This window comes from Crocuta crocuta, unplaced genomic scaffold, assembly GCF_008692635.1.
Source record: "Crocuta crocuta isolate KB4526 unplaced genomic scaffold, BGI_CrCroc_1.0 scaffold44, whole genome shotgun sequence".
NCBI classification, from domain to species: Eukaryota; Metazoa; Chordata; class Mammalia; order Carnivora; family Hyaenidae; genus Crocuta; species Crocuta crocuta.
Window position 1 is genome coordinate 2,013,157 of NW_027530179.1, and position 72,089 is coordinate 2,085,245.

The window sequence follows — 72,089 nt, forward strand, 5'->3', positions numbered from 1 at the left end:
ATAAGGTGACAGCTGTTGACGTAAATAAATAATATTTGGAGCCCATAAATACATAACTGGAAGAGTGGAGAGACAATGGACAGCCTTCTCCACGGGCGTAATAGCAGATCCTAATGATTGTTCTCTGCAAACTGAAGGACAGGGATTATCAGGAGTGAATTCACGTAAATGAATTCAAGGAAGTGACAGGAGTCTTGCCATGGCCAAGCCTTCCCACTTCAGCCAGTGCCAGCGCAGCTGTGGGTTAGGAAGCATTGGCCCCCAGCTGCCACAGAGCAAGTGATGTAAACACATATACTCGGGTGACAACAGCTCCTCGTTTGTAGCTAAGACACACGGATTCTGAGAATTTTTAATAATCAGAACTCTTTCAGCTTGGAAAGGAAGTCCTGAAAATACCATGAGGGTGGCCTCGAGTAAAGGCAATGTTAAGTGGGATATAGTATTACCTTACCCTACACACACACACACACACACACACACACACACACACAGTACTTCTTGACATCTACACTGTTGATGACTCTCTTTTGAGTCAGAAAATTCAGTGACTCTGAAACTGTATTACCTTGAGGCTGAGATCCAGTCTTCTATCTACAGAGTAGTGGCCATCAACCTGGGAACATCTTTATTTGGTAAGTTAATTTGATTCACAGTCAAAGTCAAACTCTGGCACAATTCAACAAATAACTCTAAAATCTGGTGCTGAAATTGAAATATGGGTAATGTTAATTTTAATTGCTAACATCATTGAGGCTTATCACCTACCAGGCATTTTTTGGGGTACTTTATATGTAATAACGCATTCAAATCTCCTAAGAACTTCTGAATTATATACTATTTCCTCCATGTTATAGATTAGTAAACTGAGGTATGGAAAGCCTGAGAAAATGTCAGAGGACATCCACTTGATAATATCGAAGCTGGTACCTGAACCCTGGACAATTCAACTAGAGTACTTGTTATGACCTATATGCCTTGAGATACCACTTTCCCACCTTTGACTAGTTGTCAAATAGAGGGTGCCTGGTTAAATTTGAATCTCAGAAAAACAACAAATAATTCTGGACAACGAGTAGTGTCCCAAATGTCATGTGGCACATACTTAACACTAAAATATTAGTCATTGTTTACCTGAAATCCAGTCTTCCAACTCTATCCCAGGAGGAGGTGTTTGCACCAAGGAAGCAAGGAAAAATTTTGATTAATTTGAGCTTTGGTCTCAAACCCCAAATCAAAATGCAGATCACAAGATTGGCCTTAGTGCGGAACTCCTTTTTCCTACCCCAGAACCAGTCTAGAATAATAACTCTCAAACCTGCCTGTAGGCCAGCATCTCTAGGTAGCTTTAATAATGTACACAGCTGGGCCTAGCCTGTTTGAGATTTAGTAGGCTCAGGGTGGTATGCAAGCACTTGTATTTTCTAATAAGTTTCCAAGTGTTTTCTTTTCTCCTCCTCCTCTTCTTTCCCCGTTCTGTTTTATAGTCCAGCTATTCATGATTGGCCTACAGAGCAGTGACTGGGAATCACTGGTCTGAAATTCTGTCTCTAAGTGACAATTTACCATTTCTAGCAAGTTCAAGGAGACAGCCTGGAACATACCCTCCGTATGGGCAGAGGAGTGGATAAAGAGGCCAAGAGTATGAGAAAGTTTCCTTACAACACCCAGGCTGTCGTCTAGGCCTCATTGAGTTGAGTTTGCAGGCTCCAACCTGGACAACACAGGGGAGAGAGAAGATTTTTCAGAGAGAGATTGAAAGAATTAAGAGAAAGAGACATATGAGGGCCAGGCCTCCCAATGGGACACAGACCCTGGCACAAGGAGAGGGTAGATCACACCCATATGCACTGTGACTGCTTCCCTCTTTGAAATCTTCAGCACTACAGATTGCGGTGCAAACGGTGCTCAGGAACTGACATTAAAATGGTCTCCCTGGAGGTGGAGAACAAGTCAATATGGGGTGGGAAAGAGTACAAGCTTCCTCTGCAGTGTGGCTGAACTCCAGGACGGTATTAGAACTATTGGGATTTTTATCAAGATAAGTTTCTGCAAAGCAAAGGAAATAATCAACAAAACTAAAAGGTCACCTGTGGTATTGGAGAAGATATTTGCAAATGACATATCTGATACAGGGTTGGTATCCAAAATCTATAAAGAACTTAGCAAACTCAACACTTAGGAAATGAATAATCTGGTTAAAAAATGGACAGAAGACACGAATAGACATGTTTCCAAAGAAGACATTCAAATGGCCAACACACACATGAAAAGATGCTCAACGTTACTCATCATTGGGAAAACACAAATCAAAATCACAATGAGATATCACCTCACATGTGTCAAAATGGCTAAAATTAACAACACGAGACAACAGCTGTTGATGAGGATGTGGAGAAAGGGAACCCTCTTGAACTGCTAGTAGGAATGCAAACTGGTGCAGCTTCTCTGGAAAACAGTATGGAGGTTCCTCAAAAAGTTAAAACTAGGGGCACCTGGGTGGCTCAGTCAGTTAAGTGTCTGACTTCGGCTCAGGCCATGATCTCATGGTTCATGGGTTCGAGCCCTGCACTGGGCTCTGTGCTGACAGCTAGCTTAGAGCCTGGAGTCTGTTTCAGATTCTGTGTCTCTATCTCTCTCTGAGCCTCCCCTGCTCTCTCTCTCTCTCAGAAATAAATATAACATTAAAAAAAATTAAAACTAGAACTACCTTACTATCCAAAAATTTTACTGCCAGGTATTTCCCTGAAGAATACAAAAATACTAATATAAAGGGATGCATACACTCTGATGTTTATAACAGCATCATCTACAATAGCCAAGATATGGAAATAGCCCAACTGATGAATGGATGAAGAAGAGGTGGTATATATTACTCACCCATAAAAAAGAATGAAATCTTGCCATTTGCAATGACATGGATAGAGCTGGAGAGTATTACACTTGAAATAAGTCAGTCAGGGCGCCTGGGTGGTTCAGTTGGCTAAGCGTCTGGCTTCAGCTTGGGTCACGATCTCACAGTTTGTGAGTTTGAGGCCTGCATCGGGCCCTGTGCTGATAGCTTGGAGCCTGAAGCCTGCTTCAGATTCTGTGTCACACTTTCTCTCTACCCCTCCCCCACTCATGCTGTCTCTTTCTCAAAAATTAATAAGCATTAACATTTTTTTAAATTGAAATAAGTCAGAGAAAGACAAATAGCATATGATTTCACTCATATGTGGAATTTAAGAAACCAAAAAAAAAAAAAAAAAAAAAACGAGAAAAGGGAAAGAAAGAAAGAAAGAGAAACCAAGAGACTTGACTATAGAGTGAACTGATGGTTACCAGAGGTGAGGTAGGTAGGAGGAGGGGTTAAATAGGAATGGGGACTAAGGAGGGCACTCGCTGTGATGAGCACTGGGTAATGTATGGAAGTGTTGAATTGCTATATTGTACGCCTGAAACTAATACTACACTGTATGTTAATTAACTAGAATTTGAATAAAAACTGAAAAAAAGGACATATCCAAGGGCACATCTCAGAAATAATCAAGTTCTGTTTCACAGACTTGTTCTGTTATTTAACTATTCTGTTCTGTTATTTACACATATATTCTCATACATTTTATTATATGTGTGTGTGTATACATGCACATGTTATAAAATACATTTCTTTTTATAGAGCCTGGTCAAAATGTTTGAAAAACACTACGCTAAGGGTAAATATCCTTCACTTTTAGAAAGCACAGAGCAGGCGGGAGGGAATAGGACTCAAAGAAGATAGATTTTGAGAAGCAAGGTCTAGAAGAACGATCTGGAGCATGGGCTGCTGCTCAAAGAAAGTTAAAATCAGTAGATTTAGAAGGAGTTTTGGCAAGTGGGAAGGTAGGGACAGGAGAGGACCGAAATTCACCTGAGGGGAGAAGGTAAACACAAAAGTTGTATATGTTTCATTGCTTATTTTTCCTACTTCCCTTGGAAGCCCTAGAAAGAATTGCTGCTGACATGGAAGCCACATCTGTGGTAGTCTTTATCCTGTCCCTAATGCCTTTTTTCTCTTCTTGTAGACCAGAGAGCAAAGTGTGGGGCCTGTCGGGGATGTCAGGATTTGCGTGAGGGTCAAGGTTCACCCAGGAAACAAGGTAAGAGCTGGAAGGGAAGGTCCAACTCTGCGTTTTCGGTGCTGCTTGCTGATCAAGCTCACTTATTCTGACGGTGGGTTATCAAGTTCAGGAATCCTATTTTTCCATTGTTTCCTACGGAGCTGTGAAAGAGTATTGAGAAGCTATAGCATTTCTTAGTTTCCGTCAATGTTGTCCAATATCGCTTTTCGAAAATTGTGCTAAAAAACTCACATACAGTAAAATGTGCCATCTTAACACTGATTCTACCCTTATATTAATGGTCCTACAGATCTTTGGTTACTTCAGTGCTTGTTTTTACTGAGATGAAAGGGGAAACCATGAAATATAAGAAGGCTAGATGTTAAATGCATTTAGTCGCAGAGCTGAGCAAGTCATAATTTTAAAATAGCCTGTGTTTAGGCAAATTTGAGAGCTCTTGAGCCATTTTCTAGGAAGTTTGTAAAGACAGAGATTTCGTACCTCCTGGTACTGGAGCAGAAGGAATGGTATCTCAGGCTACACACATGAGATGGAAAAATAATCAAACACTCAGGGCTTCTGTTCTGCTCAGTTAGGCACAAAGCACTGTGTATATTTTTAAATTTTGGCTTGAATGACTTGCTTTGTTTTTGTTTTTTGGGGTTTTTTTTGTTTTTATTATTTATTATTTTTTTATTTCGCATCAGCCTTGTAGCCTTGCATGGTACATCAATTGTCTAGCTGCACACTGTGACCCCAGTTGTTCGTGTTGAGTCCACAGGAAGGAGGGAGACCAGCTGAAGATGAAAATCTGCATTCTCTGGCTCATGTCTTTCTTCACACTTGCCGTCGGCCAGGAAAGCTTCCTGGAGGTGAGCTGGCACATGCCCCATTTTTTTCTCCCTACAGCCTCTCTTCTCTCCGTCTGCACTTTGAGAACCTATCACTCTCTCGGCAACTGGAGCTATATAATTTAATAGACTTGGAATCAGAAGTCCTGGTTTCTTGGCTCCACATGACCAACATGAGTTGGGGAGCCTTGGATAAACAGTTTCATCTCCTGGAAGTTAGATGATCTAGCTGCAAAATAAGGGACTCAGACAGAACCATCTTGGAGATGTCCACTAGCTCAACACATTCCTTCCTATGGTTTCTTTGACTAAGAAAAAGCATACAGATTGGCATGGGCAATCCTTGGACTCTCTTCCCTCTCTCCACTTACTTTTTTGATGATTTCATCTAGGATCATGGTTTTTTATGTTCTCTGATGGCTCCGCAATTTACATCTGTCTCTCAGCCTTCTCCCCTAAACTCTAACCTCATATATTTACTACCTACTTGCTATCTCCAGTTGGGTGCCCAATAGGCCCCTTACCTTAATAAATCCACAATTAAATTCTCGCTTTTTTTCCTCAGCAAACCTGCTTCTCCTTTCTCATCTCAGCAAGTGGTGCCATTGTCCCTCTAGATGTCTGGGCAGAAAATTTATTTTCATGTGTGACTCTTCCTGTAACCCATATCTAAACCATTGGCTCTTATTTTGTTTTGCTTTATCTTTAAAATACACCCAGAATTCAAACATTTCTCATTACCTCTATGGCTACCACCTCGATCCACACCTTCAGTATATCTCAGCTGTGTTATTGAAATAACTCCTGAGATGCTTTCATTGCTTTTGTGTCTGTCTGTTCCTAACATGGCTGCGGGATTGAGCCTTCTAAAAAGAAAAGTAGAGCACTCTCACCTCTGTTCAGAACTCTCCAGTGGGTTCCTATCTCAATGAAGTAAAAGCTAAGCCATTGCTATAGCCTATCTCCTTGGAGATATTCTCTGATCTCACTTCCTGCTCCTCTCCCCTTACCCATTCCACTGAGCTACTCTGGCCTCATCGCTCACATACCAGACATGTCCTTATCTCAAGACTATTGCATGTGCTGTTCCCTTTGCCAGAAAAGTTCTTTTCCAGGGATCCTCGGTTCCCCACCTCCTTCAGGGTTGTGCTCAAAAGTTGCTTCAGTGAGGTCTTCTCTGGCCACCTCTCTACCATCCTTGGCTTGGATTTTTAGATCCATAATTTCAGTTCTTCAGGGAGATCCAATTTGGCTAATTGCTGGGATCCTTATGAAGTACATCATTACAAAGCCATGTCGTAATTATTCTTTTCCCCCCTTTTAAATAGAGAAATGAAGGCACCAAAACAAAAAGTGGACTCATTGTGAATAAGAAAAAGCATCCAGGTGAGCGTCCCTTAGAGTGTGGTATGATAGACACTGGTGCCAAGGGACCAGGGTTCAAATCTCAATAGTGCTTGTGACTGGTGTATGACCTCAAATCTGTGAGGTTAGACTAATAGCAGTCCCTACTAACAAAACATTTATGAAGGTTAAATGATATAAAAAGGCAAAGTATCCTTCACCATACCTGACAATGAGCTCTTCCTTTCCTTCCTTATCTCAATCCTAACAAAGTCTTTAATGGGTACCACCCTCAGTCTAGAAATGGATTGTGTTCTGAGATTTAATTTGTCATTCTGATGTTTCAAGCACTGAATGTATTTCCTGGAAACAGTGATGTACACTGATGGTTGCTTGGTTCCTGGGTCAGCCCACAAAAGCCTTTCCCCGGTGCAGTGGTCTGTCATAAGACAGCGTTCTAATAGTGTCACTAAACTTATCACCGTGCAAGCCTGGCTATGATTCTTCAGAAAATGAAATGGAAATTCAACTTGGAATGCCGTGGATACATTTTGTCTGGCAGTAAAAAATACAGCTAGTATTTATTGAACTGTTAGCAAGTGCCAGGCACTATTTTCAGTGTATTAGATGAACTAAATCCTGACATTGAGCCTCTCATTTAGGAACAGTGGTCATTTTTATTTTATAGATAGTAAAATTAAAAACAGAGCTAGGGGGCAAGTAGAATGATTCAAACCCAGTCAATCTGACTCCCAAACCAGTGCCATTAACCTCTGACACTGACCATCCCCCCACTTCTTACCTGCTTGGACAGTAGGAACAAGAGTGCCCTATAGCTCTCTCTACTTGGTGTGGCTCCCAGAACCTGGGGCAGAGGCTACAGCCTGCAAGAGGGGAGAGTAAGAGGCAGGGCACAGGCTTTAAGGAGTGAGATGGTGGAAGTTATGGCAGCCAGGAAGCTCTTATAAATGTTTTGGGACATGTCAGCCTCAGCCAGCTTCCTGGTACCCTCTTGACTACTTTCTGAAAAGTCTAGGGATTGATCTGCTCAGTTCCTTCTCTATAAATTTCCTTTTTGCCCGGACACCCCCATCCAGGTCCCTAAGAAATGGGACAGTCTCATAGAAACTCCCATGTCATCTGTCCCCACAAAAAGCATGAATGTTCCAAGAAATCTAAGACTTCTAAGAGATTTCACCCCCAGTGGAAATCAAAGGAGACCCAGGAAAAAAGGTTCACTTTTCCCCTCCTTTTCTCTAAGGTCCTTCACATTCCTAATCTAAGATCCATAGATGAGCTTTGGAGGATCTTGAAACCCCATGAAATCGCACACTAAGTTTCATGTAAATGTGCCTAAATGAGTTCTGGGTGAGAGAATACTCATAGGATTCATATTCTCTATGAGCCCGGAACACTTAACGGGCTCCCCTTAGGGAAACAATAGGTGCTGCTCAGGAGTGGTAAGGCAGAGGTGAGGGTGCATAACGGCTCAAGTGAAGGCTCTGGTGTAGTTTTGCTTTTGCATGTCATGTAAGGTACTCAAATTTGGCTAATTGTTGGAACCTCTTCACAGGAGAAAAAAGGGCTCTTTGCTGAGGGTGAGACTGAGGGCTTTATACCAGAGATACTCCAAGGAGACCAGAGCAGGGAGAGTAAGAGGGAAGAGGGACTAGCATCTTCTCACCTCTTCTTCCTTGGGTCTTGATCCCTGAAACCTGACCCTGGACGTGTCCTGAGGAACTGTGTCAAGTCGGGAGGGTGAAGCCAGGGTGGGTCAGGGAGAACAGGAGCAGCTGCCCTAGCAGATGTGGGAGAATGGGCACATATCACTCACGTGTGGGACCATCTGCAAGGGTTTATTCTGGATGCTCATTTTCACTTACTGTCTGGATGAGCAGATGCCAGTAACAAGCAGTGTGGCGTGTTATGACCTCCCAGACTACATGTGATAATTGCTTTATGGTGGCTTCCTTGACAGTACTTCTCTCTCAGGCTGAAAGAGGAGGCTCCTGACTCTCTTCCTTTCTTTAGGCTCAGTCCAGGAATACGAGCTGCTGCTTCAGGTGGCCTACAGAGATTCCAAGGAGAAGAGAGACTTGAAGAATTTTCTTAAGCTTTTGAAGCCTCCATTATTTTGGTTACATGAACCAATGAGGATTCTCAGAGCAAAGGCCACCACATGTAAATCTGCCTTCTGGGAACTGGGAGTGGAAATGGGGAAGGTGGGTGTATCAGTCAGGACAGGTTAGGTTATGCTATGGAGACAACCATCTCCACCATAACTGTGGCTTGGAAGAATACATCTGTTATTTCTTCTTCATGCTATATCCCTACTCCAGGTTGGCAGCATGGTTGTGTTTGTGTGGTCACTTGGGAATCCAAGATAATCAATGTACCCAGTTTGAGCCAAAAAGAAATGGAAAACTAGAAGGTTTCACACTGGCAATTGACTTCTCCAACTCAGAAGTGACAAACATTAATCTGCTCAGAACTTATTGGCCAAAACTGGTTTCATGGTCCCATTCAACCTCAGGGGAGGCACGATATGTAATCCTGCTATGTGCCTGGAAAAGAGCAAGAAATAATTGACAAACAGCAGTCATGACCACAATGCTGGTTTTCAGAGATGTCAATGGTTTGTCTAAAGCAGTCGTTCTCAAAGTATGGTGCCTAGGTGAGCAGCAGCAGCAGTATCAGGGAACTTAATGGAAACGCAAACCGTTGGCCCATCCCAGACTTGCTGAATCAGAAACTTTGGGATGATGCCCTCCAGGTGATTCTGACATATGGCAACATTAAAGAGTCATTCACTACATGACATCATGCATATTTTCACAAAGATGTCTGGTGACTTTGCCCCAGTTTTTTGTCTATTATAAAGGAAGGCCTTTTGGTGAGCATTTTAGGTCAGTGAGTAGGAAATGAGCATACAGAATTGGCTGATGGAATTTTTCATCATGACTCTTAAAAACAAATGTCTCTTGGTGTTTGCCATCTTGCTTATGGGGCCTACCTAAAAATGGTGTTAGGTAGATAGGAGGAGCCTCCAATGAAGTAGTGGAGAAATACCTTCTAGAACTCTTAAATAACTGTCAGGTTGGTATACTCTCTTCTGCTTCTCTTTTCCATTCCAAGGTCTATCTCCTGGGCATCCATCTTTCTTTGGGATGCTAGGCCTAACCACTTGATTTTATATTTGCCAGGTGTTTGATACCAGTCTCAGAATCTATTGAGCTGGACATTTCCTTACCTTGAACACATTGCCATCTTAGTTTTATCCTTCTAGCTTTTGGAGAGAAACACTGGGTTCAGATTCTTTTTTTTTTTTTTTAATTTTTAATGTTTTATTTATTTCTGAGAGAGAGAGACAGCGTGAGCAGGGGAGGGTCAGAGAGAGAGGGAGATACAGAATCTGAGGCAGGCTCCAGGCTCTAAGCTAGCTGTCAGCACAGAACCCGACGTGGGGCTCGAACCCACGAACCGTGAGATCATTACCTGAGCCGACGTCAGACACTTAACCTACTGAGCCACCCAGGCGCCCCTACTGAGTTCAGATTCTAAGTCAGAAACAAGGATGAGAACTTGACACTAGTCAATTTATAAATCAGGCCCCCTGAGACTAAGCTCTGTTTTCTGTGCAGACTGCAGGCACCAGAATGGGGTCTTGCAGTGTTCCTGTGAGGACGGCTACACCTGGTTCCCTCCCTCATGCCTTGATCCCCAGAAATGCTACCTTCACACGGCCGGAGCACTCCAGAGCTGTGACTGTCATCTCAACAACCTCACCCAGAGCATCAATTTCTGTGAGAGAGCAAGTAAGCACATCAGGGCGCTGGGAGGAGAGCCCTGGGTCTACACCCTGGCACCCAACAAGCCACGGAGAGGGAGCTCTAGCTCTTCGCCCACATGATCTTCTTTGTCTCCCTGCAGAGCTAGTGTTTACACTCTAAGCAAAGGGGGATAACAGTATACCCCACTAGTGGAGAAAATTCAGAAATGCAAGTTGATGTTTGAACATCACTTCAACTTTGAGGTTCATCTGCCTCAGCTCTGCAATTCTCTGATTTTATTGAGATTTAGGGGGATTCACTGAAATCCCAAGTAGGAGAACTGCTTAAGTAAATAATTTTTTTTCCTGCCTGCTTTCATTTCTTTTGCTAACATCACCTTTCAGAAAAGAGAAGTCTAGAGGTGTGAGAGCAAGGAGGAGCACAGAGTGATTACATTGAAATATATGTCCAAAGTTGCCTACAAATATGTGTACTGAATGCATTACCAAAACAAGACAGAAGTTAGAAGTCTATTTTAGGAAACCAGTGGAAGCCAAGTGAGCTGTTGCCTTAGGTGTATATTCAGTGGATGATGAAGTAAATCAAATGATGTGGACTCCAGGGCCTGAAGGTCTTTACATAGTTTCCTCAGAGATTACTCCGGTTATCTTGAAGCTTTAAATTTTGGCAGAGCTGAGCAAAGAGTGAAGGAGAAACTGAAATAGCCCAGATTTTCTGGACATTCCTGACTCCCCTTCCCAGGACAACGCCAATTCATGAAGGCAAATCATATTTATTAAACACCATCTTTATACCCAGGTCAGAGGCAAATTCTGGGAGGACACAATGAAGCATTTCTCTCTATGAATTAGAAGGCTAGTTGGGGAGGCTAGGCTACTATACAAGAAAGAAGATTATATAATTTCTTCAGCAAATTTGAATGAAAGCCTGCCTTTTGAACTTTTGAAGGGTGATCTGTGTCTGATCCATCTCGAAGAGATACAAAGATCGATCAGACAGGGATGACACTCACCAGGGTCTTCCCAAGGTGGAGTGGGCACATAGAAACATGAGAAATTCTCACAAATAGATATGCCTGCACAAGACATTGTAAAGGGGGTATGGACAAAGTATTGTAGGAATTTCGAGGAAGGAAAGAATCTTTGCATCTGGGAATCAGGGGAAGGCTTGCAGAGGAGGTACATTTGACTAGGTGCTGAATGAAGGACAAATAGGATTTATCCATATAAAAATGACCAACAACTTGTTCCTGCACAGGAAAATACTAGCAATGGGTGAACAAGGGTATGCTAGAGATAGCAAGTAGTGTTTTATTGTTTTGTTTTGTTTTGTTTTTAATGTTTAATAGGGAGAGTGTTTAAGCTTAGTGCCTAAATGGGCACATATTTCAGTGTTAAGTGACTGCTTTCTTTTTTTTTAAACCTCACGTGGGTGACCACACATTTACCTACTTATAAGGTTGTGTTATCACCAGAACTTTCCCATTACATTCTAAATCCACAACTGAATATCTAGTTTTATGTACACTTCTTATATTATTTTAGGCGAACATTCATTACAAAAAGAAATTGAAATACTGCTGTTGAATAGATGGGCTCTAAATGTACTTCTGTAATTTTATGCAAATAATTTTTATATCTCTTAACCTCTTTTTATTTCCCATAGAAGTTTGGGGCACTTTCAAAATTAATGAAAGATTTACCAAAGACCTTTTGAATTCATCTTCTCCTTCATATTCCAAATATACAACCGGAATTGAAATTCAAGTAAGCGATTTCTACTTATTGCATAAGAAATCGTTGGCTGAACATAAATTCAAGTGTTTTCAATTCAACATGTTTATTTAATACATATTCTTAATCATTCACATTCAATGAGCTATTACAGAGCCGTTAATCACATGGCTCACAACTGGCGTACATTGAACATTGTCTTTCTGGGAGAGCTTTAGCAATTGACTTCTTTCCGCTTCTCTTGTGTTCGCTTATGCTCATTTATGTGAGCCATATTCTATTAAGTCTTCTTGATTGTTTTCTGTTTTTTATTTGTCAAAAGAAAATTTTCATGATCTAGGCTCAATTGTAAGCACTTGGGATTTGTCCCATAAAGAAGCCTCTCTTGTTAGATGCTAAATAGAATTACTGAGAAAAGTTCTGGACTATATAATGAAGTCACCAAATAATTCAATTAGTGTCTGTCTGCCTAAGATGATGGTTCAGATGTGATTTTCACTGAAGACGTACACAAACACATTATGATAGATTCAGTTTAAATGGAAATTTATGTCTTATTTTTGTGAAGGAGAAAACATAGATTTGGGGGGTAAATTTATACTATTTGGCACCCCATCCTCCCTTCTAAGCAATTGGTTCTTCCATTTTTATTAGCAATCTCAAAAATAATAAATGGTGTGTGTGTGTATGTGAGTGTGTCTGTGCGCGTGTGTATATGTGTACATTCTCAACTGCCATTTGAACTCTATTTGTATAATATCAATTACCTTCTGTGGAATCTCTTTGCTTAGTGGTTCTGTTGGTTTATTTATTATCTCCATCAGGGTTTTTTTTTTTTTTACTTAAATATCTTTTTTTGTACGTGGACAAAGATCAACATGTCACCCTTTTCTCTGTTTGTAAGCTTAAAGAAGCATTCAGAAGGATTCAAGATTTTGAGTCAGTTCGTGTCACCCAATTTCGGTAAGTAACACAATGGCCTTAGAAGGGCATCCTCAGAGTTGTGCACCCATCCTGCAGAATGCCCAGTGCTGTTCCCAAATGGCCTTGACAGAAAATAGGGCAGAGCTGGTCTTCCTAGTATTCTTACTAAAGTAAGAATTTAAAAGCATTAAAAAGCATTGCTTTTGTCTAGTAATGCTTTTAAATGCCAGAAGAGGAAACTTAAACACCGAATGGCAGTCTTCAAGCTATAGATCAGAGACTAGAACTGCAAACCCGCAGGTGGAAAACTCGGAATGTACTCGGAATGTTTCAGGAGATCGTGGTGTGCATGTATGGACCAGGATGGGGGGGGGGGGCGGAGATGAGGGCTGTGGGTTGCAGAGGGATGGTTTTTCTCTGTCCATAAGCACAGGGGGATATGATACAAAGTTGTATAACTGGGAGCCATGGGGGCAGCCTTGGGCAAACCATTATATTTTTGTGTAGGAATCATGTGTGCACTATAACTCATAACCCAGTAGGCATTGTCTACAGCAAATAAAGATATATTTAGTAAATTGTCTTTTTGTTTATGCTTTCATTCCAAAAGTTATATGGTTAGTTAGCCATGTGTAAATTGATTACTAACTATTAATAATCTTCTTGATAGAGGAAGTGGCTTAGAGGTCAGAGAACTTGACTTATTATATATATAAGAAGGGGAGTGGGACAGAAGGAGAGAATCTCAAGCAGGCTCCATGCTGACCCAGGGATCATGACCTGAGCTCAAATCAAGAGTCAGACCCTCAATCATCTGAGTCACCCAGGAGCCCCGCCACCTGCTATTCTTATCATTTCACCTGTCTCTCATAACACTTAACTAAATGTATATGTCATGTATATTTATGTTATATAAATTATATATAATTGCTTATATGTGGTGGTCGCTTGTTTCCTATTTGCCTTGTCTTCTCTACTAGAATGTAAGCTTCATGAAGACTGGCACCAAATCTGTTTGATGTGTTCCTGCAGACCCAGTGCTGTGCATACACACAGCAGGCCCTGTGTGACTGAATGAATCTCATTTTTCTTTCCACATAGTCATTATAGAGATGGAAGCATCGTTGCTGGGTTTGAAGCTGTGGGTTCCAGCAGCACATCAGAGCTGCTGTCAGCCATTGAACAGGTGGCTGGGAAGGTGAAGGCAGGCCTTCAAAAGCTCTTCCCACTAGAAGATGGCTCTTTCAGAGTATTTGGAAAAGGTAACACCAAATTCCCCTCTCTGACTCAGTTACGGGAGTCCTTTAATTCGTAGTTTATTTGTGTCTTCTGATGGAAATGTTTCTGATACAGGATTGTAGTAAAACTGACTTTTGGTAGACATGATCAGCCTTCCCACCTCCCACTCTCAACATGATGAAACTCAGTTTCAGTGGATTATTTCAGATCCTTGCTGACAGCGATCTGGTCTCCAGTTGCCAGTGTAAACACTGTGGAAGCTGGACTTTACTGCAGGCTTTGCTGGAAATGACTCAGCAATAGTTTACTGGTACACATACTGAGAGAGCCCCGGGGCTGACATATGCTTAAATCATAATCCAAGGAACCAAAGAAAGAATGGGTATATCTAGATCTTTAACACACACACACACACACACACACACACACGACAGCACCACTTTTCCTCATATTTTTTCCTTTTCCCTTTTTTACATTCAATCTTAAACCTATTGTATCCAGATATGTACCACTTTCAATAACATGTATTCAATAATATTTACTAAGTGCCTAAAGTGTATAGGCACTTAAGACACAACAGTAGGAAAAACAAACACACATCAAAGCCCTTGAGGATCTTCCATTCAGGGTTTCCTTCTCCTGGTCCTGATCACAGTGAGAATATGCTATTAAAGGCCAGCTGCAAGAAAAAAGTAGTGACTGTTCACAATGTGAGAGGTTTTTAAAGGAGTACAAAGTTGGATGTCATCCTAAAATGGCAACTGCCTCCTCTCTGAACCATATCATTACTGCTCTGTTCCCTAGCTTATTGAAGATTTTTTGATTTTTTGGCATTTCCTTACCGAGTGAAATTCCTTCCTGAGAGTGATTGTACCAGTCTTATTTTCACCTGATGCTTACTAGTTGACAGGCCATTAAAAGCCAGATTATTGGCACAGATCAGACACAAGCCAGCCTTGGGGAAGGCATTAGAAAGGAGAAAAGGGTACAGATAAGGATGAGGCTGGGCATCAAGGACAAGTTTCTACTCCTGAATTTTGCATGGGTTTTGTCTCTGAAAATATGACTTCTAAAGCACTGCTTCATAGAGTGGTTTATAGAGAGTGCCAGGATATTTAGACATTTTTCCTCTTCATTTCCATTTTTTTTCCCAGCCGAGTGTAACAGCATTGTCTTTGGATTTGGGTCCAGGAACGATGAGTATACTCTTCCCTGTAGCAGCGGCTACACTGGAAACATTACAGTCAGGTGCCAGCCCTCTGGGTGGCAGGTCCTCAGGGAGACATGTGTCCACTCTCAGCTGGAAGAACTGAGGAAGGTAAAGCATCTCTATCTTGTGTTTTGAATGTCAGTGTGGGCATCTCCCAGTGAGCACGGTTAGGTGGAGGATAATATATCAATTTGTCTCATTGGTTAGTGCACTGAGGTCAAGGGTGTAATCAGACCCTGGCAAACCCAGGGAGTGTGGACATGGGTAGCAGAGTCTAGGTGGATGCTGAGAGGGTCAGAGCAAGTCAGAGCTGATGTTTCTAGTGGGAAGGGTGCTACAGAGGAGTGAGTCAATGCTGAAGAGTTCTATGATAGTAAAAGAGCAACCAAGCTGGCCTTAGAAGTCCAGAAAGCCAGGGAATCAAAGATCCAAGTGAAGGTGTGAGTCAGACGTTAAACTCAGTACAAGTGAGGGGATGTATACATGTCAGAAACCTGGGCAGGGAGTGGGTCAGCTGGGGGTGAACCATATACAATGACAGAACTGCAATGGATCTTAAGGGTCATCTGGCTTACCAACCTCTTTTTATAGATCAGGAAATGAAAGGCTAAGAGGCTAATGGTCCCTCCGGTAGCAATAACATTGGACTAGAAACATGATCACTTGATTTCCAGTCCTGAACTGTGAACTCCACATGATGTTTCCTAAGGCGAGGTAGATAGAAAGCTGGAAGCAAATAGTGAGGAATTAGAACTCAAGGCATGGAAAGGAGGGACTGTGAGACCAGACCACAGACATTATTCTGCTAACAGATGTCCATATTGAGCATAACTTATCTCCCAGCCTGAGACCTTGTATTGCAGATGAAACTCAGAATGATATTTTTCAAAGACGGTTTACTGCTCCCTTTTTGAGTTTTCTCATCTGTAAACTGGGGAGGGAGATTGGGCCAGATGGCTTCTGGCATCTATCCTTGCTCTTGCCTTCTCTACATCGGCTCTAGGCATGGACCAGAGCTGGAACTAGTCTCCTCCAGGTGTGAAGGCAGGCAGGTCCCAGGTGCTCTGAGCAGAGAACAGTACTGTCAGCTGAAAAGTACAAAAAGGAAAACAGATGGGATCTGATCCCTGGGTTGACTTGGTTTGAACGGAAAGGAATATGCCTTCTTGGCTGCCTTCCAAGCTAGCTCAGTGTAGTGAAAGCAGAAGGGAGCCTGAAGGAAGAAGCAAAACTCCTAATTCAATGACAAAGTGTAGTCATATCTCCACATATGTTCCTTTGTCTTCTCATTCCACAAGAATTTCTCAGCATAGTAGAGTGGATATAACATAGGATTTAGTGCCAGTAGACCCAATCTTTCCACTTCCTGCTGTGTAGTTTGGAAAGTCACCGAAGCTTACTGGATATCAGTTTCTCTCTAATCAGGGTCATAATTTATATGAAACGCAAGCATTTTGTTGTTCTCTAGAACTTAACCCTTTTTATTCCTAGAATTTCAGTGTGATCGCAGGCAATGCCACCGAGGCAACTGTGTCATCCTTGGTGAGAAATCTTTCACTCGTCATTCAGCAGAACCCATCAACTACGGCTGGCAATCTGGCTTCAGTGGTGTCCATTCTGGACAATGTTTTGTCTCTGTCACTGTCAGGCCATTTCAAGGTGTCCAATTCAACTATGGAGGTATGGTCTCCTTATGCTAGAAGAACTCACTTTATTTTTTTTTAAGTTTATTTATTTCTTTGAGGGGGGGAAGAGAGAGAGAGGGAAAGAGAGAATCCTTGATGTGGGGTGTGGTCTCATGAACCATGAGATCATGACCTGAGCCAAAACCCAGAGTAGAACACTTAATCAATGGAGCCACCTAGGCGTCTCAAGAATTCCCTTTGAGGTGCTCTATCTCTTAGGAAGAATGATATGAGCCCAAGTTGAAAGCACACCATTGAAAAAGACCAAAGAGTGGTGCCTGGGTAGCTCCGTCAGTTAAGTGTGGATTCTTGTTTCCAGCTTGGGTCATAATCTCTGTGAGTTCGAGCCCCACGTCAGGCTCTACACTGACGATGTGGAGCCTGTTGAAATTCTCTCTCTCTCCTCTCTCTGTCCCTTCTCCACTTGGATTCTTTCTCTCTCAAAATAAATAAACTTTGGAAAAGTAAAAGACTGAAGAGTCATGTAACAGTCTTTTATGAGCTTTACTGCTTCCTCGACAGGGTACAAGGAAGCCACAGGATTGATTATGAGTTAAAAAATGGGCTACCTCTCAGCAGGCTTAGAGGGAGGAATGAGCTTTGGCACTGTATGACACAGGTGCCAACTTTTTCATGTATTTGGAGTTATCTTTCCTGTGGCTCAAAGCTCTGATTTTAGTAGGATATATTTTAAGAGCTCTCTCATTTTGACTGGGGAATTCATGATTTAGTTTGGATATTTAAAAATTAATTTAGGGGTACCTGGGTAGCTCAGTTGGTTAAGTGTCTGACTCTTGATTTGGCTCAGGTCATGATCGTATGGTTGTGAGATTGAGCCCACCATCAAATGCTAGGCTGAGCATGGAGCCTGCCTAAGATTCTCTCTCTCTCCCTTTTCCTCCGCCCCTCTCCCTTGAGCGTGTGCATACTCTCTCTTTCTCAAAAACAAGCAAACAAATTAATTAATTAAAATTAGCTTAAAATTTGTGCAGATGAAACTTGCTTACTAAGAAATGCAAATAGGCAAAAAAAAAAAAAAAGATATGTAATCTGGTCACCCTAGAATAGCCACTGCTTACATTTTGGGTATCACCTCAGTGCCAAAAAAATAACAAATAGCACATAGAAGGTACTTAATAAATATTTGTTAAATTTTTATTTTGTTAAATAAATGTCCTGCCAACCATTTTGGATATATGCATTTTATATGTTAAAGTACATTATATTTTACAAAACTGGATTATAGAATGTATACTGTTACATAATCACACAATTATATACAACTATATGAGGTGAACATTATGTCAGCGATGACACTAAATATAAATAGGTTAAACTCCCTGAAATCAAAATAAAGATGCTAAAAAAATTTTTTTTGAAGTCTGACTTTGGTTGTTTACTAGAAACCAACTAAAACAAAAGGACAAATATCTAAAAATAAAATGTAGAGCACAGAGCAGGCAAACAGAAACCAAAAGAAGGCAGAAGTTCCAAGAGGCAGTACAAGAAACATGCTATGGGACTTGGGGCCAGAAGCCACAGAGTGCTCATTTAGGGTGAGACTCAGTCAGAGTGATAATGCCTGGGGCAAAATGCCTGGGAATCAGAGCCATAAGCCAGAGACAATGTCCCATTGGAGAAAGTGGCAACTTTCAAGGGCTTGTTAGGAAAAGGAATCTCTTAAACTAAGACTGACCCTTAAAACCCACAACAATTCCATGATTTCTGGTTGCTCATCCAGTTTTTTAAAGATTTTTACTTTATATTCTCTTCTGTTAAATGAAGGTCATAAATCCACATGAATTAAAACTTGAATGTCCATGACAAGAATTTAGAACTTCTGAAAAAGAAACATGATATTGGAAAGCAGTTCAAAATAATGTCTTACTCTTTGAGGCTCAGCTGAGCTATTAATAGGGCAGCCATGTTGCTCATCTCTGAGGACAGAAATGGGCACTGTGGCAGCCCACACCACAGGATTTTTTCTAAGCCATGCCAGTTCTCCAGTGTGCATATGAATGCTGGGCAGATGACTCTGGGACTTACATGCTTCTGCTGACCAAAGTTACTTAACCCAAAGCGTCCACTGTGCAGAGCAACTAAGCTGCTTATTGCTGATGAGTTTGAATGTGGTCCTCAGCTGAGCCAACTCTCTGGGCAACTATACTATACTTAATAATCTAAAGACTCTCTGCTCCACTCCTCTGACCTGCTTATTTAAAATACAAACTGACTTTCATCCTTGTATTCCAGGATGTCATTAATATAGCTGACCACATCCTTAATTCAACATCAGTAACCAACTGGACGGTGTTACTGCGGGAAGAACAGCATGCCAGCTCACGATTGCTGGAGACACTGGAAAACATCAGCAGCCTCGTACCTTCGACAGCTCTGCCTCTGAGTTTTTCTCGGGAATTCATTAACTGGAAAGGGATTCCAGTGTCCCCAAGCCAACCTGAGATGGGTTACAGCTATCAGGTTGAGCTATCCCACCAAAATACTTCCAAACCCATCAGAGGCCATGTATTAATTGGGTCAGACCAATTCCGGTGGTCCCTTCCAGAAACTATTATCGGCATGGCCTCATTGACCCTGGGGAGTATTCTATCCATTACCAAGAATGGAAGTGCTCAGGTCAATGGGCCGGTGATATCTATGGTTATCCAAAACTATTCTGTAAATGAAGTCTTCCTGATTTTTTCCAAGATAGAGTCAAATCTGAGCCAGCCTTACTGCGTGTTTTGGGATTTCAGGCATTTGCAATGGAACAATGCAGGCTGCCAGCTAGTGAATGAAACTCCAGACACGGTGATGTGCCGATGTACTCACTTGACTTCCTTCTCCATACTGATGTCACCCTTTGTCCCACCTGCCATCATTCCCTTTGTGAAACTGATCACCTATGTGGGGCTGGGTATCTCCATCGGAAGTCTCACCTTATGCCTAATTATTGAAGCTCTATTTTGGAAGCAGTTCAAGAAAAACCAAACTTCCTACACACGTCATATTTGCATGGTGAACATAGCCCTGTGCCTCCTGATTGCTGATATTTGGTTTATCGTTGCTGCCACTGCAGACTCCACAGTAAGCTTTCCTGGAGTCTGCATAGCTGCAGTGTTTTTTATGCACTTTTTCTACCTCTCCCTGTTCTTTTGGATGCTCATGCTCGGCATCCTGCTGGCTTATCGGATCCTCTTTGTGTTCCATCACATGGGCCTGCATGTGATGATGGCCTTCGGGTTCTGCCTGGGCTATGGGTGCCCTCTCATCATATCTGTCATCACCATTGCAGTCACACAACCTAGCGACAGCTACAAAAGGAAAGACGTGTGTTGGCTTAATTGGTCTGATAACAGCAAACCCCTCTTGGCCTTTGCTGTTCCTGCACTGACCGTTGTGGCTATGAACTTGGTTGTGGTGCTATTAGTTCTCATGAAGCTCTGGAGGCCTCCTGTTGGAGAAAGGCCGAGTCAGGACAACAGGGCCACTATTGTCCGCATGGGGAAGAGCCTCCTCATCCTGACCCCTCTGCTGGGGCTCACCTGGGGCTTTGGCATAGGGACAATTGTGGACAACCGGAATCTGGCTTGGCATGTTATTTTTGCGTTACTCAATGCGTTCCAGGTAAGAACAATAAGAACTCCTTATATCATCACCTGATTGGAATAATTATAAAGAACTGAGGTTGGTAATACCACTCTGGAGGCTATCTCATCTCCCCACCCCACCAGGTCTATACCCAACATTGCCTGTCAACGATGAATAGAAAACAAACAAATAAGAGGATGCATATTTTCCAATAGTTATTCTTATACTGAAGCAGAATATTAGACCGCTTCAGTAATCCATCCCAGGGCTTAAAATTTTTTTAATGTTCATTTATTTTTGAGAGACAGAGTGTGAGTGGAGGAGGAGCAGAGAGAGAGGGAGACACAGAATCTGAAGCAGGCTCCAGGCTCTGAGCTGTCAGCATAGAACCCGATGTGGGGCTCGAACTCACAAACTGTGAGATCATGACGGGAGCCAAAGTCAGACCTTAACCGACTGAGCCACCCAGGTGCCCCTCTACCCTATGATTTTAAATCTGTTTAAATTCATATAGCTAACATTAATCCCTCTTGCTGCTAACTCAGTCCTCTTGCTCTTGGGCAGACCTCTCCGCGACAGCACACAAGGTAAGGGAAAGAAATCAAGAGTGACGGTTGACTCTGCATGGTGCAGAGGAAGTCTCTGGAGCATGATAGAGCAGGAGCTGGCAAACTGTAGCCAGCTCTGTTTTTGTCAATAAAGTTTTATTGGAAGACAGCCATACCAATTTGTTGAGGTATGGTCTGCGGCAGCTTTCTTCACACTGCCAAAGCTGAGCAGCTGCAATTGTATGACCTACAAAGCCTACAACATGTCCTCTCTGGCTCTTTCCAGAAAAAGTTTGCCTACCCCTGCTGCAAAGCGTGGGTTTTACATTCCACAATCAAAGAGTTGTTCAGAGAGTAGGTAGACAAAGTAATCTTTCGGATTTGGTGAGTCTGGAAGAGAGCCTTTAATCCTGGTTTGATGCAAGTTTGCTGGTCCCCTCTGGACAATGATTTAGGGAGATGGTGGTTAAACATTTAAGCTCTGGACTTAAATAGGTCTCAGCTCAAATATGTCAGATTATCAACGGTGGCCACTAAAAATATTACTTAACCTCTCAATTCTCTCATCTGTTAATAATATCATTAACTATATCATAAAGTAAATGTGAATATGAAGTGGCAAAATTTAGCTCTTAGCAAAGTGTCTGGCATAAGAGAAAATGCTAATATGTCTTCTAAAAGCAAACGGTCTTCCACCCATGTCAGCCTACTGGTGAAAGTTTTCAGTGGTAGTACAGATGACAAACCCGAGTGCACTCACTTAATGGTGACAGGCTTAGGGAGCTTCTGTTGAGGGTGGACCCATGGTGATCTGCTGTGCAAACAGGCACCTGGAGGAGGATTCCAAGAAAGCCAAGGGTTCCCAAAGAGTTGGACTTGATGGAAAGGATACAGATATAGGTCCTCCATTTGAGCTTAGTGTTGGACCTCAGTGCCTGCTGCCGTCATAAATGCTTAGTCAATGTTTATTTAATGCCTATTCCAAAGAAAGACTAAGATATAGAAGCAAATGGAAGTTATTTATCTTGGGTTCAGGATGACACAAAGGGGAAAAGAAAATGGCATGCATTTAAAACATTATTCATTCATTTATTTATGGATTCAACACAACCAACATTTTTTGAGTGCTCTGTTATGCCAGGCATTGGGGAGTGACCCGGTGTCCTTGCCTTCAAGGAGGCCACAGTCTACCAGGGAGACAGACAAGAAAACAACTTGAATGCTGGGTGACAGAATAGTATTACATATCTATGCTTCATTTTTCTGGAAAAGACAAGACCACACATGTGATTGATCTATTCTTTTTTTTTCTTAGGGTTTTTTCATCTTATGTTTTGGAATGTTCTCGGATAGTAAGGTATGCGTGTCCATTTCTCTCTTCATCTCTTTCTTCTTCTAATCCAGAAGAAATCTACCCTAATAAGATTTCTGGGCTCTTATTCACATGTAAGAGGTGAGACCCTGGGTACTTTTGGAATCAAATTCTATAATTTTATAAAAGGTAGACACAGTGCAAATACTCACTGCTGATAATAAAATTATATAGAACTAATCACAGTATATAATGTGACCATTGTAGACAAAAAAGGGAAATTTTACTTTTCATTTGGTACTTTTATCCATGATTTGGCAGTCATTAAAGAGCAAAAGTACTTTCTGGAAGGGTGAATTTTGCTCCTTGATTAAATGTATGCATTTACTTTGAATATGCTGAAAGAAGTATCTCCTGCTATATTTCTAGAGTTTTATATGGTGAAGACTAAATAGCCTTTAACATTAAGTAAAATCTCTAATGAAGGACAACCAACGTAAGCAAAAGATTATAGAAAAAAATTTATATAAACTGGTTTCATTATTTTTTGCAAGCTTTGAGCAATTCTGTTGATAGACATAAAGACAGTAAGCTAGCAATACAAACTTTGTTTTAATAAGAAGATAAGACTGTTTTATAATTAGCACAATTGTAGCACATACACAAAATCTCTGTTTACAGAGAAGTAATTTGCTGTTCTTGATGAGACTAAATAATTCCCTTGATGGCATCATTCACATGGTTAGGAAACTCTTTCCTTCAAAGATAAATTTCAATTTAGCAATTATTGTCAATTACTATTGTCTAGAATCTGAATTATTATGGCTTTTAGTACTGTTGTTCTTTGTTTCATCTTAGATTTGTTTATAGGCATAACAAACAAATAAAAGAAATCCTTTCATCAGATAGTCATGGTTAAGGTCTCTGAAGGGCTTCCAGGAAATAATTCTGGTAAACAGCAATTCCAATCTGTAGTTTTGTTCTGGATTTGCCTATTATGATCATGCATGTGCCTCTCTTCAATATTTCTTTGTTGCCTTATAGCTGCGACAGTTGCTGTTCAACAAATTGTCTCCTTTAAGCTCTCAGAAGCAAGCATCAAAGGTAATCGTGTCCTGCTGCCAGGGGTCCAATGCCTGAAATTTGGTTTCACACTTTTCTCTATGCGCAGTTTCAGAGCAAGACCATGTTGGCATAACCCCTTGAGTTTCCATCACCATTATATTTATGCTATCTGGCATCGTGTCTCGCCCAGGGTCCATGCTCATAAAGTTGAGTGAGTGAGACGATGAATGAATGAATGAATGAGAAGGCAAGGAAAGTTACAAAGAGAGTCAAGCATTGAGGTCTGTGGGCATTCTTGTGGGCAAATACCTTTGAACAATCATTTGCTTTAGTCTGACTTGACTGCCAATATCTAGAGTCAGTGAGACCCTTTTCTCTGCCTGACTTTCTGGACCTCCTGTAGACCATTTTGCCTTCAGACAAGTAAAAGGTTAATTTCTATTATTAGAAATGTTCTCTTTGAAAAGTGTTCCCTCTTAAGTGGGTACAATTGACTGTGACCCTTGCAACTCTAGCTCTTAAATCTACAAAGTGAGACATCTGTATGGAAACAGAGGATTCCTGTTTCATTCTTTGCCATGAGAGTGTAATCAAGGAGCAGTGGCTTGTGAGACAGGCCCTGCCCTGTATTTCTCACTCACTGACCAATTGGCTGAGTGATCTTAGGAAAGTCACATGGTACCTTTTGGTTTTATTTATTTTTTTCAGCTGTTAACATCAACTGTTGGACTAGTTACTCAAAGCAGAAGTTCTGACTTTCTGTGATTTTGAGTTTATATCTTGAAAAACCAAAATGTTCAACCAGAAAATGTGGAACTAGTAAATCACTCACTATTCTTAAGCAAAGGAGGGAGATACAGCAGATGCAGCTGCATTATAGAAAACCCTGTAGTTAACAAGGTGAGACAGGCACCCCAGCCCCCCAACTTCCCCACCCTCCCAACTCCCCCACCCCTGCATCCTGCCAAGCAGGGAGCCAGAGTTTTTATGGTTCAAAAACCTAAGAGAGAAAAACATCCCAAAGTCAATTAAAACAGAAACAAAAGTAAGGATGCTCGACAGTATTTTTTCTTCCTGTTTCTAATGTGAAGTGTTGACACTCCTCAGCAAGCGGCCGTGGTCACTGAGGGCTTCACATCTTGTAGATTTGCACTCCTTTTCCGATGTCATTTTTAAATTAGATGACAAAAGTGGGGTTTTCTTTTTGCATCAGGTGGCTCACTTGCTTTAAAATAAATGTATATTTGGCAGAAGAGAAGAGGGGAGTTCGTAATTTCCCGATGGAGTTTGAATGTAAAACAGGAACCCAGATTACAGTGGTTGAGGAATATAGGCGAGGAAGAGATACCTCAGTGGGGAATGTTCCTGTCAAGAAACTTGTTGTGAGAGAAAAGAGAGTGAAGGTGGAAAGCAGACGCAGACTCAAGACCAGCAGTGATGGTGGAGCTGAGTCACGAGGATGTGAGCAAGTCCATATGCTGGGAGGGATGAGCCAGCAAAGAGAGTTTGAAGACAAATGGGGGTTGGGGAGAATGACTGAGGGAAGAAGATTCTTGGAAAGGCAGATGGGATAGCTAGACTGATGACGGAGGGGGCAGCCTCTTCCCTGGACGCTGGAAGCATCAGTCTGATGCAGGTAGAGCAACGTATGCGGATTGGGTCACGGGGTGAGAGAATTCAGACACAGACACTTTTTTGTTTTGTGTTTAAAGTAGGAGAAAAGGCTATCCAATAAGAGATGTAAAAATGGATGGCAAAATAGGGGTCTTACAAGGTCAGTGAAATTTGCTTGTTGGCTGAAGGGAATGAAAGAGGCCAACGATGTTCTCCACAAGGAAGCCCTCAAGCCACCATGATACTGTGTGGACCCATGGTGCAGTTTCCCTCAAGTCCTTGCTAAGGGCTGAGGGACCCTTCTAGGCCCTTCCATTGTCCCTAGCCATGTTGTCTGTAACTCTTCACCAAGAGGCAGACACTGGTGGCCTCTACAGATTCTCCCTCCAGAGAGAGGATATTTATTTATTCATGGTTCCAGTGATTCAGGTCCTGTTATTGACCAATAGCTTAGCCCCATGTACTCACATGTCCGAAAGGCTGCTTTTTCCCAGACCATGTAGAGTCCCTGATAGTGTTGCAATCTAAGATTTTTTTTCTCTGTATGGGGCAGGATAGAGGTTTTTGTTTTTGTTTTCTTTTTTTCTTTTTTTTCTTTTTGTTTATTTCTAGGGGAGAGAGAGAGAGAGAGACAGTGTGAGCAGGGGAGGGTCAGATAGAGAGGGAGACACAGAATCCGAAACAGTCTCCAGGATCTGAGCTGGCTGTCAGCACAGAGCCCGATGTGGGGCTTGCACCCACCAACCATGAGATCATGATCTGAGCCGAAGTCGGCCGCCCAACTGACTGAGCCACCCAGGTGCCCCAGGATATAATTTTAAAAGCAATGATAATGACTATAGAATTTTTCTTTACGGTTATAGTATTTGTTTACTAAGTCCTGAATCTAGAAAATCAGTCATTTTCCTTTGGAACTTTTGGACATTTCTCATTCTTATCTCTATGATAATTTTCTTCCAAGAGCTCAATGTGGAGTAGCAACTTTTATATTTCAGTGAAAATCAGGACCTATCACTGGGCTGCCTACCGCATATACAAGAACTTTCTTCTCCTGTCTTGATTTAGCTTCCTCATGACATGGACAGGGGAAGGAAATGGAGCTCATTCTTTCCAATATTCCTGGTGCCTAATGTAGTGTCTAGCACAGAGTGGTACTCAACAGGAGGTGTTAAATTGATTAATAAATCAGTTGATGAGTGGAAAAAGATACAATGTATCTTAACACTTTTACCTACCCCATAAGTACATGTTCTTTATTTGAAATATTTGGTTTCAGTTAGATGATCCAGTTATCAAAATTCTGAACTCAATTTAGCTTCTGCTGCAGTTACTAAAGGATTATTCACAGAGAGATTTGAATTCTAAAATGAGTGAGAATAGGCAAAGTCTTATTTGAGATCATTTTTAAATAACTATTGTTTTTTTCCCCATGGGTTCCTTTTATAGTGATAAATGTGTGAACCAAAGAAATGTAAGCATAGGTATGAAAAAAGATAATGCCTTCTTTATTTTATTTATTTTTAAATGCTTTTTTTTATTTTTTATTTTTGAGAGAGAGTGTGAGCAGGAGAGGTGCAGAGAGAGAGGGAGACACAGAATCTGAAGCAGGCTCCAGGCTCTGAGTTGCCAGCACAGAGCCCGACATGGGGACCCATGAGCTGTGAGATTATGACCTGAGCTGAAGTCAGACGCTTAACCAACTGAGCCACCCAGGCACCCTAATAATCCTCTCTTTAGAACTGCTTTCTAGTTCATTGTTAGAAGTTGTGAGAATATACAGGAACACAAGATTCACTTAGAAATAAGTTCTTAGGCATTTAAAAATGATTAAAAAAGAAGGAGTAGGAAAGGAGTACTCTATAAAAGAGAATAGCGCACCATGTAAATGGAGTAAAAGTTCACTGATGACATTAAGATGTCGGAAATGCGGAGCGCCACTAAAAGAATAGAGCTCATGTCCGAATGACTTCTTTTTCTTTCACGCAGCAAAACTCAACAGAGGTATCTGGCAAACCCAAATACCCAAAGCCCTTCAACCCATTGCAACACAAAGGTGAGTTAACAATAAGCCAAAGATTAATAAAAGGCAGAAGAAGAATATGAATATATCATATGAGGAAAACTGAAGTGTACTTTTACTTATTTTTTATTAAAAAAATTTTTAAAAAACCTTTATTTATTTTTGAGAGAGAGAGGGAGACAGACCATGAGCAGGGGAGGGGCAGAGAGAGGAGACACAGAATCTGAAGCAGGCTCTGGGCTCTGAGCTGTCAGCACAGAGCCTGACGTGGGGCTCGAACTCACAGACCACGAAATCATGACCTGAGCTGAAGTCGGACACTTAACCAACTGAGTCACCCAGGTGCCCCTAAAGGGTACTTTAAAAGCCCTCATGTGGGAAGTGGAGAAATATCAGCTGGCCATGTGTCTGGAGTTCATCTGGATGGTGCTCGGGGCTGACGGAACATTGTTGGGGATTTGAGGCTCATGGAGACCTATGGTGTCCCTTTTCATTCCTCACAAATTACCACCATTTCCTCACTTAGACATTAGATAAATTGATGACATTCATCACTGGGGTCATGGGGTGCATTAGTGTGGTTAAATAAACACCAATTTTGTCCTTACTGGAGAGTCACTCCTCTGTGTCAGCAACTGGGCAGTGGGCACGGGCCAGGTATTTGTGCCTAATCAGGTAACCCCAACTCCCTAAAATGTTCCTGCAAAAGGGGAAGCCACCACCTGCTATGGGTGAGAAAGCACTGTTCCCTTCACCTGTGACATGCATTGTTTTTATCCTCATATATTGGCTGTAGCTAAAGTCAGTGATATTCAGCTCCTGGAAGGCTGATGTGTATGCATCGCAAATAGTTGCCATTTGCCTGGAGGAGAAGAGTGGAACCAGAGGGGTGACAGAGTTAAGCTGAAGTCATATTTAAATGCCCGAGTCCCATTTCTTGTTAAATTCGGTTAATACCATTATTAGGGCAGAGAAATGGGCCACTCATGTTAGAGTCTAAGCAAAATTATTTGAATTCCAAATAAAGTTCAAGTGTTTGAACTTGAAAAGGTGCTTTTCTCCCAACATGTCCAATGCGCCCACCCAGAAACCTTGGGTCCTGTTATCACCATCACCTACAGCTTGAGTGTTTTTTACAAATCTCTTAACCTTTTGGGATGTTTATCTCTAAGAGATCACAATGCTTCCTTCTAGCAATAACATTTTATGATCTCAAATCTACTTTATCTCATGTCTCAGCCGCATCTGAGAGATGTGGTGCTTCTCCTCTCAAATGAGAGATGTCTGACAAACACAAGTCTCTTCGGCATTAACGAGAGTGTGGCTGTCTGTCAACCAGTTACATTCTGTAGCTTTCCCTATCACCTTTCCAGAACTGTCCAGAGTGGTAAGGACCTGCATAGGCATATTTTCTTTTTTTTTTGTTTTTTTGTTTTTTTGTTTTGTTTTTTTTTTACAAATAGTTTATTGTCATTTGAATAGTTTATTCATTTCCACATAACACCCAGTGCTCATCCCCACAAGTGCCCTCCTCCATGCGCATCCCCCCTCCCCCCCACATCCATCAGTCCTCAGTTTTTGTCAGCATTCAACAGACTCTCATGGTTTGCCTCTCTCCCTTTCCCCCACCATTTCCCCCCCTCTTCTCCCCCTTGTTCTTCCGTCAAGTTCCTCCTAATCCTCCTATATGTGCAAACATATGATATTTGTCCTTCTCTGCCTGACTTATTTCGCTCAGCATAACACCCTCAAGGTCCATCCATGTTGCTACACATGGCCAGATTTCATTGTTTCTCATTGTGCATAGGCATATTTTCATTTTGGTCTCATGCTCGATTCCAAGATGGAAGCAATAACTCTTATCGTCTCTTTCCTTTCCTAGGCATTTATGTCCTTTCTCACACTGGAGAATCCTCAAATGACATCACGCTAACTCAGTTTTTATCAACTGAATAAGGCTGCAAACCATAAAATTGAGGGAAATTGTTTTGGTGCAACTTAACATTTAGAACTAAATGTCAGTGAAAAAATTAGCTCAATAATAGGTGGACCTTTCTGATGTGGATGGCTGGAATAAAATGAGAATGTTTCAGCAGCTAAATCACTGCTTTTTTTTTTTTAATCTTCGTTTCGATGGAACCATTTATTTCCATGTGGTTTGATTCAAAGGATTTGCTTCATAAATGTTGGAAAGCAGGTTTTATCGGAAGTTGCGTCTGTTGTACCAGCTTTTCGCCGCCACAGACTACAGTTTCCTTTTTCATGAAATAGCATTATTCATGTGGCTTTCCTGGTCACCTGAACTGCAGTCAGAAAACGTCATGAAATCACCCGAGATAAATGGATGGCCCATGTTCGCTTCCTATCAAAAAGTCATTGGTGCAAATTTCCTAGAGAAAAGGCATTTCCCTCCCAAATTTTCTAGTTGGATTTTATGCTTTTTTTTTAGGTTCCGTTACTTACTTTTGAGACTTAATCAGAAATAATAAAATGAAAAAATTCGATTTCACACAGCTTTGTAGCCATTAGTTGGAAAGTATAATGATATGATTTCATATGTAATGTGGTGTTTTTCAGTCTATAAGGCATTTTCATCTGGCCTCCTGTCCAGTGAAGTGAGGTGTCCAGGCAGATCTAGATCAGAGTGAAATGGAGGCTCATCAAGGTGGAGATTGTGCAGCCAGTAAAGGGGTACTGAGGGCTTTTAGGGCTTTTGGTTCCTAGTCCAGTTCTATGGCTCACAACAGCCTTGGAAATCACCTTCAACCCTAACAACACTTATAAGGTCAGATATGAGATTCATTACTCCCAGAATTCTCTCTATGTAAGTGGCAAATTGAGGGTTTGGTTGTGACCTTCCGGGGATATACCCTAACACATCCTGGTTTTCTTTCATAACCACTGTAAGTACTTTTGGGGGTCGTTTATGTGTAGAGCCAGTGCCACTTTCAGATGAGACAGAGAGCAGCAGGTGGACAAGCACCACATGAGATGATATTTCCTTTCCATTCCTTCACCCCTTGGGCTCACCAGAGTTTTAACCCTGACTACTGGGCCCAGAAGGACTGAGCCTTCTCTGACTCACGCCTGCTTCCAGAAATTATCGAAATCCTAAAAATCTGCATGGGTAGATTTCTTTCAACAATAATTGTGAGGACAATGGGGATGGTGATGATAATGGTAAGAGGTCAAATAAGAAGAAATAACAGTAACATTGTAAACTAGTTGACGATGGAGAACGGTTTCAAACTGTTAAGAAGAAATTATTGCAACCCAGAATTAAGTGTGAGGAAGAATAAAGATAACTTCAGCCACGGAAATTCTCCATAAATTTTCCTACAATGCTTCCCTTCCCAAAAGCTATTGGGAAATAGGCTGTACCAAATGTGGCAATAAACCCAAAAAGAAAAAGACTTGGGACCCTAGAAACAAAAGATGCTAGAGAAGAGAGAGCAGGGGGAATATCTAGAGTGGGGGTAAAAGGAGCTTCACCCCAGACAACAGCCTGGGGCAGATCCAGGCTAGATCCGTAGGAAAGATTGCTCAAGAAGATGAAAATGATAGTAGGATACCTAATAGATCTGAGTCTTATTATTTTTTAAGTTATTCATTTTATTTTATTAATTATTTTATTATTTTTTTAAGAGAGAGAGCACGTGAGCAGGGGAGGGACAGAGAGGGAGAGAGAGAATCCCAAGCAGGCTCCATGCTCAGCATAGAGCCCAATGCAGGGCTTGATCCCACAACCTTGGGATCATGACCTGAGCTGGTATCAAGAGTTGGATGCGGAAATGACTGAGCCACCCAGGCACCCCCGAGTGTTATTTAGAAAAGATTTACATACCTGGGAGTGGGTTGGGATAAATTTTTTATATGAACACAAAAGTCCAAACAAGTAAAAGAAAAGTGTTACATATAACAGAAACAAAATGCTGTGCAGAAAAACAAGTAATTAAACATACTACCTAACACAGCTATGAATACAGTATACAGGGTAGCAATAATGAAAAGTGATTTTGGTTTGAAAGCAAGATAATAACACTTGGGCAAGTGGAGAATAGAAAGTCTCTTTTGAGGGATGGCAGAAGAGATCTAAATCTTTCTTTGTGTTTGGAAATCAATAAAAGTGAGAAACCAAGAAGCAACATTATAATCATGATATTTAGAAATATGGAAATAACTATCAAAAGAATAAAACAGCAGAGATTTTCTCTGAGAAGCAGAAATTATAGGTTTTTTTTGGGTCTTGAAACCATATCCCTGTAACTGTGGTTAAATATAAATAAATGTGGAATGTGTGTGTATAAATTGAAGAGAGAATGAGCTATCTTAAAAGTTGAAAGTCCCCTTGATTCATTTCCTTGAACTCAGAAGCCACAGGGCTCTGCAAGCTTATGTGGCTTTGGCCAGCTGCTTCAGGTCATCAAAATTCCTATGAGAGCTCCAATTTGAGATGTCAAGTAGGCCCCTGAGAATACTAGTTTATTGTCAAAGGAAGATCTGGGCTACACATGGTACATAAAGCCATGGGGCCAGATGAGATCACCTAGTGAGTACAGGGCAAAAGTGAGGAGGTCCAAGCACTGAGCCAGGGCACCTCATCATCTAGAAATAGGGAGAGGGAAAAGATCCAGGAAAGGGGAATGAGAAAGATCAGCCTGTGAAGTAGGAAGGAAACCAATCTGACATCCTAGAAGGTAAGAAAAGCATTTCAAGAAAGGTTTCAAGGATAGCATCTGGGCTAAATACTGCTGAGAGTCAAGGAAGGTGAAGACCCTGACTTGCTCATTCCCATCTTAATTTTTTTTAAACATTTATTTATTATTGAGAGGCAGAGAGAGACAGCATGAGCAGGGGAGGGGCAGAGAGTGGGAGACACAGAATCTGAAGCAGGCTCCAGGCTCTGAGCTGGCAACACAGAGCCCGATGTGGGGCTCGAACTCACAAACCATGAGATCATGACCTGAGCTGAAGTCGGACGCTTAACTGACTGAGCCACCTAGGGGCCCCACTCATTTCCATCTTATATCAAGATATAAGAATATAACAGGGACTCAGAATAGGAAATTCCAGTGTTGGAAAATTTCATACTAAATATATAGAATGGACTTATGTTTAGACTTTGCTTGGCCTTATATTGGAAAAGCTCTTCCAGATCTGAAACTAGCTATTTTAGAAAGACAAATTTTCTCCAGGTTTTTCTGATGTTTTCAGAATAAATAAAAGGGCTGAGGAATAGTCATTCTGTAATACCTAGACTGTTTCTTAGACCGATATAGATTTTGGTACGAGCCCCAGAGTTATGTCCATTCAGAGGACTCTTAAATGGAAAGACAATTTGCCTTTTGTTAAGAAGGCAGCAAGACTGTGCTGCACTTACCTTTATCAAACTTCAGGGGGCGGACTCTGACCAAGAAATAAATCCTGGACAACTCGCTCAAAGCTTAAACATACCTGAGATGCACTCTGGAATTTGGGGAATAAAAGGCGTTTTAATCCAACTCCTCTAATTAGGAACAATTTAAGTGTTGCTGTGGTGTTTTGTACAGTAAACGAGATTAGGGAGCTAAGAACATAATAGCTCTGTTTTGGGATAGCAAACAATACCTCTGTTTCCTGGGTTTATGCCCAAGTGTGCTGGTGAATTCTGAAGGCTGCCAGCATCTAAGCCAAGTAGGAATTAGGCATGGTTGGCTCGAGATTTCCACCTGCTAGAAACACAGGGTTTTATTTAAACTTGGGCTGCATCAACGGGATATCCTTGGATATTTTGAACTAATGCACAGTTAATTTAAGCACGTGGTACAAAATTGACTGGGGATATTCTGAGCTTTTTGGATTCATCTCTTCCTTTGGGAGGAAGTAGTTTAGCAAATTTTAGAGTTTTGTCTGACATGAGCCACATACTCCATGGCTGGGCTATCCAAACTCTTCACAGATTCCATGTTGTACCAAAGGTCTTAGGCGTGGACAAAGTAACACAAATGACCCTCAACTGTATTTAGAGCAGGGATGTGATAGGCCCTCACAGACTCCTCAGGAAGGATCAAGGTGCTTACAGTGTACTCCACAGCCCTCACCTTACTGCCAAGGCTTGGCTTAGCACACAGTGTGATATGAAGAAAGGGTGGGAGAGGGCACAGAGGCTACGGAGCCTTCAATATTCCGATTCTGTGCCAGACTCAGCATAGATGACTTCTTTTGATTCTCAGAACAACACAGTATGTTATATATCATTTTCCCCTCTATAGAAGGATGTGGGGGTCTCAGGGATTGGATGAGAACAAACATGGAAGCAAGGAGACTCCACTCCAAGGTGCCCTACTCTGCCTCAACTTCCCATGTTCAGAAAGCCTCTGGCCTCAGTTCCACCAGCAGCAGCAGCGTTCGATATTTTATGAACAAAGATTTACCCCTTTGGGATAAATAGTGGATCCCTGAGTCTGTCTTTTAAAAAAATATCATGATACCAAGATACCATGATGTAATTTTTCCAGATACTTTATTCCAGATTCTCCTGAGAACTTGAGTGAGGCTGAGGGGAGGGCTGGGACCTGAGAAACAACCGAAGCCATGAGCACTGGGGGAAGAGTCCCCTGTTTGCAGATGACAATAAATTTTCCCAGAATGGGTCTACATTCACCTGGCTTAATCCCAACCAGACATCCCCGGTTACATTTGCTTGATGGCCTCCTGGGGTGGACGTGGAGGGTTCTTTCTGGGAAGGAGTCCCAGGGAAGCCTGGCTTCCAGGAGCATCAGGCATTTCTCTGCATTACAGTTTCCCATCAGTAAGATGCACAGATCTGCACTTGATGAGCTTAGAGAGCCCTGCCAGTCCCGACTTTGTCTGATCCTGTGTCTCCTCATGGGTAACATGCTGAGAGAAGAGAAATTTATCACCAAAGAGGACCAGGCCAAGTGGGCTTGGAAGGACCTTATCTTGCTGGGTAGGAATCATAGATAAAGCACTGCCAACAGCTACATTATGCCAACCAGAGGGGAGGCAACACCCCTTTGGAATTCTGACCTGATGCTTGAAACCAGAGCAGAGGAGTGCCCCAGTGCGGTGTGCTGCCAAGGGACACAGTGCTTTTATGGATAAGGTTTCCCGGCTCTTAGACGTCAGCCATGTCCCCCAACAGGGCACGGGCAGGCAAGACAGCTGTGAATTCCATGACAATGTGCTGCTGGGCACTGCCAAGGACAACCCTTTGAGGCATGAAAGCCTTGCCTGGTGCTGGTGATAATGTGAGTTTGTTTTCCTGAAGTTGGCCGGCTGGGGGAACTGGTCCCACCGGTCCCCTGTTTCACCTGCTTGTGGGGAGTGTCACACGCCCTGGCTGTCCACCAACTTTAAAAAGGAATAAAAAAAGAAGTCACTGTCACGGAATCCTTTTCAGAATTTATAGCGACAGTCACTTCCCCGTCAAAGTCGGCCGCAACGTGAAGAGCCCATGCCCTGCTTTCTCTCAGACCAGAGCAATGATTCTCCAAGTGTGTCTCCCGCCAGCAGCATCGGACCTGGAACTTGTTAGAAATGCCAGTTCTCAGCAGACCGCCTAAAGCAGAAACTCTGGACTGGAGCCCAGGGTCTTATGTTTTAACAAGCTGCCCCTGGTGACTCTGATGCACACTTAGATTTGGAAAACACTGACTGAGAGAACTCAGAGAGGGCAGTTCCCGACTGAGGCTGGAGATTAGCATTACCAGGCTCTGAAACCTCCCGTTATGTGGGAGTGTAGGTCACAAGAGGACTTTTTTCCGAATTCATTTTCTATTGCCAGCACTTCTGAGCAGAGAATTAATGCTGGACAGCGTATTCGGGGTAATGTAATATTAACTATTAAGAAAGAAAGGGTTTGAGGCTGGTCTCCAACACTTACTAAAGGTATTAACTTGGCACATTCCCAAACCTTAGTTATTTCATCTGAAAGTAAAGGTAATAACTCTGGGTAAGGTTAATGCTGGGAACATAGGAGAGGAGCCGAAAGTCGTTAGCATACTGCCTGGTATTTGGTAAGCATCCAACAAACGGTGGGTATTAATGATATGAATAATGCTGAAGTTAATAATGGAGCATGGATTCCATAGGACATTGTTACCACAGCAAAGCAGTGTACTAGGAGGAGAGATACGTTTTTTAGGAACCAAATACAAAGCTTCAAATGTCAGTTCTGCTACTGGCCACGTTGGATGGGTTATCTTATCTCTATTTGTAAACTGGGAAAGATCGCAATTACTCTGCCAGGTTATTGGAAGGCTTAAATGAAGTCAGTAAAGTAGTTTGTTTAGTGCCTGGATACTATAGGTGTGAATTTTTCTCCCCCTCCCCCTTTTTAAATGGGAAAATAAACCCAAATTTTTAAGTAGTCAGTGTGCCAGGGATTTAATCAAGCAAATATTCATACTGGGACATTCTATCAGGATGGCTTAGAAAATACTTGTTTATAAGGGACGAAAGGGACGCCTGGGTGGCTCAGTTGGTTAAGCGTCCAACTTCAGCTCAGGTCGTGATCTCAGTTTGTGGGTTTGAGCCCCGCATCGAGCTCTGTACTGACAGCTCAGAGTCTGGAGCCTGCTTCAGATTTTGTGTCTGCCTCTCTCTTTGCTCCTCCTCAACTCTCTCTCTCTCTCTCTCAAAAATAAACATTAAAAAAATTAAAAGGGAACAGAAAGACAGAGGGAGCTGTGAAGGAGAGAAAGACTCCTTATGCATATTTCTTTTTCTTATTCATTATCTTATAGAAAAATTTAATGACCTTTGATAAGTCAAAAGCAAAAATGCCCAGGCAAAAGAGGTTTTTAAAAAGAAAGGTTAAGAGAATTACATAAAATTGTACATGTAGCAAAATTCCTGGAACATAGTATATGTTCAGTATATGTTTAGTGAATGTATAAAAGCTTACCTTTAGCTTTTATTTTATTATAAATATTAAAAGTGTGTAAGATAGAAAGTAAAGAATCCTCTCCTTATTATACTTTTGTCCCCCACCCCCCAAGAAATTATCATTACTAAATATTTAGAATATATCATTTAAGATTATCCTGCCCCACAAAAGGGACCCACTGTATGTATTCTCCCTTGTAAGCTTATATTTGATGTTTATTTGAAAATTTCACATAAAAAATTTGGAAATTTTCTGTGAGATTGAACCAGTAGGTAATACAGAGGGAATAGATCTTATAACTTTAGAGCTTTAGAGTTATACCTAATTTTCAAAATAAAACCTGCCTTGTTCTGTATGGCCACGTCTGGCCACAAGAATGGATCTGGAGAAATTTAGTTTTCTTAAAAACTTCACACCCTTCCCACAGCTGCTGATGTTGTCAGCAGAGCAGATATTTAGGAGATTGTGATGCTGACCTTGAAGGTAACTCCCAGGGGGAGAGTTACCTCCACACACACACCCTTCTTCCCCCCAGCCCCATGCCAGCTTGGTAGTGCCTGGTAGTGCCATAATGTCCCACATAAACGTGCTAACTCTGGGAGTCCCCCTCCAGTGCAGCTGATAAACCGGTTTCATATGTAAAAATACACAGCAGATGTAGATATAGGCACCGAGCAACTTTGTTCAAGATCCGACATCATCTGCACCTTGGCAGGGACCGGCAACTTTTACTGTCACGAAGTGAGACTTCATGACTGAATCCTAGCTTTTCCTTTGCAAATGCTTCTTCTGGATAAACTAAAATATATTATATGTGCGCCCAGTTATCTTGCAACATTCCCAGGAGAAGGAGGGGTAGCAGGAAGTCAAGGATAAAGCACACATGTGTACACACACACACACACACCACTTTAATACACAGCTCTGCCTCCGGGTTGAACATCTGCTAGGTAGAGATACATTTTTCTTGTGCCACCACTGACTGAATGTTCACAGTTATCATCTCTACCTGGTCCAGAAAGAGCTCACTCAGGTCCACTTATTAAAAACTTTCAGATGCAACAAGCCTTCTATTACAAATCTTCTGTGTCCCAGTTACGTGTCTCAACATCAAATGCTTTATGTAGAGAATGCCATTTCATCCTCACTGTAATTATCCTCTACGTTCTATAGATGAGGAAACAGAGACCAAGTTTATCTAGAAAGTAACAAAAGTGAGACGTGAACTCAGAAACTCTCCAAAACTCATGTCCTTTCTGCTCAAAAACTCTTCAAGATCCAAGAATCACTGAAGGGCTGGTAAGAGAGAGATTACCAAGATACCTTCTGGTGTCTATCATGTTTTTCTACTTTGATTAATGTCTTCCTATCAACCTATTTAGCCCTAGCAATAAATGTCATCATTTAGCCACTAAAATATTGGCCATAGAGTTCATAGTTAGTCCTGGATCTACCTACATCCTTCACAGGCTGTCACAGCCTCCAATCTTTGCTTCCACAACCTTACTCCCCACAATCCATGGACAGACAAGAATATCAAGAAAGTTGAATGACCTCCTAGGAGTGTGAGGACACACTCACAGGAAGCCAGCCTTCCAGGCTGGATTTCTTGAACGGGACGATAACTGCTGTTCTTTCTTGCCTTGTGGAGGTGTCGAAAATCAGGTCACTGAGGAGCCCTAGGAAATACTGCACATTTCTTCTCAGTCCTTCTTTGTTGGCAGAGGACACCTGCCAACAAACAAATGGAAAATGAACACAAAAGTAAGAATCCCTTATTGTATGTTGGAAAGCATGAAGACATGAAAGGAAGAAAAAACATAAAAAGAGAGAAAACAATTATTTCTATTTCTACTGCCACTGAGGGTATGTTGTGGAGAAATCACAATGGGCTTCATGTTCCTAGAAGAAGACAAAGTGCAAACACTGAAGGTTGCTGTAAGGAGGACATGGATCATTCTCTTTCCCAGAAGGGCTTGTGAGACCATGCAAGAAGAAAGATGTGTATTGGGGAGAATCTCTTTACTTCCTTCTATTTGTCAGAAGTGAAAGGCCCAGGTGGAGAACACAAGACGACAGTGTCATTTTTCAGAAAACACTGAAATATCACAGTTGCCCTTAGTTTTTGGATAAGGAAGAGAACACAGCCTCTTTTTAATTTTCACCTTATGAACTGACATATCAACTCACTCCATGTTTTCTTAGTTAAGGTGCTTCCTCCTCCCAAATATATAGTATAAATTTTGGGACAGATTCTCTCTTTGTATTAGGTGAAGCTAAATCCAAGGATTTGACTAGATTCAAAGCAATTATGCACAATAGACTCTACTGCACATACTCAATTCTCAGAGCGCACAGATGACACAGGCAAAATAAATAACTGGCTTGTTTGTAAAGGGCTGAACACTTTTTTGACCTTTATTAACATTGGTAGTCATGCAAACTTTGGAATGAGCAATCAAACTTCATTCTACTAGGCCTGGGCAGGGGGTAGGTAGGCTTAGAAAAGAGTATTTACTTTCATGCACTTCTGAAGGGAAAATAAGAACATTCTTTGAAGGTTTTTTTTTTTTTTTCACCTTTACTCTAATAGAGGAATGGGTAGTGTTTTTAGCAAACACCACTGGAGGCCAATCCATTCAGGAAATCAAACATAGCACTCACTCTGCAGGTCTCTAAAATGGTTCTGCTTGGAAGTGTACAAACCCGAGTCTTTGATCCTTTCCAAGATTCATTCGTCTACTCAACAAAAATCTACTGGGCTCCTATTATGGGCCAGGCACTGTTGTAGATATTAGGGATAGAGTATAGAGCATAATGAACAAAGCAGGTGAGGGGCCCATCCATATGAAACCCATGTGTCCCTCACCCATTCGGCAATTCCGCACAATTACCAACCCATCACAAGCCTACAACTTCTTAGCTTTCAAGAAAGCCAGTTGCTTGCTCTCCCCTAACCTCTTCCAACTTTCAAGTTGTTAGTTTTATTGATTTGGAGTATATAGGCCCCCTCAGTAAATAACTTGGTATTCATCTATGTTTATGCTCTAGTTCCAAAAGAAAAACATAACCACTCACCTAAAAACCCATGCACTCTATCTTCCGCTTTGGCAAGTCTCTTTGACCCTTCATGGTGCAGGTGACATCCCATGTCCTGTGTGAAGACACTCCCACCTGCTCCTGCTTCCGTCAACTTCTCTCTCCTCTGAGCCTTGTACTCAAGTAGCCACCAAGATGTTATGAAGGGTATTTATTGCATACGTTTCCTAGTACATGCTGTTCTTAATCTTTTATTTCCTTTTCTCTTTTTCCTTCATCTCCTTTAATCTTATGTCACCTGCTAGATTACACCCTCCTTTGCAGCAAGGACTGTGCTTTATTCTTTGATGTAGTTAGCTCGTTGTATTAGATTTGAGTATGAATTGTATACACTTGAAATATACTTTTTCATTGGGTAATTAAAATCTTTTAATAAAAAGATAATCTCTTCAGGGGTGCCTGGGTGGCTCAATTGATTGGGCATCTGGCTTCTGCTCGGGTCATGATCTCACAGTTCACGAGTTCAAGCCCTGTATCGGGTTCTGTGCTGACAGGTCAGATTCTGTGTATGCCTCTCTTCAGATTCTGTGTCTGCCTCTCTCTCTTCCTCTCTCCTGCTCATGCTCTGTCTTTCTCTGTCTCACAGAATTAAATAAGCATTAAAAATTTTTTTAATTAAAAAAAGATAATCTCTCCAACAAGTGGTGTTGGAAAAATTGGACAGCAACATGCAGAATGAAACTGGACCACCCTCTTACATCATACACCATAATAAGTTCAAAATTGATGAAAGACCTAAAGTGAGAAAGGAAACCATCGAAATCCTAGAGAACATAGGCAGCAACCTCTTTGACCTCAGCTGTAGCAACTTCTTATAAGACATGTCTTTCTGGATGCAAGGGAAACAAAAGCAAAAGTGAACTACTGGGACTTCATCAAGATAAAAAGCTTCTGTATAACAAAGGAAAACAATTAAGAAAACTAAAAGGCAACCTGCTTCGGATTCTGTGTCTCCCTCTCTCTCTGACCCTCCCCTGCTCACACTGTGTCTCTCTCTCTCTCTCAGAGAGAAATAAAACATTAAAAAAAAAAAAACTAAAAGGCAACCTACAGAATGGGAAAAGATATTTGCGAATGACATATCTGATAAAGGGTTAGTATCCAAAATCTATAAAGAACTTATCAAACTCAATACCCAAAAAACAAATAATCCAGTTAAGAAATGGGCAGAAGATATGAACAGACGTTTTTCCAAAGAAGATATCCAGACGGCTAATAGACACAAGAAAAGTTGCTCAACATCACTCATCATCAGGGAAATACAAATCAAAACCATGATAAGGTACTGCCTTACACCTGTCAGAAATACTAAAATTAATAACACAGGAAACAGCAGATGTTGGCAAGGACGTGAAGAAAGGGCAATCCTCTTACACTGGCGCAGCTACTCTGGAAAACCATATAGAGGTTCCTCAAAAAGTTAAAAATAGAACTACCTTAAGACCTAACAATTGCACTAGTAGCTGTTTACTCAAAGGATACAAAAATACTGATTCAAAGGGGCACATGGGCCTCAATGTTTATAGCAGCATTATCAACAAAAGCCAAATTATGTAAAGAGTATAATTATTCAGTCATCAAAACGAATGAAATCTTGCCATTTTCAATGATGTGGATAGAGCTAGAGTATATTATGCTAAGTGAAATAAGTCAGTCAGAGAAAGACAAATAACATATGACTTCACTCAGATGTGGAATTTAAGAAGCAAAACAGAGAAATATAGGGAAGAGGGGAAAAAAAGAGAGAGAAGAGAACCATAAGAGACTTCTAAATATAGAGAATAAACTGAGGGTTGTTAGAGGGGAGGTTGGTGCGGGGGATGAGCTAGATGGGTGATGGGCATTAAGAAGGGCACTTGTTGTGATGAGCACTGGGTGTTATATGTAAGTGATGAATTACTAAATTCTATTCCTGAAACCAAGTGTTAACTAACTGGAATTTAAATAAAAACTTAAAAAGAAAAAAAATGAAATATTTTAATAATCGAGGTATGTTGTTAATCATTCGTGTATATAGTCATTTAACATATTCTGAGTTCCTATTTGTTCAAAACAGTGTGGGACTGTGGGGGATATAGAAAGGAAATTGCAAACACCATATACGTCCTTGAGGAGTTCACATTTTCCAAAATGAATCAAGAAGGGCCAAGGAGCGATTCGACAATTTTGAAATTAAAAACATCCCCTCGTTGTAATTCTTGGTTTGGGTTACAAGACATTGCGCGTGTGTGTTTATGTGCACGATTGTGCCTTCATCGTGTGTACGGTGTGTATTACACTCGGTTGGTAAGAGGAAAGGTCAGCTTTACCCTATTTGGGGCAACTTTTATATTATGCTAAAATTGTCTACAGGAAAACTAGGCGTTTGGATAAAAGCTAAAAACAATTCAGTTGATTATTAGATGTTGGAAATGTAGAAAAGAATCCACTAAACGATTGACCTGTATTTTCTCAACACTAACCGATTCATCCACGAACAAGTCCGAGGTTGCTCACAGGTATTTTCCTTTTTGTGCGGTTTGAAAAACTGGCACCACTCCGATCAAAACAATATTGTTTTATTTATTATTTATTTGTAAATCTGCCATAGGAAAGTAGTAGTTCTGGGTGTGACAAAAAATGTGTGGTCATGGAGACAAGGAAAGTGAGGGCCTTTCATTGAATATGGCCATATATGCACCTCAACACACCATAATCTGGAGCCATTCACACCTCCCTGGTTTTCTTTTAAACACAAGAATGAATGTTTCAAGCAGTCTTTTGGTATTTTCCCATCTCAATTCAAAATGAAAAGTATTGTTTGGTCTTGGTGGTTGTTTGCCCTGCAGACCTGTGTGTGCGTGTGCTTGTGTGTGCACTGCCTCGCTTGTAGGTAGAGATTTCCCCCACACCCTTGGGCTTTGAATGGAGCAGAAAAGTGGAGCTTGTTTTTTTAACTTAGTAATAACAATGCTGACTTACGGAGTGCTTAAGAAAACACCTAACACTGCCTCAAAACAGCTGACATAGATGTTACGCACAGCAGCTGTGAGAGTCATTAGAAATGGTGCCAAAGACCATTTTCATGGGTCTTAGAACTGAATAATATTGGGGTCTGAGGCAGATTTTGTAGATGAGGGGCAAGGGAGTGGTATTTTACTTCCCCAAGTAAGATATGCTGATTTTATTTGTGTATTTCTACAAGGTTTTTTTCTGATGTTATGGTATTTTCCACTTTGTGCCTATGTGCTATACTTATATATATTAAAGAGTATAATTTATTCTTTCATTCAATTAATCATTTATTTTGATGGAAAAGAAACATGGGTTCTTGTTTTCTTCTCTCTGTTTTGTTTTCCTTCTCTTGCCCTAAAACAAATGGCAAAGCCAGAGGTAAATTACTGTGAAATCACTAAAGTGTGGAAACCATAGCTTGAGATGTCTCCTTCAGATGTGAGTCCTGTCATTCTAACGTCTCGAAGAGCAATGTAATGGGCCTTTTGAGCATGAGAATTGAAAGGGAAGCAAGTGGCTACGTGTCAAAGTAAATAGAATTGAAAGATTATTCAGATTCTGCATCCTTAAGGTGACAGATGCTTGCGTCCCCATCCTAACAGTACTTCCTGGGATTTGGTTGTGGCCTGGAAACTCTAGACTCCATGGAGGAAGGACGGCTCTACTGTAAATGCCTTACCTCCATAGCTCAGGTACAGTAACTTCCCATTGATTTTCTAAGTTTCTAGATTGGAACATGCTGGAACACTTGGGGTTTGGGAGAATAAGAAGACACCTTTGTCATATGTGGTAGTCTGCCCTTTATATGGTTCTTTCTGTCACCAGATTCCCAACCCTTTGGATAGAAGACTATGCAGATCACTCATCTGTAGAGCCCTGTTCCTAACACTAGTTCTACAAGGTTTGTTCAGTGAATGACGGAATGAAAGATTGTGTTTAGTGGGCAGAGAAACAGAGAGTTCTTACTGAGAAACTCTTCTCTCTACAACTGACTTTCCAAGGTAAATTTCCATTCTTTGACTTTAAACATTGACACAAGGCCTGGTTTGGGGATAAAGGCAATAGGAAGAAAGGAGAAGTGTCTGCTACCGTGGAAGGAAACACAGAACCTGAATGGGAGAATGAAAAATACATTTCAGGAAAACTAAATGTGAACAACTGAAAAAAAGCATGAATGCAGAAGAATGCAGATATAGCACAGGTTAGCTAAATGACATCACACACTCATACACACATACACACACACACACCCACACACACACAATTTAGAAGATATACACAAGACTATGCACTCCAAATTTCCCCATGTCATAAGTAAGTTTCAAAACAATTTCCGAGAGCTGCACACTGTTAGGATTCTGTTGTTGTATTATATTTAATCATTTAACCAACTCTTCGTGTGCAGGGCTCTGTACTGAAGTTGTTTTTTTTTTTTTTTACCCAAAGAGAAGTTTGGCATTTGGCTTCGGCTACTGGGAGGTGTTCTCTCGGCCTTTGGAATGTCCTGCCTGATAAGAGTGTCTTTGTTTACCTTAGGGTCTTGTGCCATACTGCAGTCTAACAATGTGATTTATGACACAGGCTTTAGGCCATGTGGCTCTATCTCTAGAGGGGCTGGGGACTAGGTAGGATATGCCACATTGCCATAGGGCACTCAATCATGTACATGTGATTGAGCCCCAGTAAAAACTCCAGACATCCAAGAAACAGGTGGCTTTCTCTGGTTGACAATACTTTGTTATATTGTCACACACTGTTGCCAGGGGATTTCATGTGGACCCTGATTCTTCTAGAAGGGGACAAATGGAAGCTACACATTTGGAATTTTCTGGAACCCTGCCACATGCATATATTCCCTTGGCTGACTTTAATTTCTTTCACTATAACAGTTACTGTAAGCATAACAGTTTTCGGTGAGTTCTGTGAATCCTTCTACTGAACTATCAAACCTGGGGTGGCCTTAAGAATCCCCAAACCTGAGGCATCTGCGTGGCTCAGTCAGTTAAGCATCCAACTTCAGCTCAGGTCATGATGTTGTGGTTCATGAGTTTGAGCCCCCACAACGGGCTCTGCACTGACAGTGCAAGCACTTAACTTTTTACAACCTCAATTAAAATGTATGTATCCATGCCCATCTTGAAAAGTGGTGACAAGTATTAAGTAAGAAAATATGGTATATGTGACATGCTTATCGGTGTCTTATTCATTTTATATTTTATATTATAAGCACTGTAATTGTAATAATTTACATTTAAATATGCATAGAGCCCGATTCTTCATTTCTATACCCAAAAACATGCTATTCCACACTGTGGGAAACCTGTTTCACAAAATATATTCTGTCTCAAAGTCTATTTAAAAAGTATATAATAAATATAATGATAATTATAGTCAAAGGTGTTGAGCACCTACTGTGTGCTAGAAACTGGTCTAAGCACTTTTACATATATTAACTCACTTAATCATCACAGAAATTCCATAGAGAGGTATACAGTGCTTATTCCCATTTTATGAATGAGCATGCTGAGGCACAGAGGCTGAGAAACTTCCCCAGGGTCACATGCACAGTAAATGGCAGAGACAGATTCAATCAATGAGCAGCCCTCTTCATTTCTGTCAACACAATTCAGTCTGCGGTCTTGGTTTTGCATTCCTCCTAGGTACAAGATCCTTTCTGAAGTCAGGACCTGTCCCTTACGTGTCTCTTGCCTCTTACAAAATTGAAGGTGCTATACACAATATCCGTCCTTGAATAGTTGACTCTATCTTGATGTTATATTCAGATTTTTATTTAGGAGAAAAATCTGATTTAAAAAAATATTTTTAGGAGCCTTAATAAACAATTACCAAATCTAAGCTAGGGAATCTTTAAGCTTTTCCTCCATACTCTGTCCATATATTTCTCACAATCCCACTCTAATTATGATTCTAGTTTATTCCACCTCTGAATTTTGTTTATCATTATGAGACACATTCCTCTCTTAAAATTTTTTCATGACCTCATTTCCTGCTAACCTTGGATTCTCTAAATCCATTGAACCAGATAATAAACAGCCCTCAGATAATAACTGACATTTCCTCTAAAATAGAAGCATCTGAACCATCTTCCAGACAGAAAAAAAAAAAAACAAACAACCTTGATGTTTTCAGCCATGGGCACCTAATTCTTGGAATTAGTTTTTTTTTTGAGTGTTTACCTTCCTATCTTTTCAAACCTCCTTCAGAAGAACTCAATTAGTGGCAGTGTTGTCCTTCTTAAAGCAATGTTGCTTTTTCTAGTCCTTGAAAATTAGGCCTTACAGATTTAGTAACACTGTCTTTCTCTCCACCAGCTTGTTCCCCGGAGACTTGCTTCAAAGCATCAGGATGAATCAGTTTCATCAGAAGGTGGCGTGGCCTTCTCTTGATGAGTTCAAGGCACGGGGGCTAGAGTGCTGGGCTTAAGGCTGAGTGTGAAGGTTATCTTGTGACCGTTTATCAAATAGCAGAGGATCCCAACCACCATAGTGGGATTTTAGAATGTGACTTTTTATTGTATTTTCCTCCCCATCTTTATGAATAGAATTATTCACCCTAGTCACAAAGGACTTGCTTGACTCCTCCATCAATTCATCAATTTTAAAGTAGGTAAGTGAGAGGGTTGCTTGCTCTTGGTTCCCTTGGCCATTCTCATTTGTCTTTGGGCTGGCAAAAGAATAAAGCATCTACATTATCTGACATCTTTTCTTTTTCTTCCAGTTGAAACCATCCCCAATTCATCTCACCCACCTTTTTTCCCTTCATACGCCAATGACTAGCCTAATGGCTACCTTCACTGGAAAGCCTGGTGGTCATTCAATCAGCATGTTCATGCAAATAAAGTTTAAATATAGTCCAAATCAACTTCAAAAAATACCTTCATAAGACACAGATGGCTATGTAAATGCCCGTAGTGACCGGTCACACTGGAGACAAACATGACACACTGTCACAGTGAGTCCAACATGGCCAGTGATTTCTCGGGGTCAGAAATGATGGCTGTGCCCTCGATGGTATCAGGTGAAGTTAGGGGCTATGTAATATGAGTAATATGGATCCTTGAATCCCAAAAACACATAGTATGTGGCAAGAGTCCCACTCAGTGGGAGAGGAACATGGCCACTGAGCATACAGAGGAAGTGGCTGATTCAAATCTTCCTTCTCCAGACCCTATCCTTTATATTTGTGGAAACTGGGACATGAAAATAAAGAGTCCCACAGAGCATACATCTCTATACTTAGAAGTTATAAATCAAGCAAGCAAACTGTTAAATAAAATGCATTTCATCTTTCTCCCTTGACCAATCGACTTTGATAATGGCCTGGATGGACACGTGCAAATTGGGAATTTTTCAGACTCCTTAAAGTCTTGTGCCAGGTTGTGGCAGTGCAGAGACAGGTCATCCTCCAGCCGCACCTCTCCTCATAGGGCCAAGCGGACAAGCCCATCCACAGCCTATGACGCATAGTCTCTAGACTTCACTACAACAAGCCAGGACCTTGGAACTCCCTGCCAAAGACCTCAATCTTGTTTTCCTGGCTTGTGTAAGCCCTCCCTCAGAATGAATTGTACCACAGGTGTGCATATCCCTAACCCCACAGGGTAACCAAGAGCAGAAGTGTGTTAACCAGGGTGTTCATACCTGCTATGTGTGAGACCCCCTTATGGAGCAGGAGGGGTCCAGAAGCGTGAGGCTGGGGGAGGCCACTCCTGCTCACATCTGGGGGCTCCTGGGCCCCTCTGACCTACTAGGAGGCCTCGGTTGATTGAGAAGGCTGGCAGTTCAAATCCCCTCAACTGTTTGGTTAGTTCTCTCTTTATTTTTTATTCCTCTGCTGATGGTGTGTAGTCAAATCAGTATAATTTGAATAGCTAGATGTGCTACAGATTCTCATCTCACCGGGCTGAGGGCCCAAGAAATGGTGCAGGTGGAGTCTGAGGTGTAAGGAAGCTTCCACATTCTGCCTGGGAGGAATGAGGTCTCTCCTCAAATCCAGACTCCAGGTGCATGACTTCTACCATCACATGCTATGCAGGAAAACTGGTAGTGAGTGCAGAGATCTGTGATTCTTTCCTGATCTCAGCCACCATACAGGATCCTTCTCTTAGATTCCCTTCTCAGGAAATGTCTCCATCATTGGCCTCCTCAGTCCCTTCAGCTGCCTTGGGCCTGGTCTTCAACTTCTTCCTCTTCCTCACCACACTCTCTCCCTACCGGTCTACTAGCAAATCCTTCTTGCTTCCTAAATATTTCTCACATCTGCTCCCTCCTCTTTATCTGCACTGTGACCACCAGTTCAGAGAAGGGCTCTGGAGCTGAATGTACAAAGCAGGGCATGGCTTAAGCCCCAAATCCTCAATGTGAGGTCTGGGCCTTATTGGCAGCCCCCAAATTGGTCAAGGATTGAAGAACAGTTCAAGGTTGTAATGTTATTACTTTGTTCCATTGTCCTTTACAGGTGTATTATAATGTTGTTTCTGCAAATATTTTGTGTTATGTCAGAACCCTGTGTGATGGAGTCATGTGTAATGCACACAAGATAATAATTGACTGTGGACATTCAAGGTTTTTCATTTTATATTTAAAATTACATGTCACGCTGTCTCAAAGCCCTCTTCCCTCAAACTAAGAGTATTGTGTAAGAAAAAAATAGCTTTTCCTTTGACTTTCTTACAAAGTCTCCAATGTATTTGTGAGCCTGCTTTTTTATAACTTACTTTTCTGAGACCGATAGGTATGTGAAAAATCAATTTTGTGTTGGTCACGACCATATCTCTTGATGGCTTGGGTAAATAAATATTTGTCTTAATGTTTCAGAGGGGTAGGAGCAAAGTGTTGAAATAAATGTATCTCTTGCCTCCGATGTGAATTGTGCTAGTAGATCTCAAAACAATTTCTTTCTTAATCCAGGGACTTCTCAGTCTTGTCAGATGATCTGCGTCTTATCAGGAGATGTCTGTACTTTAGAGGCAAATAAGAACATTGGAAAAAATACCCACATGGGTGGAATAAGAATGATATTTATGAGGAATGAATTAATTATCCTCCATTAACAACATGTCATATTTATGGCTTTGCAAAACAATTAGCTTTAGGGAAAAATATTACTTCCACTTTTCCCAGGCTCAGGCTTTGTTCTTTCTTTTTCTCTTCCTAGAGGACAGAATGTCCCTCAGCATGGAAACAAGCAGGCCAGGTAGCCAAAATATCTTAGAATATTCTCATTTAAACAAACAGGAACAAACATCCTTAGAAAGGTTTTCTCTTGTTTGATGTTGGAGTTCCGGTTGAGATTTTTCAAACAGAAAGTTTTGAAAACAAATATATTCTATGGTCTCCCACCCCTGTAAAGCAGTAGTCATTCCTTTCTCTGCAGGTGTTTTCATGCCCATAAAAACTGAAATCTCTTCCTGAATCAGCAATTAGATTGTTACCCCTGTGTGTGTTTTGAGGAGTCATCGGTCGTTGTCTCCCTAAACTGGTGATGCTAGTAGTTAGTGGCATCTGGCATAACTGTTTACGTGAGCATAGACATGGAACAGGACTAGACACGAAACTTCTTTGACATTCAAAGTTCTGGAATCTAGTCCAGTTTCTGGCCTCAGGGAACAATGTGTCTTAAAACCAGTCATTCCAACTTTCTGAGGTCCAATCTCTCCACCTATAGAACAAGAGAGTTGAACTAGGTTAGGGTCATCAAATGTACTGTACACATGCTGACTCTTCTCTTCCTATATCTTTGGCATACGAAGCTAATCCACCACTGATCTTTGCCACTTAGCCTTGACTTTGGATTACAGTCCTTCTCAGTTAAATGCTATGGGCAGCTGCTATGTATTGAGTTCATTTTGTTTCTTAAATTCTACGTATGAGTGAAGTCACATAGTATTTGTTATTCTCTGACTGACTTATTTCCCCTAGCATTATACTCTCTAGCTCCATTCATGTCATCGCAAAGGGCAAGATTTTATTCTTTTTTATGGCTGAAAAATATTCCATGGGTTTATATGCCATATTTTCCTTATCCATTTATCTATCAGTGGGCACTTGGGCTGCTTCTTTATCTTGGTTTTTGTAAATAATGCTGTTATAAACACAGGGAAGCATGAGCCCCTTTGAATTAGTGTTTGAATTATTTTGAATAGTGTATTTATATTACAGTGTTGAATTGTGTTCTTTGAGTATATACTCAGTAGTGTGATTGCTGGATTGTAGGGCAATTACATTTTTAACTTTTTGAGGAACTTCCATACTATTTTCCACAGTGGCTGCACCAGTTTGCATTCCCACCAACAGGGCAAGAGGGTCCCTTTATCTCCACATCCTCATCAACACCTGTTGTTTCTTGAGTTATTAATTTTAGCCACTCTGACAGGTATGACGTGGTATCTCATTGTGGTTTTGATTTGTATTTCCCCAATGGTAAGTGATTATGAATATTTTTTCATGTATCTGTCAGTCATCTTGATCTCTTCTGTGGAGAATTGTCCGTTCCTGTCCTCTGCCCATTTTTAAAATGGATTATTTGTTTTTGGCATATTGAGATTTATCAGTTCTTTATAGATTTTAGATGCTAACCCTTTATTGATTATGTCATTTGCAAATACTGGGATCTCCTGAATGAGATAGAATTATAAGGTATTACTGTTACTTTGCCCTCAGATTTGGAGGACTGAGGAACCCTGTTAGGGGAACTCAGTAGTATTCCATTTCCACTTCTTTTCCTTTTTTGGTAATGTTGAGGGAAAGACAACTCCAAGTCATTTCTGCTTATAACTTACAAGTAGCCCTAAACATTAGGCTGAAATGAGTTTGTCCACAGATCTGGATCTTGAAGCATTACTCATACAATGGGGAGCTGTGAAAAGAGATTATTACCTTTAATTCCTCAGAAGAAGGAAATTAGAGTCATAAATTTCTGGGTACTCAAGAAAAAGAAAATGTTTTCATAAAAAATTAATCCAAGTAGTTATTAAAACTGCCTCATTTATTTTTTTTAAATATAATTTATTGTCAAATTGGCTAACATACAGTATATAAAGTGTGCTCTTAGTTTTTGGGGTAGATTCCCATGACTCATCACTTACCTATAACACCCAGTGCTCATCCCAAAAGTTAACTGTGTGGAAAATATAGACTTGTGTATAATAAAAATGCTAAGAATGTTGATATGGCCCTGTATGAAGGGGGTTTGAATGTTAATAAATGTTTTTCACTTTAAATAAATAAATAAAATTTATAGTTGAAAATGTTCAACAGAAAAACATAAAATAAAACTGGCCCATTTAGAAAAGGAAGCTTCTATAAATCTCCATTTAATTTAATTTGGCAAATTTTTAATGATAATGTTTATATATATATATATAGAGAGAGAGAGAGAGAGAGAATCATGTGAAGGATATAAGAGAGACAGAATAGAAAGACCAAGACTTTGGGACACCTGGGTGGCTCAGTTGGTTAAGCGTCCAACCTTCACTTTCAGTTTAGGTCATGATCTCAGGTTTTGTGAGTTTGAGCCCTGCATTGGGTTCTGTGCTGACAGTGCAAAGCCTGATTGGGATTCTCTATTCTTTCTCTCTTTCTGCACTTTCCCCATTTACTCTGTATCTTTTCCTCTCTAAATAAGTAGACTCGAAAAAATTAAAAGAAAGAAAGAAACAAAGAAAGACCAAGACTTTGACCACAAGAAGCTCATAGTTTAGTAAGGGGAATAAGAGAATTAATTAGACAACAACAAAGGAAGAAGAGTGTTCTTCCCAGAGAACACAAGGAGATTCAGGAGGGAGGTATCCTCTGGTTGAAAGGATCAGCTAAACTTCATGAGAGAAGAAGGAACTGAGCTTGATTTTGAAAAAGGTGTAAGGATATCTACAAGTGAAAATCAGGCTGAAATTTGAAGAATGAATGTGACACCAGTGTGTGGTTTGACTTGAGCAGGAGAGCATCTGGGAGAGGACTTGAGAATCTATTCAGAAGTCTAGGCATAAAGTAATGATGGCCCGAACTAGGAATGTGTTAGTAGACACCAAAAGGCAGGAGACAGATAGGAGAGACATTGCTGACTTGATAATTGACATCCACCATGAGGTGCAGGAGAGGAATGAGTTAAAGACAGTCCTAAGTATACAGCCCAAGGACTGGAGGAATACCCATGCTACTAGAGGAAGGGCTAACCCCAGAGGAGTTGGCTTCATTAACACATTTGGAATAGGCTGAAATTTTAGCATTGCTGGAAGAATAATTTTAAAGGAGGGCATTTGGTCTCTACAATTAAATAGAACTACCACTGCAGAAGCTTATAACTTTTGCCTTAGTCCTTCCTGATAAGTTGTGTGGTATGATAAAATGGCTTTTGTCTTCCAAACATATTTATTTACAGATATAAATATTGGAATAGATGCTAATGTACCCAATTAGACATGTCCTTTAAAATTTTAATTCAAAGGTATCTTTGCATGGAAGTGTCTGGATATTTTAACAAAACCGATAAAACCTCTGCCTTCTACCTATCTAATTGGTCTTTATAACCTAAGTTCAAAGCCAGTGTTTTGATACTACTAGTGCATGTTGTACAATCCATTTTCAAGGTCAGCTTTGGCCAATTAAGACATTAGTGACTGGAAATTCTTAGGCTTTCAAAAAACAGAATATAAACAATGCAACCTCCTCAAAAATAAAGAGCAATTATCGTAACTAATAAAAGGGGGGTGCTGAATAAATGGAAAACAATTGCTAGTGTTTAATCATTAGGAATTGGGTGATATTATTAAAAGAATAATGTTGTGTCCAATATTCATCAAAGTACACTGATGTTTTTGTGGCAATAATAGAACATTGTTTACAGAAAACACTGGAAAATTTTTAGGTTAAGCAGAAGTGATTTTGAAATTTGATGCTCAACTGGACAAACAGATAAAACAACAGATAAAAAAATAATTAAATGATCACTACCTAGAATGGAAAGTTTTTAAAGGGATTGTTAATCATAAGTAATAGAATAAGAATATTTAATACATAAAATTTTAAAGTATACATATCTCAGGTCAACTGGATTATATAATAATAAAAGTTTCTTGTACACTTAAATTTATCATACAAATTACAAAAAAAAAAGCTAGATGAAGAGGTAAACAAGTCAAAATTTACCAGCGCTTTGCTGGTTTTTACATCTTGCATAGTAAGTTCTGGCTTTTATGAAAAGCTGAAAAGACAACTTTCAATTTTCGGCATTGATTTTAAAATTTGTTGAGAATTGTATTCAGGTGAAGAAAAAAACACAACAGCCAGAGTATTCAAAGTGGTTTGAGTTTGTTACCAGGACCAAAAAGCATCAACTTGTGGATGACAATGGCATTCTATGGAACAGTGGTATCCATTTCCAAAGATGGAAAATGGAAGAAACCAATATCCAGTTTGGCCATGCAACCATTCTTAGACACATCAGGGCAAAGCTGACTGAATGCTATCAAGCAAGAAGATTTAATTTAGACCAAATATCAGATGGATAGGAGAATTAAGTGAAAACACAAAAGAGCTTCAAATAAATAGCAAACTGTGGTCTTCCGCAGAAAATGCAATTAACTTTGAACATTAGCTGTCCTCTTATTTTGTTATTTGGAATGAACTTTGTTTATCTGGTATAAACAGTTAGGTAAAGTCTTATAAAAAGAGAAGATCAGAATTTGGCCACTTCACTTAACAGAAGGGGTAAAAATATTTTGTTTTGTTTTTTGTTTTTTTTTAAAGGAAAAGTGGTTTTGTGAATCAAAAGAAACTGCATGTGACCTGTACGGCAAAGTGACATTCCAATAAAATATAAGTTAATCATACAAGGAAACAAAAGTGTGTACATCGATATAAAGAAGATTCATGTACAAATAATCCCCAAAGAAATTTCTATAAGGATGATTTTCTTGCCACTATAGATCAAGGTATGCTCCCTACTGAAGAGGCATTTGAACAAACCAAGCAACACAATTCTACTTTTAGTTTTCTTTGCACTATCTCAGCTTTGAAAAACTTGAAAGAAAATGAAATGTAAAAATATATGTTTATAGCAGCACTATCAACAATAGCCAAGTTATGGAAAGAGTCCAAATGTCCATCGACTGATGAATGGATAAAGAAGATGTGGTATATATACAGCGGAATACTACTCAGTGATCAAAAAGAATGAAATCTCACAACAACATGGATGGAACTAGAACATATTATGTGAAGCAAAATAAGTCAGCCAAAGCAAGGCAAATATCAGATGATTTCATTCATATGTAAAATTTGAGAAACTCAATGAGTGAACACAGGGGAAGGAAGGGAAAAGAAGATAAACACATAGAGGAAAGTAAACCATAAGAGACTCTTAAATACAGAGAGCAAACTGAGGATTGCTGGAGGGGGAAGGGTGGGTTAAACGGGTGACAAGCATTAAGGAGGGCACTTTTCAGGATGAGCACAGGGTGGCAGATGTAAGAGATGAATCACTGGGTTCTACTCCTGAAGCCAAGACAACACTGTGTGTTAACTAACTTGAATATAGAACATATATATTTTATATATTATATTATTATATTATAATAATCTATATATTATTATATATTATAATCTATATATATCATATAGATATAAATTCTGCTCTGTGAGATGGTGAAAATCACAGTATGTGATATGATAAAATTTATATGATAAAATTCAATTATTTTATAGTACTTTCTATGATAATGCTAATTTATTATATCTGATTATATAAAAGTATTTGAAAAGGGCATGTAAAGTTCATGGTTATTTCTCAATCTAAATATTCCTTTAAGACATTTTTTAATAACTCCAACGTTATCTTCCCCACAGAGCAAAAGCATTGTTGAATCAAATACTAATCTAAGTGTTGCCCGGAAAGTATCTTATAGATATGACTTATATGTATCATCAGCTGATCTTTTTTTAAAATGTTTATTTATTTTTGAGACAGAGAGAGAGAGAGACCATAAGCAACAGAGCGGGAGAGAGAGAGGGAGATACAGAATTGGAAGCAGGCTCCGGGCTCTGAACTGTCAGCAGAGAGCCCCATGCAAGGCTTGAACTCATGAACTGTGAGATCATGACCTGAGCCGAAGTCAGACACTTAACCAATTGAGCCACCCAGGCACCCCTATCATCAGCTGATCTTAAGGAGATTATCCTTGATAATCTGTGTGGACCTGATTATATCACTTGAAAAGTCTTTAGAACAGAACTGAGGTTTCCTGAGGAAGCAGAAATTCTGCCTGTGGGCTGCAGGGTTGGAGTGTGCCCCAGGGTTCAGCCTATTCTTCCTGACCACCTGCCCTCCCGATCTCAGACTTGCCTAGCCAGCTTCCACAATTGCGTGAACCACTTTGTGCAATAAAGCTCTTAATACACATCTCCATCTGCTTCTGTTTTGCTAGTGGGGCCCTGATTGACAGGGTTAGCTTAATTTATAATTTTTCAATGAAGACACACAAAGGATGCGGCTCTCTAAGTGTGCTCTTGCTCAGTCTTACAATTGTAAAGAGAAGACTGAAGGCTCGGCCCTTCTCAAGATGTCTTCTCCAAATTTGAATTGCAGAATTGCAAGAGCTACTTTTTCTCTTTCCTTATCTTCTCTTTGCTGTATCTGGTCTTTTTTTTTTTTTTTTTTTTTTTTTCCCCCGGCAGTAGGATCTTGACCATTTGTTGGTATTCTACATAAATCAAGCTCTTCCTCTGACCTCCAACACTGTCTAGCTTTATCCAGTACTCGAGGTGAGCCCAGAGGCCAATGGTCCAGTACAAATGCCCCTCAAAGGTGAGCGATAGTGTAGCAGGATTTTTGTACAGAGTCATGACACCAAGGCTCTTGTTTGCAGGAAGCAACTTTATTCCAGCCGGCGTCACTCAGTAGGGTTCGAACCCAAAGAACTGAGCCCCGAACACCATGTGGTGTGGGGTTTTTTAAATATATTTTTTACGGGAGACACACAAACATGCAGTCTGATTAACATGATCTCATGTTATAACGTCGTGAAGGATGTCATCACATACACGAATAGCAAGGTTGCCTTGATGTTCTTTTTTTTCCTTAGGGAGGGGACCTTACCACAATAGGAGGACAGCAAATCATCTCACAAAGCTCATTTCATTTCTCATTCATAAACTAGGTACGAACAGTTAAGCTCTTCCTATTCACCCATAACCATTCAGTTTCGAATACTATTTTGTGTTCCTTTCTACCAAGTCTTTTCCAATAACATTCGAAGAATTGAGCCCTCTCCTTTGGTGTCAGCATCCTTGAGCTGGGCGCCTTCAGGCCACCTCCATATGGAACTGGGGGAGGCAATTAAGGCTGCTAAAACTCAAAGGGCCCACGTTCCCCAGGTATGCAGGACTCTGCGGTTGATGCTGGGGGGCTGTTCATTGCCTTGGCAACATGCTCCCTTAATTCCAGTGAACCTTCTTGAAACTGGTCTTTGGCAGGCCTTGGACCGCTCACTGACCTCTATTCTCATCATTTTTTGAATGCCTGATGGGCCTTGGCATGCTCTCCAGACCTATGCCCTCATCGTCTCTGTTTTTTATCAGGCCGTCAGGCTGCACCTGCCCTACCCAGAGGCCTGCCCCCTGCTTCCGAGTCTTGATTCGTCATGGGCTCCTTTAGAGACGTGGCAAAGGGACTGCAGAAAGCCTACGTCAGATAAGCATCTTCAGTAACATTAATAAATTAATATTTCCTCAAACCCCACATATACCTAGAACATTATCAGTCCCACTTCTGATAACTTAAAGGAAAGTTTGCTTGTGTTTCAGTCAGAATAATATATATTTTTAAAAATAGCACTATTATACTTTTTAAATAATAGAATTATTATTTCAGCTACTAATGGATTGGTTTTTTTCTCTGTTTATTATTTTTGGTGCTCTAGTAGCAATGTTTAATATAATATTTTTGAAATTTTATACACTTAAAATGAAAGATTAAGAAACATCAGTAATTATGAACATATCAATGTCCTTAGTGGATATAGAGGGCTAGGGGAAAGGGGATGGCTGAGAGTTTTTTTCTGATCGGGATTTGATCCAGCATCTCTAATTATGACAAGAGATCTTAAGATATAAAATGTGGAGAGTCACTGCCCTTGAATTTCTTCCACCTGTGATTAGTGATGGTTCATTTTCTTCCATATGACAACTAACAGGAAACTTGTCATGATGGTAAAAATAAAAGTAGTTAAGAGCGATACTAGTATCAAGGAAAAGTGAAGCCAAACTTTTCAAATAAATTTAAAAGGACTAGAATTATCTCCCAAAAGTGTTCATCTCCCCCCCTCTATTTAGACCAACTACTCCCAAACATCATACTGCAGTGTAAAAGTCTGTTTTATCCTAAATTACTGATTTTCTGCATAATTTTATTATTAATATTGTAACTTTTGTGTTTATTTTTCTTCACATAAGAACAATTACAATGGCAGTGTGGGTCAATTTGAAAGCCATTGGCTCGTATATTTAGTAATTCTTTCATTTATTTATTCAACATTTACTATGAAAGCCAAAAAAACACATTTTTAAAGCACAGCTGAGTGACTCTGAGTAAGTTACATAACCTCTCTGAGCTTTAGTTTCCTATCAAAGATGAAAGTCCTCATCCCCACCTTTCAGAGTTGTTATCAGAATTAAGTAAAGTTTCATTTAACCTAGCATAGCCTCTGGTACGTGATAAGTACTCAGGAAATGATAGTAATTATTGTTGTTGTTATTTTAGAAATGTTTTTTGTTAAGAAAAACATTCTGCATATCCAAATAAATGACTAGGTTTTGTGACTTCTAAACCACCATACCCACATCTCTATCCTATTTTCTTTTCCTTTTTTTTTTTAAATTTTTTAAAATGTTTTATTTATTTCTAGGAGAGAGAGAGAGACAGCGTGAGCAGGGGAGGGTCAGAGAGAGAGGGAGTGACAGATTGAAATAGGCTCCAGGCTCTGAGCTGGCAGTCAGCACAGAGCCCGACACGGGGCTCGAACCCACGAACCGCGAGATCATGACCTAAGCGAAAGTCGGACACTTAACCGACTAAGCCACCCAGGCGCCCCTCTCTATCTTATTTTCATCAGACATGAGAAGATGGGCAGGCCAGTTGAGGTAATAGTAGACACTAATTCTTTCCAGATCATGTTAAAATTGTATTCAAACTCTCAATGAGGTCAATGTTCTGAAGTTTAGGTGTTTCTAAACTTAGAGTTATGAAATTATTTACTGAGACTGCGAGCTACTTGGGTCTCTAGTGCTGGGGGGAAAAACCTGACACAGAGAATATGGTAAGACTGTCAAATCTTTGGTGGTGATGACAGATATTTCCCTCTAAGGTAGCTGGGGATGATTGGGAACAAATCACGTTAAGTGAAAATTCTTTGTGACTCTCAGAGAGGAATAAAGAACATGTTTTCATCAATTCTGGTTGATTTAAAGAATTAATAGCTGAGAAAGTCATTGTTTCTGTGAGAAGATATGACAGCTTATTGAGGCAGGGAGATTGGGAGTCATCCTTCGGGAATGAACTGAGACGTTAGCTTTGGGGCCATGTCAACAATGATAAACTGAAGGATGTGGTTTCAACCAAGCGCTGCCCACATGCCCTGGCGCGATGGTTCAGTCCAGGAGGACCGTGGTGGCAGCTTATTTTTCCTACATTTCTCATTCTAGAAGTAAAAGGGAGGCTGAGGGGGAATACCTCATGTCATTTCCTAATGCATCCAGTGTTTACAGAATACATTTCGTAATCTGGGCCAAGTAAAGAGGCAGTGCATTCTGGAAATCATATAGAACCTTCAAGAGCTTGTTGAATTTCACTTCTGGGAACTTTTCTATTTCCCAGCGTTGGGTTATCTGCAACCATGAAAAAGAGACCTTTAAGTTTTTCTACTCATAATAGAAATCAATCCTCCCTTCTCTTTATCCATTCTTAAAGACCCTCTGATCTCATGCTTTCTATCATTTTCTGTCTTATTTATTTATTCAATAAGTATGTGGTACAAAGAGGGATACAGAGCTGATCAAAGATACAATCAAGATGCTTAAAATATAGTATAAAAGCTAAGCCATGCATATACCAGGAGAATAAGCTAGGTGCGGGTGAGGAAGAAAAAGAAAACGTTGCTATTTAAATTGATAGAAATGGCATGGAGGAAGGCACTTGTGGGGATGAGCACTGGGTGTTATATGGAAACCAACTTGACAATAAACTATTAAAAATAAATCGATAGAAGTATTGTAGCCTTCCAAGAGGGTAGCATAAAGATGGATGTTTATTTTAGAAGATAACCTCCCTTGGGTCAGGTTGGAGGTGAAAGCTGAACCCCTCCTGGGCTTCTGGATGAATGGGTGCAAAACTAGAGAAGAGAGATAAACTGCTCTGATTAATGGATTGAGAAGCATTAGAAATTTCCACAGCAGTGAGAAGATGGGACCCAGGGGAAGGGGAAGAGGGAGCTGCCAGGAAGCCCTAGGAAGGAAGGAGAGTCCAAGCACATGACATAGATGGAGGCCTCAGGGAGAACATTGGCTAGAAAAATCCGCTGTGGAGTAGCGGCAGAGGGACATCAGGACCATAACTCCAGTAATCAGTGTACATTGTTTTCTGGGCTTTGATGTAATTACCCTCTCCCTTTTCTCAGACCTTCAGAAAATCTGCTGGACCCAAAAGCCTTATGCTAATGGGGCTTTTGGGAAATGAAGGATGTGGGGTTCAAAGGCAGAAACCAAGAGCAACGGCTTGGCGGCAAACCATTTGGTGTTGGTTCCAATGCAGCAAGGATGGCTCAGATGAACTCAACTGTCCTGCGCGTTTTCCTTGAAGATAAAGGTGTGGCGATCCAGGAAGACCCGCCTTGCCAGGGGCTGCGAGATCATCACAGTCAAGTCACCTGGACCCCCAAGTGATTTCCCTCCATCACATCTTTAAAGAGACATGATCTCTGTTTGTTCACTGTTCCTTCTGAGATGTTGAATGGCAAGGCTGAGAGTGAGTCTGAAACAAGCACCATCCCTTAACTAATAGGAGAGTCAGAGGTTAGAGAAATTTAGGACTTTCCCACAAAGCCATAGTCGTCTCCTCTATCTCTATAACTAGGAAAAAACTCCTTGGTATATTCTCAACTCACATTGGTCCCTTAACAGAATTCTGCCAACCAGGGTGTCTGAGCGGCTCAGTCAGTTAAGTGACCAACTTTGGCTCAGGTCATGATCTCATGGTTTGTGAGTTCAAGCCCCACATCTGGCTCTCTGCTGTCAGTACAGAGCCCGCTTTGGATCATTGGTCTCCCTCTCTCCCCTTCTCCCTGCCCCTTCCTCCTCTCTCAAAAATAAATAATAAATAAAATTCTGCCCACCAAACAAAAGAGGATTTATAGTCAGATGTAGAATGCCAAAGTTTAATTTTTAACACAAGTTCTGCTTTACATCATCTAAATAAAATAATTTCTTTTTCAAACTTTTGAAGATACATACATTTTTAAAACCACTTGTTTGGGGGAAGTTTGTAGATCTATTCATTGAGTTTCCACAGGTTCTCTCTCGTGTAGAGGATCGTGTGCAGTAGAGGAAGTGGAGATGTCAGTCAATGTGTAAGACCCTGGAAAATACGGCACCTGAAGGGGCCCCGGAGGAAACCAGGTTTTATTTCACATAGAGGAAGTGAGCAAATCTGACCTCAAGCCAAGGATAACAGCGCCATTTCATCAAGATTAAAGATAATTATGATTATCCCTGGAGTTCTTTTCCTAATAACTTTTTTTTCAATCACGATTGCAGGTGGAGGATGTGAAAAGAATGTGTTTAATCTATGACTCAAATGTCTCTTTTTGAAAATAATATTTTAGCGATTTTGCTTTCTTCTCTTTTTGAAAGACAAATTATGGAGAAAAAGAGTCAACTGTGTTGTATGCTGTATAGAATTAAAGCATTGATATTTGGCCATTTTCGTTTCTTTTTTTATACCAAAGACATAGAATAACATGAAAAATCATGTTTATTCCCTGTTGAGTCCTATTCCATACCTTCCTCCTCCTGGGTAACATTGTGTATTTTTTCATTATATATCATTTTGTACATACATTTCTGCAACTGCCTTTTTTCACTCTGGCTTTTTTCCCCCACTTTAAAAAATATTATCCATCCTTGTTGATACATATAGATCTACAGCGCTCTTCCTATAGTAATGCTAATTTCTTTTACCCATTTCCTGACTGATTACATATATGTGTTTCTTTGGAGTCTAACTATTCACAATAAAGAGTGATACATTTGAAAACACTCGTGCTTTCTGCTTGCATCTATGGGCAAGGACTTTTCTAGAATGCCTATAGTGACCAGGATTTTGAACTTTCCTCGAGACTGCCAAATTGCTTTCCAAAGTGATTTACCAAATAACACTCAGCATTGTGAGAGTTCCTAATTCCCCACAAAACAATCGGTGTATGAGAATTCCTAGTTCTCTCGACCACTGGATTTATGTCTTTCTTCCTTCCTTTCTTTCAACATTTTTATTTTCAGGGGAGGATTGTGATATTGGTCTTACTTAAGGCAAACTTTCTTTTTTTTTTTATTCAAAGAACAATCCCACTGATGTTCCTTGCCTATGCTCCCTCTTTGACAGGTTTGGTATTAGGGAATACACATTTCTTTTTTATCGCTCCATGAAATACTGAAGGTTACAGAGCTCCTGACTCGTTCCCTTACAGCCTTCCATCTTCAAAGACCAATGTGATGTTGGTAGTTGGCGAAGACAAAAACAGCTAATGAAACAAGACTAGCCTCACCTCCAACGTAGGCAGAGCCAAAGCTGTCAGGATGGATTCTCCCTCTCAGAGGCACTTAGAGCTCCTGAAGAAAGAGCCACATAGGTGCAGTGAGTGATGTCTGAGCATCTAACAGATCACATTTGTTCTATGTATTACTTTCCATGACTGTTTATACCTCTCATGTTTCCTTTCAAATCAGGAATCACTCTTCTCAGGAAAACATCTGAACTGCCACATTGGGCCATTGGGGGTGTTATTTATTTCCCCTCCAAATATTGGCACTGATAACAAATCCATTTCAAAAGAAAAAAAAAAGAAACAAAACACTTTTATGTTTACTTGCATATCTGACACTAAGAACTTTAAGGAGCAGACTGAACTGATTGACCAGATCATTCCTTAAAGAGAAATTATTGTATGCCTCTGATATTATAAACATATATTGCAAGTTACATCAACTAAAAATACAACAAATATCAAAATTAAAGAGAAGACAAATCACACTGATATATTAATATGTTCTGGTCTCTTCCTGGCAAAGTGCCATTGACCCATTCATTGAAGGCTTTGCTATAGCTGATTGACAGTAAGGTATTTCTGGACGGCTATCTATGTGGCCAGAATTACTGAAAATACTGTTTTAAGAAACTATCAAATACCTGAAAGATGTGCCCTTTGCTGATCAAGATCTTCTCACCTACAAAGTACTAGTTTCAAATGAGCCCAAACCTTAGCACTTTTATTCTGCCTGATGAACCTGGGTCCAGTTATGACTCTGTTCAGTCCCATCTGGGGCTTTACCTATACTCCTGACCTAACTGAGATGCTGTATCTTTGTAATTGTTCTTTTTCTAAAACTTCTTTTTTAAGTTTATTTTGGGAGAGAAAGAGAGAGAGAGTGCATGTGAGCAGGGAAGAGAGAGAGAGGAGAGAGAGAATCTCAAGCAGGGTCTGCACTGTCAGCACAGAGCCCAACATGGGACTCAAATTCAAGAACCACAAGATCATGACTTTAGTGGAAACCAAGAGTTGGATGCTTAACTAACTGAGCCAAGTTGGTGCCCCGGTCCCTTCCTAACTGTTGGGCTGAGATAGTTCTGTTGTTTACTTTGACAGTCAACATGCTTCACTCATTCCCTGTTTGTATTTTACAGACTCATGGAACATATACAACTAAGCAAAATATTGAAGAAAACAGAATTCTGCCACAGCAAATACCCCAAATGTCATTTTTTTTTTTTTTTTTTTGAGAGAAGAGAGAATGCAGGGGAGAGGCAGAAGGAGAGAGATAGAGAGTCCTAAGCAGGCTCTACATTCAGTGAGGAGCCTGATGCGGGGTTTGATGACCCTGGAATCATGACCTGTGCTGAAATTAAGAGTCAGGGGCGCCTGGGTGGCTTAGTCGGTTGAGCGTCCGACTTTCGCTTAGGTCATGATCTCGCGGTTAGTGGGTTCGAGCCCCGCGTCGGGCTCTGTGCTGACTGCCAGCTCAGAGCCTGGAGCCTGTTTCAGTCTGTGACTCTCTCTCTCTCTGACCCTCCCCTGCTCACGCTGTCTCTCTCTCTCTCTCTCTCCTAGAAATAAATAAAACATTTAAAAAAAAAAAAAAAAAGAGTCAGTAGTTCAACTGACTGAGCCACTTAGGTGCCCCTTGACACTTCTACTTAAAAACTATTTCAGGTGGGGGTACCCAGGTTGCACAGTCAGTTAAGCATCTGACTTCAGCTCAAGTCATGATCTTGCAGCTCTGGAGTTCCAGTCCTGTGCTGGGCTCTATGCTGACAGCCCAGAGCCTGGAGCCTGCTTTGGATTCTGTGTCTCCCTCTTTCTCTGTCTCTCCTGCATTTGGGAGCTGTCAGCACAGAGTCCAAAGCAGCGCCTAGATCATGACTTGAGCCAAAGTCAGATGCTAAACCAACTGAGCCACCCAGGCACCCCTTGACACTTCTATTTTAGATGGAAGTTATACCCATTAATTAGAAACAAAACTGAGACGCTATGAAGAAAATTCAAACTATTGGTTTAATAAATCTTTACTTTATTATAGATACATGTATATATTAAATTACAATTAATTGTCCCAAACAATATACTGAGAATCACACCAAGTTAGATTATTTTTATAGCTGCTAAATTATGGCTCTGTTACTATAGTTTGTACTCGAATCAGACAACCTCAACCAGAGTTTCTCAGACAAATGCAGCCCTTATACATACATGAGGTAATCTGTCGTTTCAGAGGAACCACGAGAAGCAACCAGAATACATGCTCAGCAATTCTAATAGTAACATTGTCATGGATGGGGCACCTGGGTGGCTCAGTCCATTAAGCGTCTGACGTTGGCTCAGCTCATGATCTCATGGTCTGTGAGTTTGAGCCCCGCGTCAGGCTCTGTGCTGACATCTCGGAGCCTGGAGCCTGTTTCAGATGCTGTTTCCCTCTCTCTCTGTTCCTCCCCTGCTCACACTCTGTCTCTATCTCTCTCAAAAATAAATAAATATTAAAAAAAAACAACACGTTGTCGTGGAAGTGTTCAAAACCATGACAATGTTTCCAAATCCAAACAAACCTCAGAACCTAATTTGTGTTGCAACAGCACCACTGTGCATATCCCTCGACCCCCTTCTGCCTTTTGTTTTGATCTTTATTTATTTATTTTGCAAAAAGGCATTCTTGAAGTTCAGTACCTATTTATAAGGATAATAATAAAAGCGATGAAGTCCCATACTCATTTATAACAACAATCACCAATATAACAGACGTCTCAGGGAACTAGGAATGGACAGGAACTTCCTGAGGCTGGAAAGGCTGCTTACCCCAAACCCACAGCAGCATCCTGCTGAATGGAGAAACGTGACCTTCATCACGCCACCTTTTTTTTTTTTTTTTAAAGAAGCTGACATGTGCACTCATGGCTGTTTGGCCCCAAATCTCATGCTGGTTCCCATGGGTGGGGCAAAGGCTGAGGTGTGGCCAGCTTTCAGGCCCTTTGGTTGCTTATAACAGAAAATCATTTTCCTCCGTTCTGTAAAAAGTGAGGACTTGATCATAGCTATGTATGACAGGGACACAAGTGTTAAGTTACAAGTCTCCTTAGATGGTGATGTGCCTTACCTGTGTCTAGGCCGTGAGCAGGTCCTATAAGCGACAGTCACCCACTGTGTGTGGGACCATGGAGGAGTCACTGTTTTGCACATGAGTGTTTGGCGGTGACAGGAGAGACAGCTGGTGGCTTTCACAAGGAAGAGAGCATGACGTTTCACAAGATGTCTTCTGGAAGCACTGGTAGAGGGGGAAGGAAGGAGGGGCAGAGAGGCCTGAGCAGCACCCTTGATGTGGGAGACTCAGAAGAGAAATTGTTAAAGATGTTTTTAGAGGGTTGCCTGGGTGGCTCAGTTGGTTAAATGTCTGAATTTGGCTCAGGTCATGATCTCATGGCTTATGAGTTCAAGCCCCACGTTGGGCTCTGTGCTGACAGCTCAGAGCCTGGAATCTGCTTCTGATTCTCTGTCCCTTTCCCACTCTGCCCCTCCCCTGCTCACACTCACTCTCTCTCTGTCTCTCTCTTAAGAATAAATTTTAAAAAATTTTTTAAATTATTTTTAGAAATGTTGCTGGTACTGTTAGACACAGCCTCTGTTTCCCCTAATCCTCAAGAAGATCTTCAGTCAGGAGCTATGGTTCATCTGTGGGCCTTTTGGTGTTTACAAATGTGAATTTTGTTTTTGTCAGTGTGTCCTCATAATAAAGTAGGAGCGAAAAAAGGCAAATTTTATTTGGGCCATAAGAGGATGCAGGATCTCATGGAACCCTGGCTCCCGGAATGGAGTTTGGGCCCCATGCCTGTCCCACACCCTCGGGAACTTCACGTCCTCTCATGGGCAAGCTCCCCTCACTCTCTGTCTCTCTCCACTCTCGTCTCTCTTGCTCTTGTTCTGTTCTCCCCCCAAGTTCCCCCAGATCCATGAAGATTTAGGGGTTGTAAAGCAGAGATCCTGTGCAAAGTGCATGGAAATTTCACTCCCTTATTTCAAGTGACCAATAAAGAGTGCCTGGTGCCTGTTTGATCTAAGTTCAGATTCTTTTTAAATTCTTTCCTAATGTTTCATTTATTCTTGAGAGAGAGACAGAGTTTGAGTGGGGAAGGGGTAGAGAGAGGGAGACACAGAAAGTGAAGCAGGCTCTAGGCTCCGAGCTGTCAGCGCAGAGCCTGACGTGGGGCTGAAACCTACAAACCATGAGATCACGACCTGAGCCGAAGTTGGACGCTTAGCTGACCTGGGCCGAAGTTGGACGCTTAGCCGACTAAGCCACCCAAGCTCCGCCATAAGTTCAGATTCTCATAGGAGGCAGCGTGATTGCCTCTGTGGGGTCAGTGTTCACCGTGCTTCAATCTGTGTGGCCAGCAGTGGGGTTGTGTGAAGGGGTGGGCAGGGTCGTGGCACATGCATGGCTGGAGAGGTCTGGCTCTGTAGATGGGAAGTTGAGTCTCAGAAAAGGGAAGCGAGGGTTCGCTGGATGTCTTTTGATGTTTAGAAAGCATGGTTTGATTTATTAGGGAGCCAAGAAAGGCCTGGGCATCAGGAAGGGACCATGGAGGCTGTCTTGGGTTCTCTATTTCCGGATGAAATGCTGGTCTGGCCAGTCATTTTCCCATCATCCCCTCCACCTCTCTGTTTTCTAGGCTTTGCTGGACCCTTGTTTTGTGCCACCTCACGTGTCTTTCCCTGCTTCCCTCTCTCTTCCTCCCACATTCCCCTCCTTTCCCCTTGCCTCTCCATTTTCCCACCCATGTGGCCTTTGCTCCCTCTTTCCTCAGCTCCATCCAGCATCTTCCCATTTTCCTTCACCCTTACCAACTTTGATCCTCTTGGCTGGCCTGTCCAAAGCATCATTTTCTCAACAGAGGTCATTTCCTACCCATAATATAGCACCTGTGAGAACAGGGATGGACAGCACATGACAAATGGGCATCTTAATAAATGTTGACCAGCAGCACATCTGAAATCGTTCCATTCTGCAAGAGTTTAAACTGTAAATGAAACCTTAACAACAATCTTATGTTTTCTTCCGAGCCCTATGTTTTCCCCTTTGCCCAAAGAGGGACAACCGTAATGAATAATGCTCTTGCTCACACTAAAGATACACAAATTCCATTCTCCTGGGCCCCGGGGCCAGGATAAAACAGACACAGTCCACGACTTTGCGGTTTCTAGCTCAGCTGCAGACCAGGNTAATGTTATCTGGAAGACATGAGATTTGAAGAGTTGGAATTGGGGAGAACATTCTTCGTAGGTTTCCCAGCAGTGGGGAAGGTGGGGCTGGAGGGAATGGAAAGGGGGTGAGTGTGGTGGTGGGCTCTGATGTGAGTTCAGAGAGATTAGCCAGTGCCTAGCGTGGAAGAGGCTGGAAGCCAGGAGGGAGTGTTTGGCCTTAATTACTAGGCTACAGAGAGATTTTAAGCATGTGAATCCTATTGCATTTGAGGAAAATTGCTCTGTCTGTGGGGAGAACAGATTGCACGGGAGTCAAAGAAGACAACTGGTATGGTTTTAGCTCAGTGATGCATTTGTGGTCTGTGCCTGCTCACACCCCCAACCCAGAATTTTCTATCACCCCCTGCACCGGCCTTTAGATACACTGTGTTCGAGAGCTGCTGTCACCCCTCAGGACAAAATGTCTACAGTCCAGGCCTCTTGATAGCTCAGCTGGTTAAGATGAACACACCCATAGTTCCAACCTTCCTCTTACAGCTAAGACTGGCTTCATGGGTGTGCAAGCTGTACAATAGCATAGAGCCCATATTGAAAGGGTCCTTACAGTTGGCTTCAAGTTCTGCTGTCACCATCTTGAAATCCTTTTTTAAAAATTTATTTATGTTGGGGGGGGGCACAAGCAGGCGAGGGGCAGAGAGAGAGGGAAAGAGAGAATCCCAAGCAGCCTCTGCACTGTCAGTGCAGAGCTCGATGAGGGGCAGAAACTCATGAATCATAAGATCATGACCTGAGCCAAAGTCAAGAGTCAGAGGCTTAACCATCTGAGCCACCCAGGTGTCCCACCATCTTGAAATCCTTTCATTTTGGATAAATGGTCTGTCATTTTCATTTTTGCACTGAACCCCACAAATTATATAGGACATTCTGCTTCCAGCAATCTGTGGATGGTAGCCTTCAGATAATTCTTTAAGTCCTAAGGCAAAATGGCTTGGGGCTTTGTCCCAAGACTCGTCACAGAATGTCACCAGCATTTCCAAAGACAGAAAGGAGAGAGGCTTTCCCTGTGCTGGCGAACAGACTCTTCCAGGCCTGCTCTGAACTGCCTTCCGCCAGCGGCTCCGTCACACAACATCTGGACTGTGGCCAGAAAATGCTTCAGCCCAGAGGGAGAGGATGAGGGCATTCTTGACTTTTGCAGTTAAACACTTAGAGAAACTTCAGGAAGAAAGCACTTGGTAAAAGGTAAAGCTAGCTGGCCCCTCAGCTCCCTGCCTGCTGCTCTGCTCATTTGCACTTTTCATGGGTCTCAGCATGTTAATTCTTCTCTCCCAGTGGCCAAAGGAGAAGTTTAAATTTCTTATTTCCTCTAGGGAGCCTGGAGAAAGGCAACAGGCACCACATACAGGAAATCATGTGGAGAGGATCTCTTATTTATTATGGTTCCCATATTACTTCCCCTCCCCCAGCCTCCGCCCCCACCTCCAGCCACACTGAGTCTTCCAGCTTTTTCCTGCAGCAGGAGGACAGAAGGCAGTTCACCTCTGCTCCCCAAGGTCTGTCGAGCCCTGAGGATCTGAAGTCTGGTCTTGTGAAACCCCACCCTCCTGTGGGTGTGTAACTGAACGGGAGCCCCTTGAGTTACACCTCACCTAAGAGGTTCCCGGGAAGATCTCCAGTACAGGGTCAAATTTCAGGAGACTGCAAGCCACAGAAGAGAAAGGTAGGTCCCTGAATTATTTTGTTCTGTCTTGATGTGAATCAAGCTGCTCTGAAGGAGATGTGAATGTCCATAAAGCTTCTCTAGTTGGCTGTGTGTTTTCCACATGTGTGTCTTGTTGAGATTTCCTGATTACTGGGTCGTGAGAAAAAATTGTGAGGGGGGAGATGACATCTGGGTTTTTTTTCTTTTTTTAATTTGAGCATCTTTGGATAAAGAATGCCAACTAACATGGTACAGAAAACATGAAGCTGATTCTTATTCTCTTTGGAGAGCAAATCTCATTAGAAGTTGCATTGTTTTGGCTCCTGCATAAGGGAAAAGCTTACCACCTACCTTTTCTTTTCAAATCAGAGACCTCTACCATGCTTTTTTTTTTTTTTTTTACTTCTTTCTGAGTTTTTGTGTTATGGTGGGGGGGTGTAAATCAGAGGTCACAGATCAGAGGTCACAGAGGATTTTCTGACAGCAATAGAAATAGATGTTTCTAATTTAGAGGATCTGTAAGTTATAAGTAAGTGAATAAGCATTTTGTTCAGGACCTGGTGGACTTCTCTGTTATCTTCCAGGTTTTGCTATAAAACAATGACTGTCTCTGTGGTTTCCTGAAATTAGATGAAAGCAGTGACAATGTCTATCAAGTGATGGCCCAGAGGCTGATTTTACCTACTCCGTTGTGATGATTGTCTGCAGGGATGGTGTTCACCCCTTAGCTGGTTACTTTTGTTGGTCACTTATTGAGAATCAAGATGATGTGTGAACTGAGATCTGGAGAGGGTTAAGTTTTACTCAAATAACACTACCTATTTCTCTGGATTTTTTTTTTTTTTGCCTTTTACGTTTTTAGTGTTTCATTTTTATCGTCGCCACCAGCCCTTCCTCTGGGAGAAATATTTTATGGTGACTTCACAGAATATCAGCCAATTTATACCCATTTATTGAACACTGACTCTTCTTCCCAAGCTTCTTTAGTTCAGATGCTCGTAAGTTCTTGCCACTTGTGAATTCTACCTCAGCACAGTCTCTCTCCATTCCGTCCTGCATCTCCTGCTACAGAGGTCTTTGGGAAATGCAGTTCTGAGAATGTCATTCTCCTCAGTGGAATTATTTCCTTTGTACCCCATTGTGTATCTCCTTGCTACCTAAATGGTAGTCCATTCTGGGACCAGCTGAATCACACATCACACTTGGGAGCTTGTGGAGCTCCCAATGGGAGGAAATTCCCCATTCCCTCCCCAAACTGAGTGAATCTATATTTTAACCAGGTCCCTGGGTGATTCATATACACACTCAAGCTTGAGAAGCCCCAACTTAAGGAAGGCAGACAAGACCTTCAGAGTTTCCTCCTTTTCATCCCGTCCGGTTTATCTCCTACCATTTGTCTTTCTGGCTGTACTGAACACCTTCTGTTTCCCCATTATGTGAGAGCTCTAAAGCTCACCTACGTTTCTGTGTGCTGTGTGCTCAGGAGGCTGCCATTCATCTCCTCTGCCCATCTACCATTGCAGCCTGATTTGCTACCCCTTCCTTCCCCTCATCCAGTCCACCTTGGACCATGTGTCTCTCAAGTCTGCATCTTTATGGCACTTGGTAAAATAGTCGTTAGCACATGAAATCACGGTTGCTATGCTTATTTTCACCCATCAGGGGTTATTGGTCTTTTATTTCTGAAGCTATAGCCCTTGAAACAAATGCCACGTGTATAGCATGTGCTCAATCAATGTTTACTGAATTCACGAACCAATGAATGAACAAATAAAACGGATATATTGTCTGAAGAACCCAAATTAATGACCAGACTGTGGTCTACAGTTGGCAGTTTTCCAAGGAGACAGCCAATCCCCACAACATTTTCCCATGCTATCTTTTACGAGATATTGCTGAAATCATATTTTTGCCAAGCATTTTGAGTACCTACCACGTGCCATACCTTCCAGAATCTATTTCTTTATGTCTCTGTGGGTAGCCTCTCCCATTAGGTGTTTCTCTACCTGTGCCCCTCCTTCTCCACCACTCCAAGTCAGAGACTTACTCCTTCTCAGCAACTATGTACTGAGCACCTTTCACATACCAGACCCTGCACTATATGGTAATGATACGATGGCAAATGACACAGATGCGAATACTGCCACCATGCAGCTTCCCATACAGAGGATGCATTTATTAGTCTCTATCCCACTTCTCCCTGAAAGGCATTAAGGAAAACGGAAAGTCTGATCTGTAATAAAAATGGCGTATCCAGGTAAAGGCATTGGGCTCTAAAAGTCAGTGTGATTTAGCAGAAAGAAAGCTTTAGTTAGTCCTGATTGAGTCTTGCACCTGTAACCCACTTACCATATGAACGAGGGTGGGGCCACATCCATTCTCTGAAGCTTGATTTTCTCAAATGGTGAGCAAGACACAGAGCTATAAGGAGGAGAAGCTCCTGTCTCCATGGAAGACTCCAGGGAGCCTCTGCGTTCACCTTCTCTCCTGCTGCATGGTTATTTGAAGAGCAACACTGGCAAAGAAGAGGTCTTAAGGGGGTCATTGCATTACTATGCCCTGTGCTCAGCCATCAAGCACAGTGTGACAATGCTTCCTAGGGAGCAGTGCCCTGCAGCTTAAAGAAACCCATTTGGCATTAGTTGCTGGGTATAGAGCTGGCTGAAGTAGGACAGCTGAGGAAGGAGACCGTGTCATCGTCAGGCAATCTCTCTTTTTGGAAAGCAGACAGAAGAAGGGAAGAATATAGCTCTACCAAGAAGTGCAGGAAAAATCTAAAAGCGTAAAGACGTAGAGCCAAACCCGGACCCCCACTCTGGCACAGCTACAAGGATTCCCCTTTCTTTCCACCTAAAGATTTATGTCTTAACCAGGTTTCATCTAGAATCAAATGCTGTGCAGGACACAGTATCCTTTGTCCCCATACTTTGTGTTTCCATGAGCTGCGTGGACAGCTAGGAGGAAGTAAATACCTTCTCTTTGTGTTCCAGACACAACCGCCAGCTCAGTCTGAAGCAAACTGCTGAGGTAATCTCGAGTAATGACTCTTTCCCTCTTCAGCCTTCTTGTCTTGTTCCATCATCATCTGGAACTCCCAAAGGAAATACCTCCCAGCCTTTCCGAATTCCTTCTTGCTTCCTGTGCCTCATGCATCTCTTTGCCTCCACATTTCCTATACACACACCTTGTCTATAGTTGCCTTTCAGGAGCCAGTGTTTTCTGCTGGTCATTTCCAAACCTCTCAAGCGATCAGTACTCTCTGTTAGTAAGCACGAGTTCTAGCACCAAAAGGGATATCAACCTACAATACGAGATTTCTAGGGACTTTTCAGCAACCTTACAACATGCCTGGGATCACCACTGGCTGTACCTGGTCAACATTTCTTGTTTAATCAGAGGCATGTGGTGGGCTAGAAAGAGGCAGACTTGGTTTAGAATCCCCCTTCTGCCTCTGTTTTTAAATAAGTAGCTGTATCTTGTCAAGTCTTCGTTTTATTTCTGGAAATGCAGATCATCTATAGCACACAAGGTTCTAGTGATTAGTCAGCTTAAGTACCTAATGTGTTGCCCGGAGAAATCCATCAGATCTTGGAAGAGGAGGCTGGCCAAGACGGTGAAAATGAGAAAATTGTCATTTGCAGATTGGTCGAAGGAACCAGGAGATATTCGAAGTACAAAGTTGCTCTTGCAGTGCACGAAGGTTGCCTTCAAATATTTAAAGATTGCTCTATGTGGGAAAAGAAGTCATCAGAAGATTGGTGAGTGGAAGTTGTAGGGTCACAAGTTTTTACTTCAGCGTGTGGAAGGGCTTACCCACCATCAGGACTGTCTGAGACAGGGGTGAGCTGCCTTGTGGCGTGGTGAACGCCCTGTCCTGGGCAATGTGCCCGCACCCTGGAAGCCGATGGCCGGGGTGTTCCCAAAGGGATGCCCGCACTGGGTGGAGTCCGGGTGATGACCTCTCGGTCCTTCCTGCTCAAAGTTACCAGGAGTCTTGTGATGTCAGGGCCCCAGACCAAACCACCAAAGGAGGGTTGCANCAGCAGGCTGGAGAGTGATCGTAGCTGCATTTTTACCAGCTAGCTCGATGTATCTGCAGCGATCATTTCTAAATAGGGTCTTTTCCACAACAATAGAGCTACAGTGGACGAACAGGAAAAAGCAAAAAAAAAAAAGCAATGAGAACAATGAGGGGGGAAAAGTTCACCCCAAACCGCTCTTCTTGGGTTACTCTGTAACTAGATTGTGGGTGACTTCTTGCGCTGCAAACACATTCTTATTTGATGGAAAATTGCCACATTCCAGTACTTTTCCCGCCAAACTAGGGTCAGGCAAGTAACAGCAAGACTCAGAGCTTTGTCTCTGAT

The 72,089-nt window shown here is 41.3% G+C and overlaps 2 protein-coding genes and 1 long non-coding RNA gene across 9 annotated transcripts in view; 2 read left to right on the forward strand and 1 right to left on the reverse strand.

Moving 5' to 3' along the window:
• Positions 1-4,885: 4,885 nt before the first annotated feature.
• ADGRF1 (adhesion G protein-coupled receptor F1) lies at positions 4,886-29,048 on the forward strand. 2 transcript variants are annotated; one of them, XM_077764836.1, is made up of 14 exons: positions 4,886-4,954; positions 6,262-6,319; positions 8,309-8,458; positions 9,919-10,092; positions 11,734-11,834; positions 12,706-12,764; positions 13,827-13,987; positions 15,119-15,282; positions 16,666-16,854; positions 19,113-20,486; positions 22,314-22,355; positions 23,355-23,414; positions 26,976-27,042; positions 28,892-29,048. In XM_077764836.1, exons 1-14 carry the CDS (start codon positions 4,886-4,888, stop codon positions 28,963-28,965), a joined length of 2,742 nt encoding a protein of 913 aa, XP_077620962.1. In that variant the 3' UTR covers positions 28,966-29,048. The 2 variants fall into 2 exon arrangements, with proteins under 2 accessions (XP_077620962.1, XP_077620963.1); XM_077764837.1 differs by having other exon boundaries at positions 13,836-13,987.
• A 30,485-nt stretch (positions 29,049-59,533) lies between these two features.
• Positions 59,534-70,747, reverse strand: LOC144232131 (uncharacterized). The gene is made up of 5 exons (XR_013335317.1): positions 70,695-70,747; positions 70,072-70,237; positions 63,919-64,086; positions 60,822-60,885; positions 59,534-59,651 (listed from the first exon to the last, which is right to left on the reverse strand). It is a non-coding gene; the product is annotated as an uncharacterized LOC144232131 (long non-coding RNA).
• The window catches only part of ADGRF5 (adhesion G protein-coupled receptor F5), a 104,905-nt gene continuing 100,204 nt past the window's right edge, over positions 67,389-72,089 (forward strand). For 2 of the 6 annotated variants that reach the window (XM_077764829.1, XM_077764832.1), the window contains exon 1: positions 67,393-67,740. The gene's annotated coding sequence lies outside the window, so the exon portion shown is untranslated. Of the gene's footprint in view, positions 67,741-72,089 lie in introns of all 6 variants that reach the window. The other 4 variants (XM_077764834.1, XM_077764835.1, XM_077764833.1 and 1 more) reach the window with 3 other exon arrangements.

Bases quoted from the DNA above. Each gene is read 5' to 3' on its own strand.
- ADGRF1 (XM_077764836.1), top strand. From the start codon at position 4,886: ATGAAAATCTGCATTCTCTGGCTCATGTCTTTCTTCACACTTGCCGTC. The intron at 12,765-13,826 runs GTAAGTAACACA...CTTTCCACATAG, and splicing joins GTTCGTGTCACCCAATTTCG to TCATTATAGAGATGGAAGCA. The intron at 20,487-22,313 runs GTAAGAACAATA...TTTTTTTCTTAG, and splicing joins CGTTACTCAATGCGTTCCAG to GGTTTTTTCATCTTATGTTT.